This window comes from Hemibagrus wyckioides, linkage group LG07 (genome assembly GCF_019097595.1).
Source record: "Hemibagrus wyckioides isolate EC202008001 linkage group LG07, SWU_Hwy_1.0, whole genome shotgun sequence".
NCBI lineage: Eukaryota > Metazoa > Chordata > Actinopteri > Siluriformes > Bagridae > Hemibagrus > Hemibagrus wyckioides.
Window position 1 is genome coordinate 2,337,302 of NC_080716.1, and position 52,312 is coordinate 2,389,613.

Sequence of the window (52,312 nt, forward strand, 5' to 3'; positions counted from 1 at the left end):
TTACTGTATCTGAATATAAACCACAGTATCATAAATGTGACAGTAGACCAACTGATAAATCGAATAGTGGATTAGAAACTGGTTTAAATAAACTGATCTGTTTAAAGCAAAAGCAAAAACGAGTGAAATTAAAGAAACACAATGTAGTGATTCTTCTATTTGAGTGTATTGAAGCTGTGCTTCGATGTGTGATGTTTGTGATGTACAATATAGTATAAGGCAGTTTACCATGAAATTCTACTTCAACTTTAGATTTTATTTTTACTAATCAGCTAGCTAATTGAATAAGCTAATCTAGCTAGGTTATATCTTATAAAACTTAACTACATTGCAAAGAAATATCTAATTATCTAGAAGAATGAATGAAATTTTATTATTTCTCATTAAGAATAATTCTGCTTATGTCTAGAAATAAATGGCTGAAATAAGTAGAATTACAAGGAATTTAAATAATAATATTGAATAATCTTATATTTGTCAAAAAAAAAAAAAGGGGAAACATTAGCTGATGTTCCTTATATACAAGACTTGTTTACTGGTGAAGATAATCCATATACATTTTTTGCAGTCTAGCTAGCTGAATTAGCAAACTAACTAGCTTAATTGAAAAAAGAAATTGAAATCATAACTAGCTAGCTACATTAACAAGCTAAAGCTTAACAAAACCTAACTAGCTAAGTCATTTAAAGTAAATTTTAAAAAATCAGCTTTAACTTTAACTAACAATATCATTTTACAAAGTAAGGTACGATATTTCACTAGCTAGCTAGAGGATTTCAAAGAAAATGTCAAACAACATATTTCTTACAGTTGAATTTAAGCAACATTTGATATTGAATTTTTTTTGACATGGGAAGGAAACAAGAATCCTTATTCTGTGTGAATCGGTATCTTGAGGAAAAGAAAAATATTTACTACAAAATTTTGTAAAAATCTCACGGAATCCGTCACGGGTTTTTAGATCGAACAGAAAAATTCAAGGACTAAAATATTTGTTTCTAGTCCTTATTTACAGCATTTCCACCACATTTCTTCCAGCAAACAACAATGTTTTCTCCAAAACAGAGCATAAAAGATAGATAGATTTATTATTAAACATCTATAAATTAGAAAACAATAATCATGGCTTGATGTTCAATATTACAGTTTAATAATTCAGTCAGTCATATTACAAACTACCTACTTATAACTTAAGAGCCAGAAACTTTACACTTTGTTTTTTTTTTAAATACGCTGATACAATTCAGTACAAAAATAAAAAGCAGTACAATTGTACAAACATACATACAATTATTTTCGAACAGTCCTGATGCCGCAGAGTTCCATTTTGCAGTTTTTTTTATTATTATTATTTCTTTGGAATTCCAGCCTTGAGGGCAAAAAGTGTGAGAGGATTAAATCCACCGCTGAGTAAACAGAAGGGTCAATCCTGGATTCTGTGTCTTGCGAAGGTAAACTTTCCTTGCGATGTTTATCTGGAGTCCCCCACAGAAGTAGAAATGTTTTAACGCTTTTACGACGAAATGAGGACAATTTCTGAAAACATTTTAAATAGTGTTTGCTATGCAGAAGCATTTTTGCATTTTTGGATTTCACAATAATCCGTGACGAAATACTACACCGATTTTTATTGCTACATAGTGAAATTAGAATTTAAAATTTGTTTTTTTTTTAACTTACTAAGAATAAACAGTAACAATTTGATTGAGAAAAAAAACAACAAAAAAATAAAAAACAAAAAAATATATATTTTTTAAAACTTGAATGAATGAGGTCATCTGAGAGGTACTCCTGTGGCCATAATACACATAAACAACTGGAACACTCATGAATGCTTGATCATGTTACTGGATGATATCACGAAAGGTCATTTTCTGGAATATCGTCAGTAGTTACATAGTAACAAGTAGCTGACCGGATGTTAGAATTTTTAAAAAATTTTACCGATTTTTTCCATTTCTGTTCTTTTACCATTTTGTTTTTTTTTTTTTTTTAAATACACATATGCATCTTTCAGGTGAATAACTGAATGATAATCTTCATAATTGTTTAAAAAAAATTAAAGCTTTAAATCTACACTATAATTCACCTTTTTATGTAAAAATAAAATAGGTGCAAGAGGTGGAATGGTATATTTTGTGAGTGGAAAAAATCTTTAAATAGCATGATGTGATATCACCCACACCTAGTGTACAGGTATCTTTGGTAAAAGTGGACGCTCATGAAGACAAAAACAAACAAAAACAAACAAACATATTCGGACATATATATATATATATATATATCATTACTATTAGGCCTGTGCTACGTGGGAAAAGGCTTGTGTGAAATCTGGAGAGTTTAACAGCATGTCATAAAAAACTGTCATTAAGGCACTGGATAGAGGTGCTCATTTACATATTGCAGGATTCTATGATGTCATAACATCACTCGATGAAATGCGCGGTCGATTGACGTCATCCTCGGAAAACAAAATGTGCAAATCCCAGCCCGAGATATCCTCCATATCTGTCACGGGTATCGACTGAACGTTTAAAAAAACAAAAATGCTGGGAAGAAAAAGAAAAACAAACAAAACAAAACAAAAAAAACAATAGAGGCACTTTTTTTTAACGAAGTGTCCAGTGGATTTGAAATCCCAGGTTGCTCCTTGTTTTCAAGTCTTTCTGCAGCAGGAATAACAGCTAGCATGGTTAAAACAAAACAAAAAAAAAAGAAAGCTAGCTGTCCGTCATCCCGCCCTCTTCCTCCTCCTCCATGCATCCACCCATCCCCCCATCTTGTCCAATGTTCCAGCAGCCAGGGGTTTGACGTTGCTACGATTTGTCTCCTTGAAGAACCTGGAAAGAGCAAAGCACACACACAAAATAAATAAATAAATAAATAGAATAGAATAAAAAAATCACTGATGAGTCAACCGTGCGTGGACGGCAAGCGTTCGCGCCCCGCTGATTAAGGGGGCAAGCTTAAAAAGAATGCGCTGATCAAAATACTTCGGGGGGTCAAGCTGCATTTTAATCACAAGGCTGCTTTTAAAGGCTTTGCATTTGGGTGGTATAATTGCTGAAAGGTTCTGGAAAACTTCATGCTGCGCTGGAAGATTAGAGGCAGTCATCCCGGTTCAAAAGTTCCTCGGTCGCACGGACAAACGTTTAGCATGTGTCCTTGCGCAGAGCAGAAAGACCACAGCGCAGAGGGGGGGTTTGGTTAGGAAAAGTGGCTAATGATCTGTCGGTCATGTTCTTTGCGTGCACTTGAGCGCAGACCCGTTGCGAGACAACCCTTACCATTACCAAACAAAGAATTACCACAGAATCGTCAGAAAAAAAGAAAGAGAGAGAGAGAGGGAGAGAGAGAGAGAAATGCAGTGCAGAATGCAGATGGGGTCTTCTTCAGAAGTGAGCTAAACAGGGCGCCTTGATTTTGCGCAAAATCCAAATAGCTGACACTTCTGTAAACAATTTGGTCATAGAATAAAAATGGAAGGCAGAAAATGTTCCTTCTCTTTAATCTGTCTAGACAGATAATTCGCTCAGGGATCAAATTACTACTAGCATGACCTACTACTATGCTAATAATAATAATAATAATAATAATAATAATAATCAGTAAAACCTTTCATAAGTTTTCAGTTAAATAATATAATGCTATTTAAATATAGTTAAAATGTTGCTGTGAACTTGTTAGGGAAATATTCTCTTTCCTTTGCTTTAAAAAAAACCATATATATATATATATATATATATATATATATATATTTTAATTGGACACATGCTAAGGTTTTTTTGTTCTTCTTTCTTTTTTTACAAGCCCCACAGTATTAGAGCTGGGAGCAATTATTTGAAGGATCGAGTCGGAGGTTAAATAATCGGTAGTCGTACGATCGTCGGTTCGAGTTAAGCTGAAGTGGCTGGAAACAAAACTGGACTTAATCAGTCATCGGTCCTCAGGACAATTTCAAATTGACCCCAATTTTCTACTTGTAACTGTGTAAAACTTTCCCGGCTGCCCGTCTCTTGCCTGATCTGCACCTGGATCTAATATCCAGACGCTACTGTCCATCGTTTATTTATTTTCTCATGCACTCTCTCTAGTATTAACAGAAAAAAAAGGCAAGACGGAATGAATTCCTGCTTTCTCAGTGAAATATTTAGAAAGAGTGTATGTATATTTTTGTCTGTTTTTATTGTTTTGTCTGAGAAACCGTGTCCCAGTATTTTGTCTGAACTTACTCTTTTGTCCGAGTAGTTTGTCTCTACTTATCATTTTGTTTTTGTTTTTTTTTTCTCATATATTGTTTGTTTCGGAGTATTTCTACTGTGTTTATTATTTTGTTTGAATATTTTGTTTATATTGATTGTTTTGTCTGCATCTTTTGTTTTGTCTGAATATTCTGTCATTTCATAATTATTGCTTTTTTACACTGTTTTGTATGTTTGTTTGTTTATGTCGTCAGTATGGATGGTGTTGTCTGAGTATTTTATTTACTTGTTTAGAAATATGCTTATTATAGTTATTCTGCTTTTTGTTATTATTTTGTCTGAATACGTTGTCATGGATAACATGGATTGTTTTGTTTGAATATTTTTGCCTGTGTTTATTTTTGCCTGTAGTATTTTGTCTGTACTTTTTTGTTTGTCTCAGTTTTTGTCTGTACAATCTGGACAGTTGTATGCTTTTTATATTATTATTTTATCAGAATATTTTGTCAATATGGATTGTTTCGTTTGAGTGTTTGGTCTGTAGTTGTTTTCTCTTTAGTATTTTGTCTGTACTGTTTTGGTCTGTAATTATTGTTTTCTATGCTGTTTGTATGCTTATTTTTATGCTTATTTTATTATTATTTTGTCTGAATGGTGGTTTTGTCTGAGCATTTTGTCTTTCCTTATTGTTTTGTTTGAATATGTCTGTATTTATTTTCTTGTTTATGTTTTTGTCTGTACTTTTTGTTTAGTCTGAATACACAGACTCTGAAAATAATGTTTTGTATATTGTTTGTATGCATTATTTTTTGTCTGAATACGTCCTTTGTTCTTATTGTTTTGTCTTAACATTTTGTTTCTATTTATTGTTTTGTTTGAGTATTTTGTCTGTACTTTTTGTTTAGTCTGACTATTTTCTCTGTAATGTTTTGTATTTTGTTTCTCTGCTTATTATTATTGTTACTTTGCTTATTCTGTCTGAATATGTTCTTTGTTCTTACTGTTTTGTCTGAGTATTTTGTATTTACGTTTTGTTTAGTCAGAATAGTTTCTCTAAAAAATGTTTTGTAAATTGATGGTATGATTATTTTAATTTTTTCTCAGATATGTTCTTTGTTCTTTTCGCTTTGTCTTAATATTTTGTTTCTATTTATCATTTTGTTTGTGTTTTGTCTGTACTTTTTGTTTAGTCTGAATATTTTTTATCTGTAATGTCTGTATTTTGTTTCTATGCTTATTATTATTATTATTATTATTATTATTATTACTTTGCTTATTCTGTCTGAATATGTTGTTTGTTCTTATTGTTTTGTCTGAGTATTTTGTCTGTACACTTTTGTCTGATTTCTGTTTGCATCTACTGGTTCAAAACATACTTTATCGAATTTCACCACCAGGATTAGGGTGAATAAGAGCTGCACATACCTGGTTTCGGGTTTTGTGAGACTTTTGCAGCCAGACGCGCCACTGGTCGTACTGTTTGATGCTCATGGCGCTGCAGTCGGAAACACGCTTGCGCACCCAGCTGAAGAACTGCTTCAGGTCCTGACGCAGTGTCGAGTTCTGCCGGGCCGCTTTGGAGTCACACGAACCTGCCATCGAGCGCTCTGAAGAACAGACAAGAACACAAAATACACGTTAAAATCGACTTACTACTGATGACCAACCAGATGGTTAGGGAGGTCTACTAGGAACCTCTTTTGTTGAAACCAACAAGTGGAAACTTCATGCTGGATGAAGGGTTTTAGTCGTGGAAAAGGCAGGTGATGGACAAAGTGTGCTCATGTTTGTATAAACTTCGATTTGTTCTCTAATATTTCCGCTGCTTCATTACCGATCAAAGTATATATACTTCACGCCATCGCTTTCTTATGCTAGCTTTGTTATTGCCACATCTGCCCCAATAAAATTTCTCGTCATAAACCACCGTCCTTAAAACAGACATTTAGAGCACTGTTTGTGCCAAAGTTCAGTAACTAATTTCATTAAATTTCATTGTTAAAAATTCATGTGAATTGCTGAACTTTTATCCCAGCAGGATATCAAGCTGGTTGTTCTGCCAGGCCCTGCTTTGAGTTGGATGACGAACAATGATTGGTCGGGTCCAAAGTATTTTCAGTGTCGGCCACAAATCACGCACGAGTCTCGGAGACTATGGAAATACTGCTGAACAGAAATACTGCAGAATGATCGCAGCAGGGAGTGAAGTAAACCTAGGACTTTAATGGGATAATAGCCATAACTACAGGCAGTGGGTACGGAAAACTTACAAGCAACACTAATACGAGCAATAGGAGGCATAGCTGTGGAGACGATCGCTGGAATTGTTAAAATAAATGAGAAGGCAACTCCAACACCATTACTGGAGCTGGTATTTAAAAAAAAATTTAAAAAAACCTCGCTAAACAAACACGCACTGGACATTTTGATGCAATAAGCAAACTTTTAAATGTCTGCCATTCTTCAGTCTGTTCATTCTGTCAAGATTGATTCGTTTGGATAGACAGTTTGCCCAAACACACACACACACACACACACACACATTGTAACACAATACTCTTCCCTAACAAGTGCCCAGTCTTATCTTTTGAGTCATCACAAACACAAATAAGCAACCATCACTAAGTTTTTTTAACACCAGCTCGGCTGTCTAAAACCCAGGGGACGATCACTGCATTGAATCCCGAATTACTCCTCTTTCACTTTTTTATGGCGGACAATAACGAAACACGGGACGGCGCAAAAAAATAAATTCAGCTCTACTTTAAATAAATAGCGACTTTAGTCGCTCCAGATGCGGCGTGTGAGTTACAGGAAGCGGCGGAACGTGGTGGGGAGCTAATCTGTTAATCTTCAGAAAACAGTCTTTCGAAACAAATGTATCAAATGCTCCCTGCGGCCACTTTTTGGCGAGCCGCAAAGTGGGAAGAGATGTGTGGGATGTGTAATCTGTTTCATGTGCAGCGATGGTTTTTTAGCTGCTGGATTTAGCACTGTCTCGAATATGTATCCCATTAAGCAACGGATTGCAGGACACGTACAATATGTGGCGACGTGATGAAGGACGGATGGTGTCTCAATCCTGCCGGGGCTTTTTATTATTGCCGTTTTCCTCGGTGGAGATCAGAGTGTCTGCTAGCCATCCTTTTTTCCTATTCATTATGTCATTTTTTATGTCATGTTTTTTTTTTGTGAAGGGTTTTTTTTCAGCCTGTTGATTACCAACATGTGCGAATATTTCTTGTCATTCGCTCGAGGTTTCTAGTCTTGATAATTGGAATTCACAGCACAGTTCATCTCAATTTGCTTCATTTTTAAGAAAGATGCGTCTTCTCACACAACACCTGATTCCCGGTCTCGGCTAGCATGTTGCACATAAACGTTTTCACCAGATGAACCTGATGAAAAATTCTTGGCAGATGAAAAATGATTTTCTTTATGCCCAAAAAAGGACGTTCATGATGCATATAGTGGCGCCCACAAAAATGGTAAAGCGACAAAATGACAGTTAAATAGTGAAAGAGTGCCTTTAAACATGGCACATGCTAAATCGTCTTCTGGCGAAGCAATCGCTTACCGCTGTGTGGCGTGGACGCTGCCGTTGGATGACTCCAGTCACTCCAGATGCCTGCTTTCCTGGATCCCAGTATGCCCACTGGGTTACACCGCACCTGCACAAAGTACACGGTCCCTGGCCTGAGCCCTGCCAACCTGCAGGACGTCTGGTTCCCCATGTCATCCACCACCTACAGTGAGAAAGAAACCCAAACAAAATACGTCACATCGAAGACCTACACACACATACACGCTTGACTAATAGGGCCTGTTTACGTTCCTAAAAACCAGACCATTCATGCTAGAATCCACAAAGCAAGCTGGCACAGGCTCGACTGTTAAGCAGGAGACAATATTCTCTCGGAGAGAGGATCCGACATGTATCCTTCGAAAGAAGCCAACACACACACACTCTCTCACACACACACACACACACACATACACGTCTGCTTGAGATGGTAAATGATACAGCCAAACACACGCTTCATGCTGTTCTTTGCCATGCACGCCTACTTCGCCCCGAGAGGAAATCTGTTACCTATTACTTATTACAGACTGAGTAATTGGACTGGGTGAAGACGGCACCAACAGCTTACAAGCGGCGGCCGAAACCCAAGCCGAGCCAAGAACCTTCGCTCTCCTCTAATTTTCGTTCGGAATACTGCACGTTTCAGAGGAGGGACGAGTTTCAAATGCAGGAATGTCGTATGCCTCCGAGCAGGATAATAAGCACCGGGGCCCCATGTAATTATTTACAACCGCGACCGGCCTGATTCGGCCCATGTCCGCCGTCTCCCTTTCCTTTACAAAAGCAACAAACATTCGAGAACGCCGCAACCAACATGATCAAACGGATCGCTCCACGCTCCAATTCGTCACGGGCCCATCATTACAATTGAATACTTGAATGGTAACAGACTTGCCAGGTTGTAGCGCTAGCCGGCAGGATGACAGGACGACGTGCTGGAGAATAGAGCACCAATGTCACTGATCTTAAAGAGGAACGAATGCTTAAAGTCACTTATCGTATTTTGGGAACAATCAGATATCCTGGCAGAGCGATGACATTTGAAAAGTCAGAAAGAAAGAAAAACGACGGTACGTTGTGTTATGTGTAACCCAATCTCTTTGGCCTGCTCTGGAGAGAACCTGCCTGCTGATTGAAACCATATGAAGAACACAAAGAACGGTGAAAGCTTATTTCAAGGCTGTGTATCACGACGACACGACAACTGGAAACCACGTGGCCTCCTGTTCCCGCTGTTGTCGGAAAAGGGCATTTCCAACCAGCCGTAGAACAGAGAGCCTAAACAGGCACCAAGAAGCATTTTTTGGCAGAGTTTGGGATCAGAGATCTGAATCGGTGCACCAGTTCATCATTAAACCCCTACGGAATTGAGTCAGGTGAACTGGAGAAGGAAAATAAACTAGCATGTGCCACCAGAGCTGACGATTTTACTGTTGTCTTTCATAGATATTTAATAACAAACTATTTTAAACACATTTTTTACCAAGCCAAGGTTTCACAGAACACTTTGGAAGGTTTCCTTCGGTGCACTTTGTCAGATCAGTCAAGTACTTTCTTCTCCAGATCTCCATGAACCCTTCTCACATCCGATAAATATATATATATATATAAATATACATATATATGAATATATATATATATATATATTCATATATATGTATATTTGTATGTGTGTATCCAATATCTTATTGGATTTTCATAATTTATCATATTTTTAAATATTTTTACTGTTAGTTTTTATATTCCTTTTTTCTTTAAATATTTTATCTATATCCCTACATTTTTATGTCTATACACTTTAAACTTACTCTATTCTTCTTTCAAAGGACAGTCGTAAAAAAGCATTTCACAACATGTCATTCTGTGTATGATTTTGTATGTGATAAATAAAATTTGAATTTGAATACACCGCCTCCTCCAAAAGTATTGGAACAACAGGTCAATTTGTTCGTGTTTTTTTTCCCCCATACAACGAAGACATTTTAGTTTGCAATCAAAAGATCAAATTATAAGACGACAGACCAGAATTTTCCATTTTTATTTCCCAATATTTACACCTAAATCTGTTCAACAATTTTGAACGTGACAATTTTAGTGGCAGACCATGCATTTTTTCATGTGAGCAAAAACATAGGAACAGAAAGTCGTAAAGACAATGTAAGTAGTTAATATTTAATGTTTGGTTTGTTTATGCTTCCAGAGTCTGAACCAACAACTAGACATCCATTGCATCCTTAAATAGTCGATCTAAAACAACACACCTGGCCAAAAAAGAAACACCTGTCGTTCTTGTGTTCCACTATTTTTGGTCATTTGGAAAAATAGGTTGGCTGAAACTAAAGGCACCAGGCTTAAAGTTGGTCGCGTGACATTTTAAGAGATTTCTTCACTCAGTGCAAATAAACTACGACAATGTAAAGCAACAAATCCCAAAAAACATTTTTCAGACTAATTCTATTTCACGTGTGGTCCAACATTTCTTTAATTCCATGCTTTAGTATAACTGGCATATTACAACCATATATTTATTAAATGTATAGAAGGCGTAGCAGAGATCGTTTGCACCTGTGTGTAGCTAGTACAGCTATCCTAAAAAGAAAACAAAGCTTAGCAAGGAAGATAACAAGAAGCAACAACAAAAATAAAAAAGAGCAGCTGCTACACAGCCACAAGAAACAAACTAGCAACTTTTTCATTTCTGGTATAAATGTAGGGTAAACATACAGCTAGCTAACTTTTACAAGTTTGGCTAATTTTCAAGAAAATATCTTGCAAATCAAGAGTGAAATATGGAACGCTTTCTATGTTGGCCAATGTTTAGGCATACAATAATATAAGGGGGTGCTTGCAAATTCACATATGTTTCCAAGTTCTTGACATTTATTGCTTTAAGAGACACATAGATAACACAGCTGAGTAGTTAAGGGGTTAAACATCTTGTCTAAAAGCCCTGTAGTGGTTCTCTGGTAGGTCTGGGATTTATTCTTACAAAATGGCTCTCAGGCTCTGCCTAAGAATCGATCACAATCCTTTTAAATCGAACGATCCTATAATAGAAAGCCAACAACATTCAGAAGACTAACGATACGCAACCAGTGCTCCTAATGACAATTAGCATAACCACGACAATTAGCATAAAGCAAACAAAATCATATCATCTAGGTGGCCACCTTTCAGCATCTCTAAAGATCTAAAATGGACTCGAAACATCTTTTATCTTTCAACTGAAGATGCCTTTCTTTTTTCCCCCTCCAATTCCTAACTTTTATGGGCTTTATTATTTTCCATTTATAGCCGATTCCTGGCACAAGCAGCGACGTTTTTACAAGGTGCACAGCAATAAATCTTTCCTCATTTCCATGGATAATGGAACCTTGGTAACTTTAACCTAGGATATTCCTATCACCCTTAGGGAAGGTTTCACATACCTAGGTGCCACAATAAAGTCGTGATTCATTGTGAAGCGGATGGTAAGCATGTGTTTTCCGTTCAGATGTTGGAGATTAGCATTGCTACATGTCTCTATAGTAGCATCTATTCAATTTACTCAAAATCCCATACAATCCATAAAACATGGTGGTGGTAGTATCTCAGGAAGTACTGAATTCTGGGATGCAAGGTGCGCCCCAACGCTACAAAGGTACTAACTGCTCATGGAAAGCCAAACATCCTAAGAGGAATGAGGGGGTCTGGCAGAGCTTAGACCTTTCATACAGAAGCTACGCAAGTCAGGGTGAATGATGACTTTCTGACTCGAAATGAAACACTAAAGCAGCATTAGTTAAACAGTTAAAGCTCCAAGATATCCGGTGTCTACCTAATAAATCTAAACCCTCTTGCCCAAATCTGATATCGCCGTGAATCACTCTGCAAGGTGTCTGCTCAAGATCCTGTAAAAATATCCGTAAATCTCTTAACTCCCACATGGCAGAGTTCCTGCTGTTGCAAAAGCCAGAGGCGTCCACAAGCCATTCGGCGACCTCTAAAACAAACCCCGGCTGCGCTAATAAAAACACTGCAGTGAAAATCAATCGGCCATCAAATGAACAGCGCCGTCAATCATTCCAATGAACTCAGCAACCGGTTCAAGCGAGATGGTTGGGTAAGACGAAGAGTTTTGTCGTAAACGTTCAAAGAATTCATGGTGCCTACCTTCCACTCGGTGCTGTCTTCGAGTCTGTAGCGGATCTGGTACTTGGCCTGGAAGAGATAGTCCTTAAGGGCGGGTGGGGTTCCCCAGCGCACGGTCAGCTGATCGTCCAGATCGCCCACACGGCTCACATGGACGTCGGCCGGAGGATCCGTTGTCACTAAGCAGGAGATGAGAAGAACTTTTGTTACACATCTATGACTAAAAACAAGATCTTTGTTGACCAAAGAACCGTGGAATGGGGCCACAATTCTTGAATCTGACTGGTCAAAAGGTGCTGGATTATTTTACAGTATTAGGGTTAGAGTCGGTCTCTCCGTCTTACAGTAGGACCAGTTCTAATTCAATTATAAGCAGTTATATTTATTACTTTAGTACTAATAATCACTTGCAGGGACTAGGGGCACAACCTAGAAACTCTAAAGCTAAAAATAAACAATTTTATTAAAATGTGCTGTTTGTGTCTTCTTGACGTTCACTTTTACAGAAGGAGTCTCCAGTGTCAGTAAATGTTTAGTTCACAGGTAACACAACACTGTCTTTTTTCCCAAAAGACAGGAACTAAGAAGCACATAAATAGTACAAGAGAAACAAAATATTTCAGCCCATTTATTTTCCTATACCCCTACCTATAACGCTCCACTGTGTTTTCTTCCTTACAAAAGCAACCAGAACACACAGCAAACATTCTACAAGGCCATGATTTAGCGCCGAGGGAAAAACAGATGGGCGTGATACCCAAAACTGAACTATTGTCATTTTTTTTCCTTTTCTCGGTTACACCCACCCTTTCAATTTCACCGTACGGGTGACGAATTAAAGAGGAAAACAAATTCCATGGTGCCAAGGTAATGTTTATTTTGCTAGCACTTCAGGCCACTTGTTTAGTTAAAAGAACAGAGATTTAATGAGGATGGAAATGATGTAATTTAGCCGGCTGTGGGCTTCACACTTCATCACCATATCTCAGCCTAATGGAACTCTTATGGGAGGATTTTGTGGTGCTATCCTCAACCTCCATGGATTATAAACACCCTAACGTTTGGGAATATCATCTGGAAGAACGGCTTTCGTCACTGAATTTGTATTATGACAGAATGAATGCACATCCTTTGCGGTACATCCTTTACGTTTCCTTCAGGGATTCGCTCCTAGATTGCACACAGGACGTTGCTGATAACATCACACACACAAACCCCAAGGAAGAAGCCTTCAATTGTGTAGCGAAGTGGAGGCGTTTGGGTGTGACGAGTGCGTCATGCTTCTGGTATCACTAGTGCAACACCCACCTTCCTCTTCCAGCTGTTGCTCACCTCTAAACATGCCCCTGCTTTCCAGGTGTGAGACATACAAACTCTAACGTGTACCAGAAACGTTCCAACAGGGAATTCTACCACTAATATTTTCCGAACTCCTTTTCTTTCTTTCACGGGTTTATCTTTCAAAATAAATAAATAAATAAATAAATACATAAATAAACGAGATTCTATTTACTACCTCTGCTCCGAGGTCTGATTCTGATATTCAGAAATTTCCATTCGGGAAAAAAGGAAAAACAAAAAAGTCAGGAGCAGGTCAGTGATCAAAGATAATAACATGCAAAGGCATTTTACAGACTTCCTTTAATGTTGCATTGCCATTTAAACGTAGCCCAAGGCATGGCGCGCCATTCAGATTACCGAAAGCCTCGTAAACTTCCGTTCTCACACACACGCGAAAACAACTCGGCGTGTAGCGCGCAAACAGAAACCCAGGGTCGATGACACCACAATCAAAGGAACGGGGTAAGAGCGTGGCAATTCGTCACGCACTCCACCCACAGCTTTTATTTTTTTTCCCCCTTTCTTTCTTTCCCCTCTCTCTCTCCTGTCGCCCCGAGTGACATATAGAATGGGGTCAGAGGTCACATTCACTCACTCACTCACCCACGTCCAAGATATCCAAGTTGATGACGTCTGAGGTGGCGCTCCCGAGCTGGTTGGAGGCCTCCACCCAGATCTCGTAGGGCGTGAAGAGGGCGAGGTCGCGTGGGATGTAGCATGTGTATGGCTGCCCGCCGCTGTAGTCTTCACACTCTTTTTCCTGACCGTACCACCTGCGCAGAACAGCAACACTTCCTCATTATCCGTCACAGCACATACTTACATCTAGAGAGGTGGTTTCACACATCATTGGAGATTTTGTCCTCCAGAGCACAATTACTAACCACCAAACCAATAAAAAGAGGCGCTATACAGTACGGGCTGAGGCGATTTTTTGTCAGAACTTGAGTGAATTATTTCTGGCTCAATGAAAACGTATGTAAAGCATGCGGCATCCTGTGCAATGGCAGTGTGAATAAGTGCCTTCTGCATTCTTTTCTTCGCTTTTTCAATAACCTCTTTTTGCTCATCAAAAGGATTAGAGCAGATCCGGTCTGAGAGCTTCTCAAACACCCACAAAACCGCCTTGGGCTAAAAGAATATTTCATGCAAAAAAAAAGAAAAAAAAAAAGGTGCTAATAATAAACCTTTCTGTGCAACTGGATGGAAGGGTGTGAGATCAAATCCCAAATTCAATCTAAAGAGAAAGTGTGTGTGTGTGTACATACTTCAGCTTGTATTTGAGTGTGTATTTGGTCTTAATGAAGGTCTCCCCCTGACCCCCAGGCGCCCATTTGCAGGTGAGATCTTTGGTGTTTCTCGACCAGCACGTAAGATTCACAGGTTTCTCGGGTGGCACTAGAGGGAGAAAAAGGGGGAAAAAAAGGAAAATGCATTCAATCAATCAATCAATAAATAAATCGAGCAAAGCTTTTCAATTTCATCCTGCTGTACAGAACACACCAAACAGGCTTATCCAAACACACATGATGTCTCATGACGTCTAGGAGAAACTTTAAACAACAGATCGTAATCTGCTTCCGCAAAAAAAAAAAAAAAAAAAGTTCGAACCAGATACGTTCAATTAAGGGGAAGAAGAAAGAGAACGGAGATGAAAAAGCAGATCTTCATCGAGAGCCTGAAAATAATGGCCTCGGCTTAAATATTTTCGACAGCGGATGAGCGTTTTCAGCTGCCATCCTCGATTAAGTTCGGGAAAAGCGCCAAGATTCCATTCAACTGAGAACAAAAGGCAGGCGGTGGAAGTGTCAGAGGCTGATTAAGGCTTTAAAAAAAAAAAAAAGAGTGAAGATGAGAGCTCGAAGCTCAGAGATGGGAGTAACGGAACACGGCACTTCAACACACACACTCTCTCTCTCTTGCGTCTCGTCCTGCGTCGTCGGTCTGGTCTGAGAGGACGCCCTGACGAGTAATTTTCCATAGAGTGGAGCGCTTCGACTTTCCGGATGAACGAGGTCCGATTTTTTTTGAGGAAGAGACGCCGAGTGGATGGAACTGGATGGAGATCAGAGGTGGCAAAAGAATGGCAACAGAGATAAAATAGATCTCTGTTTCTCTCTCTCTCACACACACACACACATATTACAGAAGCTTTCAGCGACCTGAGGTCTGATTTAACTGACACTCATAAACAAACAGCGTTTTGGAAAAAAATTCTATTTGAAGTCCCAAGGCTTTATTGAAACAATAAAACAAACAAGCACCAATTTTGACATTTTATTTTTCCTGACACAATTTGTCGGGAACAGTAACCGCTCCCAGCTGGAAGTAAATAACACTTAGCAGTAATAATCGTTTCATGCAACACGCCGGACTTTGAAAAAGTGTACAGCTGTGCCAATGGTTTGCGCATCATACGCTACTAAAGTCTCTGCTGGAGTTCAAGCTAGGATTAATAACGCTGTTAAAGACAGGAAATGCTACTCAAGATTCCAAAAAATTCCAGGATTCAGAAACATTTAAATGATATTATCTTATTAATGCAAAAAGATATCTTATTTTATTAATATTATTATTATTATTATTATTACTATCATTATTATTATGTATGCTTCAAAGCCTACAAAATGCAAAACGGCATCCTGTTGATTATTCCATTGGGTGCAAAAGTTTAGGCGCCCTTTCAAAAGCACAGAAGTTATGCCAGTATTTAAGTTCCAAGATTTCCCTTCGCACAAATTCAATCACAGCGAGAGGAAAAAGTGATAGGATGCACTGACATACCACTTGGATGTAGAATGTAAACTAAAGTTGGCCTTTTTCCATTCGAAGTACAAGAGGGGTGCAAACTTTTGCACTCAGGGTGTATGGTTCAGAGTGTGAGGAATTCGATTCGAGTCATTCACGACACATCTGGAACATCGGTGGCGGATCCTGAACGCCCGTGAAACAAAGAAAAACTGTTATTTTTATGTTATGACATCGTATAATAAACGACGTAGCACTATTCAGTCTCTTAAAAGGTTTTCCGTTCCCGTCGTCATGAAATGTCTAGTAGCAGTAAATCAAAGTGAAGTGAATTAGAAGGCAAGATTAAACTATGCCTTGTCATTTCGACTTGTTCCTACTAGCCATAGCGTCATAGAGATTTTTTTATGACCCAACACCTCTCTCTCTCTCTCCTTTCTGCTGACGTTCCCCTCTTTGTTTCATCCATAAAATCGTTTTTTCTTTTTGTTTTTTGACAAAATTACAAAATTATACGCCTCAGTCCACTCATCTTGACTCACTTGTCGTGTAATCACAGATATTTGACGTTTCAGAAATGAAAGACTAACCAAAATGATGGTCCGTTTCATTTCAGGGTTGCCAGCTGTGCATGACAAAGAGAAGTTCCAACAGCCAATCAAAAGCAGCCCAGGATCCAGCAGAGCCCCAGAATCCTGCTATGTTCCACCTGTTAACTCGTCTTACTCATTAATACCATAGTATGTAATAAACAGAGGGGTGACAAATGAAAGGAAGAGTATTCAGCGATCCCTCGTGTCCTTGTTGATGGGGGGCTGGGACGATCTGGAAATCTTGATTTTACTACTAGAAACATCTTTCCTCGAGGAGAAACCACTGACCTACCAGTTACAATTTCTCAGCCATTGACACCTATTTGAAAAAGAAACGTTGTTCATGATAAACGAAGCAACAACACTTACGGCCCACGTAGAGGCAGGACCCGGCGAGCACGTGCCCCCCGCCGCTGTGACACACCAGGTTGTCCCCCGAGCGCTGGCGCGAGCCGCTCAGGTTGCTCAATGTAACGCTGAGCACGCTGGGACTGAGCACGCTGTAGGTGTTGCTGGGAAGCCGTCGGCCGTTCAGCGTCCAGTAGAGCGAGCCGGCATGCAGGCCGTGGTCGGTACCGACAGAACACGTGGCCGTCAAGCTGGCGCCGATCCGAAGGGCCGGGTCCTGAGGATGCACGCTGGCCATCGCTGGAAGGATGGATACAGGATAAGAGGACACAGAAGGTCCGCAAAACGTGTTATTAAAGTCCTGTTATATACATCACAGCAGCTACAAACAGTCCTTTCCTTACTTACTAGCCTCGAATAACACAAAACAAAACAAACTGCAGCTCATCAAACCTTCCGACTGACTCTGGAGACTCCTTCCTTAAATGTTCACTTAAATGTAAAGCTCACTATAATGTATGTTTTTTCTTCCTCCCTGTCTAGCGCAAATCTACGCTACGCTGCTATATTGTGAACATGTAGAAATGAGAAACAGTACACTAGAATGATCAAATATGAGGTGGATGGGTTTTTTTTTTGTTTTCATTTAAACGTCACTGCTGATGCTGTAAAGCGCTCAGAAATTGTGCAAATTGAGAAGAAAAAGGACACTAAATGTACATTATACAGTATATGAAACGTCGTGTCTGACAAAATCTGTTGAAAATCGTCTTCATTTGGTCCCAATGCTTCTACTGAGCGCCTGCAATTTCATGGCCTATTACATCCCATCATTCAGATCATCATGGAGCGCGTGGACAGGAATCGCAGGTCTTTTACTCACAGCAGCAAATCACTCGTATTTATTTGAATTGTCTGTCCAAACTGGAAGCGATCTGCCTTTGCGAAGCAGAGAGGAGGTGGAGGAGTGGGAGGGTGAAGGTCTCGTCAGGTTAGCATTGAGGAAACGTACTAAACCAAAGCAAACACGCGGCGGCTCTCCGTTAAATCCCTCGGATTAGGTACAATTGAGAAGGGTGCAAAAAAGAGGAGCTGCCTACGACGGTGTCATTCAGCATTCAGCACCAGTGCATTAAAAAAAGGATACAATCAGGCCTAAGGTCTTTCGCCTACACATGCATTTGTGTCTGTTTATGTTAAACGGAGGCCCAGGGAAAACCACTCTGACTTTAAAAAAAAAAAAAAAAAAAAAAAAGCAAAACGTGTGTTTCCACATTCTCGAGAGCTGTTAAGTCTCACACCTGACAAAAAGGGTGTGAATGAATGTAGATGAGCTTAATTAGCTGTAATTAGTCTCTGCCTTTTTTTTTTTTTTTTTTTGCATTCACACCTGCACATGACACGGAACGAAGCCCGTGATTGCGCATAACGCTGCAGAATCCCCGGTGCAGAGGAATGAAGAGCTCGTGAGCAGGATTAACACCTGCGGCGTGTGCTGAAATGCATCTGGACTCCCAGAAACCGAAGATGACACCGATGGGGATCTGTTTTCTCTCGAAATCTCTTTAAACTTTCACTTGAATCAAAGAAGAAGAAAAAAAAATCCCCAATGTACCTATTTAGTTTGGGAGTCCATATATGGGGGAAAACACGTACACACACACACACACAGTACAGAGGAATCCCTAGAGTTGAATTTAACACCTAGGGTAAGTACTAAAAAAGCAATGATTTTAAAGCCAGCTACATAAACGATTACTTTATGTGTGTCCTGGAATGCATTTTTTTTCTAAAATAAATAAATAAATAATTTAAATTAAATTTGACTTAATGACTTTTTAGTCCTGAATTAATTAATTAATTAATTAATCACACTGACTTAACACCTTCAAGTTAGTCTGACAGCAATTGCAACTCTTTTAATACACATTACGCAGTGTTTATTACATAGTAATAAATGAATTAATTAACGCTCTGCACGCGCATAAATCACCGGTATAAGGTGTTAAATGCTCGTTTGCTGTGTGCTGTGGGAAATGAATTAAAACCCTGCACACACACACACACAAACACACACACACACTGTCAGTTTTGTTACAATCCATTACAAAAGCATGTGCTGAGACCTTGAACTCACACCCACTTTAGTATTATTATTTTTCTCTCTCCACTTTCCTCCGAATTGCATGAATGATTTGGTGTGCGGATTTTGCAGATTGCTGACTGATGCTGAGCAACAAAAAAACTGTCAGTGTTTTTTCTTTCTTTCTTTCTTTCTTTCTTTCTTACTCGTGCTTGTGTGGGATTTGTTGTACAGATATGCAAACGCTGGATCAGAAGTTTATTAAGGGTCCTTACACTCCAGAACACACACACACACACACACAAACACATTATATACATAATATTCGCACACGCACGCGCCTACACACACATACACACACGCCACAAATAAAAAAAAAAGATCTCCAACTCCTACTCACGGGTTGAAGGGAGCGCGCAGTGTGCGCCGGGAGCGCGCAGCATGAAAAACAATAAGACGATCATGTCCCGGGACGTGCTACTTCTCCGCATGATCGTTCCTCTTGGAATCGTGGTATCTTTACGTCGCGATCGTTAATATTCCTCCTGCGATTGGATAATCTTGGGGAGCTTGTACAGGACTCCTCCGATCTGCTTCCCCCTCTCTCTCTCTCTCTCTCTCTCTCTCTCTTCTCTGTGAGGTGTTGCTCAGTCAGTCAAGGCAGACTGGACTTCTCTCTCTTAAAAAAAAAAAAAAAAAGCCAGCCTATCCAGCGTGCTTTGACGCGACACGATGGCTCGCTCGTGCTCTTTCGTGCCGTTTGGTCATCGTTTAGCAGGACGCGTCCAAGTTTATGAGAAGCCAGTGGGAGCACCGCACCAGTGGGCGGGGCGCTTAGGTTTCGCAAGCCCCTCCCCCTTTCGCCTCCTCCTCCTCTTGCTGTCTTTCTTTTTCACTCCTCGTCACTGCGCTTCCTTCCATCCCACCCCACCTTCTGGAATGAAGTGGAGTGAAAGCATGTTTTCTGGGGGCCATGGGAAACTCAGCACTGGTTGAGGTACAGCACTGACGGATGGGATTATTTCCAGCCACATGAAGTTGCTAAACTTCACACAGTCATGCATTTACAACTTTCCTTCTTGGCGCTCAGTTCCTTCTATTCGTCTTTAACCTTTAAATAAATCACAGTACAACAATTTATCATTACAACATTGCATAAGTAATTACATTTTAGCTTCATACTGAGATTATGACTGCCATGATTATGGTGCTGCCAAAACAGCCCTGACCTGCACTGTGTATTCTGACACCTTACTATCAGAACCAGCATTAACTTCTTCAGCAATCTGAGCAACAGTAGCTGGTCTGTTGGCTCGGATCACACGGGCCAGCCTTCGCTCCCCACATGCATCAGTGAGCCTTGCCCAGCCATGACCTTGCCGCCGGTTCACCACTGTTCCTTCCTTGGACCACATTTGATAGATAGTGACCACTGCAGACCTGGAACACCCCACAAGAGCTGCAGTTTTGCAGATGATCTGATCCAGTCATCTAGCCATCACAATTTGACCCTTCATCAAACTCGCTCACCACTCACTGCTCAGAATGTTATGCCTGATCTGGGTATGTAGTCCCCATTATTTACAGGATCAAAAGTGTACCTAGTAGCTATTTCAAGAGTCTGCTGCTGTAACCCCAAGGAAAAAGACTGGCATACAAAATCAGACATACAGAATAATGCTAGGTTCACACATCACAGCCAGACACTGTACTATGAAGGTGCCAGTAGGTGTTTCTACTTCTAGTTGCCATTTGTCTTCACAACTAATCAGTTTTCTCGAAACATTCTGGAGGTTTTCAGACCCACTGGTAGTCCATGTCCCTTCATATTTACATAAAGTTAAAATTTGGACAGATCTTTAGTAAATACTTTATCTTGGTCAGTGGTTTCCAGGAGTCATCTACACCTATCAAAGCCGGCATACTGGCATGTTCTTGCTAGGAAACCAAAGAACCTGGAGGAACCCCATGTGGACCTGAATGAAAAGTCACACTAGCATCTTTCACTGTCTTGTGACCTTGGCATTACCTTGGAGTAATGCTAAAACATTATCACCTAGAATTTTGAAGGGAAGAGACACATCTGTGATTTGAGACTTTATCCAGCCCGAGGCAGGAACGAGACGTTCTCTGTCCTGAAATTAGCCCCTTCTTAGATCATGTTTAATAAGTTAATATCATTTAAAGTTTAACCACAATTTAATAGGATACGAAAACAATGCAGACTCCGGGATTGTACACAAGCATTAAGAGTTTCGACTCGAGAGTCATCTGGAGGACATCTGGTTGTCTTTTTATCCAGTCAGTTGTAATTGTTAAGTTATGTAAATTACACTAAAAGGCAAAGGGGGGAAAGAGTTTTGCGGAAATAGGAAAACCTATTACATGGCATTTAAAAAAAAAACATGTTCAATAAAGTTGAATGTGGGGCATGACCTATAAAATGCAAATGAACAAAAGGCATGAAAGATTATATGCAAATGGAATACAAAGTCAAATATTTTCCTTTACTGTGTCCCATTTGTTGGTGGAGGACACAGACCTTTTATTTTGTCGCTTGTAATTATTAAGTTTTATAATATTACAGACCAGGCAGAAGCGAATGAGGGTTAAAAACATTGTCTGTCTGTTCGGAATCTAACATGAAAAAAAAGAGAGAGAAAAAGAGAAAGAGAGAGAGAGAGAGAAGAAGGCTTAAATGAAAATCAGGTTCATCAGTGGAAACACAGCCGCTAGCCTCTGTAGATGTCATGACCACAGTTTGACTAATGGCAGCTGCGGGTATTCTGAGTTGGACGACTTGGCGAGTGACTCACATGCCAAGTGAAAGTGTATGTGTGCTGAAACAATAACCGTAGCGGCCGGCTCGTCCGAGGGTCAACCAGACACAATGCGGTGCATTATCAGTCTCAGACAAGCCTCTTGTTCGGCTTACGTTTTACCGCTCATCTCGTGTTAGCCGCGTCTGGTAAACGAGTGAGTAGACTTCCTTTCCTGTTACTACCCAAAGTAAGAACGTTGCTATTCGAGGTCCTTGAATGAGCCAAGCACAATACATCATGCAGAATTATAGCGCTTCAGGGAAAAACTATGTCACCGAAAAAATGAATGACACAGCTGAATTTTGGATGACCAACTGTTCCTTTGTTCCAAGTATTTACAGACAGTGTGAAGGTCTTTCAAACAGGAAACCCATTTTGTTCTTTAATAAAAAGTTCTTTCAAAATCCAGATCCCATTTTATATGTCAGTCAGGCGTTTGTAGGGCTGTAGTGAATGCCATTATTGTCAAGTCCAAGGCCAGGAATAGCCAGGAAGTGTCTTGAGGGGGTAGAGGCCAGGTCAAGTCAAGCTCAATCCTAAACGAAAGCCAAGAGTCAAGATCGAGACCAAAAAACACCAAATCCTTTTCAGGTCCAAATTTTTACTCCAGCTAGTTGGCTTTGTTTGTGTATTGCACCAATGCTTATACTGTTTTTTAGAAGAAAGCATAAAACACAGACAAGACAAACATGATTCATCTAAAACAAGACCAGATTTAACAAAACCTGTGTCCAAGTCCAAATGCAAATGCCAATAAATCCAAAGCTGACTGAACTGGACCAAATCCTACAGCCTTAGAAATTTACAGTTGGATTGGTTTGGCTTGCCTACATTAGAAGGTAACTGAAGGAAAAGAAAACTAGATTCCAATTTGCTGATGTTAAAACTTACCCTACCAAAAAATGACAGAATTTGACCATGTACCTCACTGCAGAACCCAACGGGAAGCCACCAGTTTCCCAAATACATGGTCCTACGATATGCTAATTCAGTTGTATCCAAGTACAAGACTTTTTAATAGTGATGGTTTGCTGTAAACAAGTGAAAATCTATAAACCAAATCCATTCTCCGGATGACAGCATGAACTTAATGAGACCAGGTATGGGGGGTGATGGGTGGTCAGGAGGATTACAAGCTGGCTATTTGGGAAGGTCATTCACTTTATTGATGATTGCTAGTTAGTTGTTAGAAATTAAGGTTTGGTTTAGCTTGGGCATATATCTTACTGATCTCCTGAAACAGTATAACCCATCTCTAATGCTTCATTCAACTGATTCTTATATAATCATTAAGAATATTAGGCTCAATGGGCTAATATTCAAATCTAGACCTGGTATTTTCCTGTCTAACTTTTATGTAAAGTGCTTGAAAAGTTTTGACTCAAGACTACCATTCATATTATTATTATTATTACATGAAGAGCTTTTTTCACAGCATCATTGTGTAGTTGAGACTTTTCCACAGATTCACTGAAGAAACACCAGTGAAATCCCAGGTTTCGGAAAATGGCGTCCTGTCTGTTTAGTGCAGCAGATTTTGTTGATTGGGACAGATGTAAGTGGGTTAAGGTTGTTATGTGGAACATAATGATCTCGCTGTCAGGTAAGCGTTCAACCCCAAAAAAACACATTATCCAACTTGACAGAGTTTGGAAAGACTTCTTTCATCCAAAAAAAAAAAAACCTACCACAGGAACTCGTTAGTGTTTTTTTCTTTTTTCCTGTCTTAAAGCTCTGCCCTTTCCTCTGAATATGAGCAGATTAATGTCCACACTATAGCATGCGGCAAGAATCTGTTTCCAAGCGTCCTGCCAGGAAAAAAAACAATTAAAAAAAAGCACCTAACAGGAAGTAAGATGGTAAACCAAAACCGGAATGTTTTTACATCCCAATTTGGCCATGTTAAAAGTTATGGAATTTATTCTACAAGGAAATGATTGAATTTGATTAGAAGGCTGTGGGAACCCAACGGGAGGCCAACAATTTGCCCAATTACGCGGTCTTAAGGTACGCCAAGTCGATTGTATTTTTAATAACGTTTGTTGCTGTAAACAAGTCGGAATCTACGAGCCAATCCATTCTCCAGAAGCCATACTTCGAGACAGCCGACATGAACGTAATGAGACCGGGGGGTGGTGGAGGGGTGAGCATTGGCTATTTGGGATGCAGTGATTTAGTGGGTGAACACTAGCATGTGGAACGCATTATCCCACCGTAAAGTTTTCAGAGGCGGGCGGGGAGAGGGGGGACGGGGAGGGTGTTTTTTTTTTTTTTTTGAGATTCTCTCCAGGATCTTAAACCCAGTCTTGGATTTGAGTGTGAAAGTCTGTCTTTTACGTTTTGAAGCATTTTGGCACAACGTGAAGTCGATAAGATGGAACGATAACGGCGATCATCCGAGGTTGGCTGAACCTTAATCCGAACCCGTTCGTTTTCCAATAAACACGAAACGGGACCTTTAAATTAACCAGAGAGACTCCAGTGCTCCATGGGCTCATCCTAAATCAGGCCATTTCCCTTCTAATGCAGGAAGACAGTTAGCGACCCCAGTGGAGCAATCCCCATTGATTGGGAGAAAGTGTTTGTTTGAAATAAAGTCAAGGCTTTCCAGGATGTTGCCGTGCTGCATTTACACGCCATAACATTTTGATACACGGTATTAGTCACGGGGTTATCTATAAGGGACAGGAGGGTCTGAGGAAAAAAAAGCCTAACTGAAGTCCTGAAGTCAGATTGCGATTTGCGAAGGAGCTCCTTGTGCATAGTTTCAAAAAGTCAGTTTTGGTATTCTCTGCAATAATGCGTGACAGATGCACGTCGATCACGTCCTGGCTGCTGGTGGTTTTGAGCAAATGTACAGACAGGAAGTTGGTTTCAAAAATTCCTGGTATAATATTATCACAGTATTTCACTACTACCATACTATTAGAATACTGTTTAAAATAAAGTCGTTCATCAAAACTGTAATATGTTGTTATTCAGTCCCTCCACGATTTTTTTTGGTTTTGTAAGAGCAGAAATGAACTCAAGCAAAAAACTCCAAAATATTGCTGCAAAAAGACTTTGCAGCAAATTTGATTAGATACACATCAAATATGAGTACAGTTATCATAGAAAGGAATAACATGGGTATCTTCACTGTTAGTAGTTTAAAAGAAACGTCCCATGCTTGCTATTTTGGCTATTATGTAGTTTGGGCAAAAAAGGAAAAAATCGTGAAAATTCTCTTTAGCAAAAAATCTCTGCAAAATCCTGAAGGGACTTTGTTATGTTACGTCTCACTGAAGTCCTGTTTCATACCACAGCATTTTTGAATTCTCAAATCTGATTGGTCAGTAGGTCGGATTCCTTCTGTGACGCTTCTTAGTAGGATCCATTTTTTAAACATTCCAATATTTTACCATTTCCATAGTAATGACTCGTGCACAAGGACTGAAATCATGGATGAGCTATGTTATCTAAAAAAACAAAACAAAACAAAAAAACGTATTGTTATTAAACAAAAAAAAAATACCGTACAATTGTAGATATGGTGGCGTTTTCTGTTTCGATTTTATAGTTTGGAACATTTACGGAAATCTCCAGTTTCAGCACAAGTATGTTTTCTAGAAATAGAGAGGCAGGTGAGGAAATGACAAACGAATGATCAATTGACATAAAATGTAAGTATGAATGGATAAAAAAAAAACATGACTGGTTTTTACTGTTTCACATTTCCTTATTGGGAAATCATGATCATTATTTTTTCAAACTTTCTTTAAAATGTTTCTTTTCTCTATTGTTCCAGTTGTGTTGTGTCATTATGTGAACAAGAAATGAAACAGGAAATCTTCAAAATGTTGCTCAGTGAGTAGATACATTGTCCAGGGATTCAACAAGCTAACTTCCTCTTTGCTTTCACCCGAGCGGTTCCTTGTTGCTTTTCGTCAGGCGCTGCTCATCTCCTGCCGTTTTCTCCTTGCAGACGACATGCCGAACGCTTGGGAAATACGACATGCTCCGTCGACACGACAGTTAGTAAAACAATGTGCCACAAACGTGCATAAAAAGCATATGTATTTAAAAAATTAATTACCTTGACATTTAAAGGGCATGGAACCACAATTGCATATAGTATAGTATTTATAGTTTTGTTTAAACGAAGTGAACCGTGTTAAGTGTTTTTCATGAGATGTTCAATAACAACAACAACAAAAAAAACAAGCAAAATTTAGAGATCAGGGCAACATAATCAGGTCAAACCTTAACTATAAAACTATTACTCACATTTATTTATATTTATTACTGAGTTATTATCTATTTCTACGGACTCTTGAATTGTGAAATTAGTGTGAAATTACAAGATATAAAAATAAAATGAAAAACAATCTAATTTTAAAGTAATATTTTCCTAACCTTTTTTGCAACATCATTCTAGATCCATCATCCCAGAGATCCAAGAGATCTGCTGTACACAGCCTGCTTCAGGTCACCCCACAGATCTGGGCTTTAGTTTGTTTAAAAAAACATTGATCTTGGTTTGGTCGATCCATTCGTTTGTTGACTTGGGTTTGAGTGATTGTTGTGCTAAACATTTGCGTGAAATCTTCAGCTTTTTATCTTCAGCTCACCAGCAGACACCTCATTTATCATTCTCTCTAACTAGAATAAAAAATGTCTGAAGAAGAGCAGCCCTAAAGCTTGATGTTATCACCACCATGCTGCACTGAGTATACTATTCATTGGGTTTTGCACCAAATACACTTTATGGAATTATTATACCTTTTGGAATTGGTCTCATCAGAACACAACACATTTTGCCACATGATTTGGAGTGATTTAATTGAAACTGGATGTGAGAAATCTCTCGGCAGCCTCCTTGGTAAGTTTTTGTCTAGTTCTCTTATATATTTTGGAGGGACATCCTGTTCTTGGTGCTCCATTTTCTCTGTTGATTATGTACTTTCCATGGTACCTCTAATGATTTGGAAAGATGTGAAGAAAATCTGACAGAAACATCTCATCTTTACTTGTAGTTAATCAGAATAATGTGACTGGTTATTGGTTTATTCTGAACACTTTTTTTCCCCTCAAATTTTTATACATTATTGTCACACAGTTTTTCTCTGGAGCAGAAAACATTTTGTTTTATTTCATTTTATTTTATTTTATTAACATTTTATTTAAATTGAGTTTAATTAATTGAATTTATTTATTTATTTTCTTAATTTAATTTTATTTAATTTAACATCACAAAAACCTTAACACAGGTCTGTAGAATTTTTTTTATATCTATAGTGCAACTTTAGAAAAGATCCATGGGAACATAAAGTTCTAGTCTGTTAACAAAAACAACAAATAACAAAAAGTGTTATTTATATAGTCAGTTATTAAAATGTATCGATAGATTTACTGTATGTCCACAGTAATTACACATAATAATTTCCAGAAACGATGGAGGTCTTGAGGGTGCCAATACTTTTCTAGCACGCCATAATGTACTATGCAAAATACTAAAAATATTAATTCATTCGTTAAATATTTCGAATGCCCTGATGAAACTCAACCAGGGAAATAATAGCTGTAATCCTCTAAGGAAACAAGGTCCCATAAACGTCATCACATCACCGTTAGAGGGCAGCAGGAGCCTAGTGAATTACCCCCAGCGTGGTATATTTCAGACCTTCCAGGAACTGCAAATGACTGAATGCTTTTAAAATGGGGACTGAGGCAAAGGTAAAAGTTACACAGTGTCAGCTAGGCTGCAAAGGCAAACACTGCTGTTGTTGTGGCATCAACAATTTTGCACTGTCATAGTGCAATGTCACATTTGTATCACTTCCTCATTCCACTAAGCGTGACGGAGCAACAAGCGTAGACCTGCATGCACGCTATGCCGTCTCTACACGGTTGCGTTTAATCATTTACATAATACTGCAGCAGCTCGGAGGTTATATTTTTTTAATCTTAACAACCACCAGTCGTATCAAACAAAAGTGTTCCATCTGCAAAATCGTAGCACACCTTCAGCTGTTTCCGTAGGTGTGTCTTATGTTTACCACGCTTAAATGAATCCACTGTTTGGCTGTTTACTGTGTTTCTCTATCGCTACATTCTTTTTTTGTTTTGTTTTGGAGACCTGCCCTTCCCAGATGCCTCAGGATTCCGATGCAAAAACAATGATCCTCTTCAAGTTCCTCGAGACCGTGACAAGGCAGAAATCAACAAAACAGCCCTCGCCAAAACCACACCAGGGTCCGAGGGCTGGGCGGAACCCCGGCGAAGGGAAAAAAAAAGAACTTCCAAGAAACGTACAGGATGTTCAGTCAAAACGAGTCTTGAATTTCTCACATACTTGTAAAGAATTCAGCGGGCTTAGGATTGGTTTCTTGTATCTGAATTATTATTATTAATATTATTATTATTATTATTATTATAGATATATTTTTTTAATCCTTTGACACTTGCTACCTGATGGAGATCTCACAGATAATGGATTGGGTTTCCAATTCCATAAACATGGCATCATTGTGTGTCACTAGGCTAGCAGACACTGTGTGTCATCATACACAGTCTGCCTTATGATAAACCCGTCCCTTTCTGTGAATGCATTCTGACTCATTGCGGTTTCAGTGTGCGGACTGTAAACTCTGACAAGTCTAAACACCGACACTACACCCTGAAAAGAGACAAGTGCTTTCCCAGGGGCGGTATATTTACTTTTATTAGTCCCTGTAGACTAAGAGGCCTCTTATTACCGAGTCAATCTGTAGATGGTTTCCACATCTGGTATCCTTTGGTGTGATATATGGTCTTCTGCATGTAGCCGTGTAAGCCTTACACGTATGAAAACGCCTTTTTAGGACAACGCTAATAATGATTACCAAGCTCTGGGAATGAACAGCAAACTCAGATCACTGGGAACGCTTGAAACGGTCCACCAGACATGGTATGGCAGTATGGTAACAAGCGATCCATAATACAAATGCTTGTATATGTACACAGCGTAATTGGCTTAAAGGTAAGATTGGCTAGAGTGTTTACTGCGGACGCTGAGATTTGAAGAGACCATCCCCATTCCCGGAGTAGGAAATCTCACTGCGGTAGGTAGCCGAACAGTATTGTGGGAAATGTTATTATTGTATCGTTACTTAAAGTGAAAACAAATCAACACTGTCGATGCTAATGAATACTGAATCCCAAGCTGAAATCAAATCTATCCAACGAAGATCACGTTAGTTATAAAGCTTAACATGCTTCGTCGTCACAAGGTTGGTGTCATTTCTGACGGCCATTCATAGTTGATGCCATGAAAATGGCTGAGATGACTATAACGAAAGAGATACTGCCATATTCGGTGGCATCGTTAGGTTTCTTGTTATTCCACACTACCCCTGTCCGGGTGAGAAGCAGCTTTATCATGGATGCGTCACAAACTCAATAGCACCTTTAATAACCCGTACAGGTGCACTATTATCACTTGACTGAGGACGCAGCCATTTTGTTGTGTTTAACCTACACTTTATATAGGTTACAACTTTCTGGAATTGGATAGCAGAGGTCATAGCGTACATTTACTGTCCTTTTTGTTCATATGTGTTGAACTAATTCTTGTTTAAGCTTGCTAAACATCCTGTAACTACAGAAAAAAACACACTGTGACACTGTCTTTACTCAGCAAGGAACTACGAACTTAAACCGCACCCAGTTTCAGCGAACTAGTAGAAGCGCCGGGTTAAGTCCAAAATGGCCGCGTGTCGCACTAGGTAAGGAACAGAACGCGGCTATATCCAGGCCCTAGGTAGTGCGCTGACGTAGGGATTACCGGGGTCAATTTGAACGCGGCTCCAAGTATGCGGAATTGGCTTCTGTTCGAGCGCATAAAATAAACCGAATTAGGTCCGAGCTTGTTTTAAACACAGCGTCCATCGTGTGGACATTTCGGTACAAAAAATCGAAACCAAGAAAATGATGCAATAAACGCCAATCATGTCCATGTTGAAGCTCCCGCTTCCGGGTTTTGTCGTGGGGGCGATTGTGCGCGTGCTGACGCAGCTGAACTCGGCCGAGGTCGGAGTTGCACAGTCATGCTGATGTGGATCAGACTTATGGCACGGCAGTAAACAGCTGGAGATAAAAAAAAAAAAAAAAAAACTCCGACTTCTTTATGATATTGCGGTATTAAAAAGAAGGCTCACTTCCGTGTTTCAGCATGCCAAAATCGGAGTGAAAAAGCAATGAGTGTCACGCGCGCGACCAGAAGTTAAAGAGAGAACTTCATTGTACTCCACAACGTAGTGCCTTTTGGTTGCTTAAAGAGACATTATGGATTGATCTATTTTCTGGATTTGTGGTGAGTTTTTTTTTTTCTTTCTTTCTTTTTTTAAAGATCTGAGCAACTCTAGATTGCATCGCGTTGCGTGACATTTTCACTGAGGACATAATAAGCTTGGTTAAAGTGTATCGTGCAACATCAAAGCTGCACTGATGGGTGTCTATTACAGAAAGCAAATACAGATTATTATTACGATTATGTAAAAGAAATATATATATAAAGCAGTCTAACACCTTATGCATTATACTAATGCAATGAAGTTTCTATTTCAGCTGCATTAACATTAAAAAAAAGAAAAGAAGTGACATTGTTTTCTCTCTCTCTTTCTGTTTTTTTGGCATGTTTGTTTGGCTTGGCATGCACTTGCAGTGGATTTCTCACTATGGCTTTGCAGAATAAGCCTTGTGTAGAGTTCAGTTTGAACAGCTAATCTTGCGTTGTTTATATAAAGCATACGTTTCATTATTTATCCCAAATATTGCTTTATTCCCCTTACACTGCACGGTGTTTGGCTGTTTTGCCTTGCAATAACACACACACACACACACATTCTGAAACCTATCAGATTAATCTCATTATTGTATCCTATGCAACACTATTTCAATCTCATGTTATTTGAATATCTAAAATTGCATGCTTGTTTATTAGTGTAAACAGGATTGAAGGACAGGTTTCTCTTACTTTTAATAGGGAAAGAAAAAAACTAAACATTAAGAAATGAAAAGCTCTGTAGAGATGTAAAGATCATAATCTAGTTTCGTTTCTGTTGCAGTATTCCACATAATTATTCCCGATATATTAAATAAATAGTTCTTCTTCTTTTTAATTAGTTAATTATTTATTTATTTTTAAAGCTGATGCGTCACCTAACTTTTTTTCATATATATGTAAAATATTTTTTTTTAAATATTTATACAAAGGATAAACTAACAAAGTTTTAAAAATCTGAATTTTTTTTTTCTCCTTTTGTTTTTATTTTGTGTTAATTGATTATAGTACACAAAGTACATACTTCTCCCGTGCTTTCCGCAGCAACCTGACCTGACGTTATCAGCTTATTTTAAAACGAAGCCTGGGTCTGATTTCTTAAGAACTTAAGAGTCAGACATCATTTCCTTGAGGATGTGAAAATCATTCTTGATAATAGGACGACTCATTATTCCAAGTTGCTGTTCCCGGAAATTTACGTCTGCCTGTTTTGTCATTTTCAACCATTTTTTTTTAAAGCGAGAGAGAGAGAAAAAACAATTCCATAATGACTGCAAATGTTGGCTCAGAGCTTGTGGTTTATGCACAAATGAACCAGATGCTTCCATTTAATAATTCTCAAACGTATTAAGACTTCATGTAAACTTCATGTAGTACATGACGTCTGTTTTCTAGTAACTAACAATCTTCCTGTTTCCAATACATACCATACATGGCTAAATGTTTGTGGACACCTGACCATCACACCTATATGTGTTTCTTCCCCAAACTGTTACCACAATACACAGTTGTATAGAATATCTCCGTATGCTTTAGCATTACAATTTCCCTTCACTGGAGCTAAGAGGTCCAAAACCTGTTCCAGCATGACAGTGCCCCTGGGCACAAAGTGTGCTCCATGAGGACATGGTTTGGAGCCTCAACCTGATAGAATGCCTTTGGGATGAAGTCCTTCTCAATGGACATCTGCACCCGACCTCACAAATTCACTTGTGACCAAACAAGCCATACTCCAAAATCTAGCGGAAAGCCTTCACAGACTAGCGGAGGTTCTTCTAAGAGTAGAAGGGTGGATTAAATCTGGAATGGAATGTTCAAAATGTAAACCTTCATAAGAGATGCATAGTTGTTTCTGAATGACCACACGCAAGACAAAATATATGAAATGGTCAGAAATGTCGCACAGCTTAAAATATATACCAGTGTGATTCAATAATCCGTATATCTTTTACATTCCGTTCTGGAGCAATACAGTAACCTTTAGGTAGTGAATCGCACCTGGTGCACGCAGTGCCATTCTTCACATAACACATTACGCTGCCTTTTAAGGTTTTAGCACGGGTGAAAAGCAAGTGGCCTTGTCTCTTGATAAGCACGCTTTAGGGCAAATATTGCACTTGGCATGGAATGTCTGGTTGAGCAATGAGATGGGATGCAAAGTCTCTTCAGTCATGATGTTCTGCAAATAAGTTATGTAACCCGGTTGAACAAACCAGTTTAGTGATAAGTAATGAAAAAAAAAATCTGCACAGAAAATTTTTTAGCATAACCAAGAAGGCAATGGAACCAGTTGTTATAGCATTCAAGGAATTGCAATATATATTTTTTTTTTTTGTGGGAGTGACTTTTTGGGAGGTTCAAGATTTAAGAAAGAAAAGGGAAGTGAAAGATTCAGCAGAGTATATACGCTTTGCCTGCACAAATTGTGGGCCATTTGGGCTTTACTCAACCATAAAAGAAGATCTTTCTGCTGTTCATCTGTAGCAACTCACCACATCTAAGTTAGGTTGTCAACTACTACACAATTTACTAAATTCTCATAAAAAAATTTTCTTTTTCTTTTTCAGCACCATATCAGAGATCATGGATGCATAACACAGACACACATACTGGAACAGTGACTGAAGATTTTTGTGTGGATTTCGGATGATTTCGGACATCTAGCTGTTTTGGTGCAATTTTTTGTTGCCATCCATGTGATATTCTCTCTGTATTTGGTCTAAATTGTTGAACAATGCCGATTTGGAACGAGAGACATCCCAGTCAAGATGGATTTAGAGTCAAACAAAAAAAAAATGGCTTCCTATCACCCAGTGACTACCAGTTGTGTCTGTATTACTTCATGACGCGTGGTTGGATCTAGACTCTTTTTCCTGTGAAACCAAATAACAACCCAGGCTTGGAGAATGATATGTCCAAGGAAGAAGAGGCCCATCAAAGATGAGGATTTTTCAGCCATCGTGGTCCCCTCCATGAAAGGCCATGGTTATCTGGACTACACCATCGAGAGCCACCCTTCCAGAGCCCTTCAGCTCATGGACGAGTTGCGTCATCATGGACTGCTCTGTGACCTGGTCCTTCGAGCAACATACAAAGATACGATAATGGATTTCAAGGTGAGAGTTTTCAGGGGTGAATCCACAGGAAAGATGAGAGTCAGCATGATAAGAGATTGGAGTCAGCACTGTTTAGCTTAGGTTAGCATTTCTCCATATGAGTAGAACTTGTTCTGCAAAGTTTGATGCATATGATGCTTTGTATAACTGGATGACCTGTACATATATTTGACAAATATTCACCCAAAATAATTTAATTTACTAAAAGTAGTTCATAGTTTTCATTTGACCACTGCATGGGCTTTGAATATGAAAAGGGAACTAAATGGTTGGCCATCTTTAATTCGGCCACTTCAGTCGTGTTATGCCCGTCATAGAAATGTGTCTATATTATCCAGGTGCACAAACTGGTACTGGCAGCCTGCAGCCCATACTTCAAAGCTATGTTCACCAGCAACTTCCAGGAATGCCAGGCCTCAGAGGTGACTCTCAGGGATGTTTGCCCTCAGGTGATCAGTAGGCTGGTGGACTATGCCTACACCTCCCGGATCACAGTAGGGGAAAGGTGCGTGCTGCATGTCCTGCTGGCTGCCATGCGCTTCCAAATGGAGGATGTGGCGAAAGCATGCTGTGACTTCCTGATGAAGAACCTAGAGCCCTCAAACGTCATCGGGATTGCCCGGTTTGCAGAGGAGATCGGCTGTGTCGAGCTGCATCAGCTGTGTCGGGAGTACATCAATAGTCACTTCAGTGAGGTAGATTCTTCTACAACTACAAATTGTCCTATGGTGTCTATAGTAAGACGACTAACATCTGTGATCTTTCTTCCAGGTGACCAAAGAAGAAGAGTTCTTCAGCCTGACGCATTGCCAGCTACTGGAGCTCATCAGCCAGGATAGCCTGAAGGTTCTGTGCGAGACCGAGGTCTACAAAGCCTGCATTGACTGGGTGCGGTGGGATGCCGAGGCTCGCTCTCAGTACTTCCATGCTCTGCTCAATGCCGTGCGTATTTACGCCTTGCCGGCCAAGTTCCTCAAGAGGCAGCTGCAGTCATGTCCTATCTTGAGCAAGGCCAACTCCTGCAAAGATTTCCTCTCTAAGATCTTCCACGACATGACCCTCCGCAAGTACCTGCCCCCTACTCCATACCGAGGCACCAAGTTGATCTACATGGCTGGGGGTTATAAGCAGCACTCACTTGCCTCTATGGAGGCTTTTGACCCACGAAACAACACCTGGCTGCACCTGGCACCAATGGCGCAACCGTGCAGTGGCTTGGGGGCCTCTGTACTGTTTGGGCTATTTTACACTGTGGGGGGTCGGAACCTTTCAATGCAGAGCAACGCAGATTCCGCAACACTGTCCTGCTACAACCCCATGACCAATCAGTGGACCCAGCTTGCTTCTCTTAATACAGCCAGAAATAGAGTGGGCACTGGGGAACTTGACGGGAGCATCTATGCTGTTGGAGGATCCTATGGCTCCACTCATCACAACACAGTGGAGAGGTGAGTCCTTTTGACAACAATTAAAAGGTTGTGATTGGCCAACCTGTAGCAAGTAGCAACTTATGAATGAAAGGGAGGTGTAAACTGCCAGAATTTAAACGAGCTCACCAGGCAGTCAGTAAGGATGAACTAAAGAATTATGTAAAGTATGTATTACATGTTAACATGCTTTTTCTTTGTCCCTTCATATCTGACCACTCACTTTGCTGTGTCCCACGGAATCACAATTCCTACACACACACCCATAGTTACAACCATAAACCGAAAACCTAGAACCTCCTATATGTATTTGTATTTGTTTATTCCAAGATAATGTATTCGTATTCGGTTTCATCCCAAGTATATACCTTACTGCTGTGGCTGAACACATTTTGACAAAAGCCGTGCCATTCAGAATTGTGTTCCATGTGAAAGGACAGCGGTTAAGTGGTCGAAAATGTTGACTTGGCATGTGCTAGCAGTCAAACAGCAACAAGTCTGGTCTGATTCAGAAAAGTCTGTATAGATGGACAAACTTCCATACCACATCTAATAGCATGCTTTAGAAGAGTAGTGTCACTCTTAGCAACTTGCTCTCTAGTCTTTGTTCTGTTTTTATGTGTGACGCATGAAGGGAAACATTAGTGTATTGTTGGGGTTTTTTTTTGATGGATGAATCCACATCTCCAGTGTGCTGTACAGTTTAACCTAACATTGCTCTGATAAGGGTGATGGCTTGTGTAGCGCAATGCAGACTTTTCCTTAAGATAAAAAAAATATGGTTGAAGGTTCCGTTGGATGAAAAAGGCATATAAATGGCATATGAATTATTTAGTATTATTTAGTAATACAGTTACTAAATATTAACTATTTGGCAAGTCCAAATCAGCATTTGATACTTTTGGTTTGTTTGTTATTTGGTTTGGTTTATTTCGATTAAGGGGAATATGTTGGGCTGAAAACATACTCGTAAAACTCTTTGATTCTTAGAAATGTGGTAACTTTGGTAACAAAAAAAAATCACCCGAGCGCTAAGGACACAAAGCTGGCTCCAAGTAATTAAAGATATATAGCAAGTTAGAACATTTTGTGTCTGTTGGCCGGAATTTTTCTCTTTAGACATTATTCCAAATCTCAAGAACACATGGCATTTCTGCAGCCCTGTCCTCTGGCTGAGTTGCAGCTCATTTCAGCAGCTTGCATCTACCCACAAATAATCTATGGCAGGTTTGGTCCATTTCCTGCAGTTGAGTCGATTCGGGATCGAATCACTTTCTCACAGCAGTCGAATCTCGCTAGAGTTCACTTGGAACTGAACCAAGACCTTGTGAATGAACCCAAAAGCAAAAAACATCTGCTTAAGGGCGTGTGGTAAGGGGTGAGGCTGAAAACATAGTCGTAAAACACTTCTGAAACTTTAAAATTTAAAACTGGTCTTATATACAGCACTGGGTCTTTGGTCTCAATATTCTCAGTGTGTGTCAGTTTGGCAGCTGTCATGAAATGTTTAAAATATGTGTCATGCTTGGTTTCTGCATGTGTGCAGGTCAGATGTTTGCTTCGAATCTTCAAATCTCTCAGTATCAGGTACTCTGATCTACCTTAATAAAACACACGAGGCATGGAACTGAACAAGAGTGATTTCAACGGACCAAATTCTGCATCTGTGAAAGCCCCTGAAGACTGAATACCTTTTAGTTTTGTCCCTTGATTGGCACCAGATCAATCCAAAGCCTCCGAAAAACCATTCTAGAAGGAAGTGGCAGCCAACATGTACTTCCATGTCGTTGAAAGAGTTTGTTTGACTTGGACCATTCTTCTGTAGATCACATAACATAGCTGCGAGCTATAGTAATCCTGGGGTTGGGTATTATGTTCTGTGAGAAAGTATTTCAGGTCAGGACACAGTTTTACGATACCAGGATATTGGTTGTAGGTATCCTATTATGTAGAAGACGTTTTCTTTCATACATAAATATACTGTGTACAATACGTCGCTCTATTGTCACAGTTCACATCACAATCATAGGTGGGAAACCATAAGAGGTTGGTCCTGCCCTCTGGGTGGAAGGTAGCACTCTTTTCCAGCTGCTCTCTGCCATTTTAAAAGCAACAGTCTCTGAGATCGAGACGAGGAGAAGGAAGAAATTGATGACCTGCACAGTGGCATTGTGGCCTCGCAGTTCCAGGAGCTTTGGTTGGATCCTAAGCTTGGGTTACAGTCTATAAGGATTTCCTCAGAGTTCTCCGGTTTCCACTCTCCTCCCAAAAATGTTCAATGGTCTATGCTAAATTGCACCTAGATGTAAATATGAACTGCAGGGTATATTGTGTTTCTGATATGATGTTCCAGATCCACCAATTGAAGATGAGTGAACGAGTTGCATATTTTATTTTTTTCACAGGTACGATCCAGAGACAAACAGGTGGACATATGTTGCGCCAATGTCAGTGGCACGCCTGGGAGCTGGGGTAGCAGCATGTGGCGGGGCTCTGTATGTGGTGGGGGGCTTCGACGGGCAAAATCGGTGGAAAACAGTGGAACGATATCAACCAGACACCAACACTTGGCACCATGTAGCATCCATGAACACTGCCCGAAGTGGCTTAGGTAAATACTACTTACTGTACAAATTTTGCGTAACTTGTATGTACTTCATTAAAAGTGCTTTTTTTTACCAGTTTGGGACAAGGCCTTCCCCTTGTTCATTTATGCAGTAATTTAGAAGCAACACAATGCATAAACCATGCAAAAATTGAACCTGGGCGGCAAGGTGACATTTCTCCCATCTTCAAATGTTCAATTTTGCTAAAACTGTCCCCTGTGTAGCCTCAGGTTCCTGTTCTTGGCTGGAGGAGTAGAACCCAATGTGGTATTCTGCTGTTGTAGCCCATCCAACTACAACTTAAGCCAGCAAATGAAATCACATTTATATCCCTTTCTGATATATGAACTCTTTTTAATTAAAACTGCTATCTGCAGGATTGTATGCGTTGCTCTGATGCTACATGACTGGATAACTGTGTGATTGAGAAGGTGGACGGTGTGGTTGAAGGCTAGCAATTATGTTTGCTAGTACCCGGTTAATGCTAATAATCCACCAGTGTTGGGCAACAAAATCATGGCTCCCAAATTGGTTCAATAACAAACGATCTCAACATGTTCTGACGATTTTTTTTTTTTTATATTCCTCCACCATGTAGGTGTGGTGTCTATAGATTCTTACCTCTACGCAGTGGGCGGTTACGATGGCCAATGGCAACTCAACACTATGGAGAGATATAACGTAGCTAGAGATGTCTGGGAGCCTATGGCATCCATGGCCCACAGTCGAAGTGCCCATGGAGTCACGGCCTACCATGACAAACTCTTCGTATTTGGTGAGCGTATATAACACTTGATGATCTCCCTGATATTTCCATCTTTCCTTCCTTCCTATCCAGTGATTTGTGTACATGCGAGATATGGCGACTGACAGAGTGACATTCTGTTTCGTCGTTGGTTATTTACTAGGAAAAAGGAGGCGTTGTGTCTTGATTGTATTTGCTCGTTGAAGCGGCAGGCCTCTCATTACAAGGCCATTTCCGTATTAGTGGGAACACAATGCGGAGTCATTCACAAGTTAATCAGCACTTACACGCAATAAAATAGCACTTTGTCTCTTAATTTTTTTTCTCCTATAAATGCCTATACACAGCATCTGAACTGTTCGAGATGACGAGAAAACAAAATGCGCAAGTATTCCCAATGAGACGAGCAAAATAATAGTGAATGCAGTCAGATTTCTTTCAAAATATTTGATGGCACCCTTTAACCTGATAAAGACTACAGTCCAACCTTTCCAGGGAAATCTGAGTAATAGATTAAAAACACATTTCAGGATGTGCTGGGGTGTGGTTTAAAGCCAAAGTTGATTGTTTATTAATGTCACATCCTGCCAATGTAAAAAAAAAAGGTATATATTTATGAATGTGATAGATAGATAGATAGATAGATAGATAGATAGATAGATAGATAGATAGATAGATAGATAGATAGATAGATAGATAGATAGATAGATAGATAGATAGATAGATAGATAGATAGATAGATAGATAGATAGATAGATAGATAGATACTTTATTCATCCCAAAGGGAAATTCACAGTTTCCAGCAGTATCCACAAACACAGGTAATAGATAAAATAGGAAAGAATATAACAAAATACTAAAATACCCATATTAGGGTACAAAAAAATATATCAAATAACAAAAATATAAAATATTACCAAATATAGCAGAATATAACAATATAACAAAATATAGCAAAAAAATAATAAATACCCAAATTAGGTATTTGTATTTGTATAAATATAGAATGTTCGTCAAAGAGGTTTCTGCTATCGTTATCGCAGCTATAAACACTTATCCATGTGCCAGCATTTTTTTTGGAGCAGCAGACAGTGAAAAGTCCTTGGTGCCATGCTAAAGAAACTTAAAGCAAGAATTATCCTGGGTTTTGTAATTGACTTGTATGATGACGCTGAAGAATCCTTAAAACATCTACTAAAAGAAAATGCTTTTTTTCAGCTATAAGTACAAATGATATGACAACCTTCTGAGCAATCAAAATGAAGAATGCTGGGGGGGGGGTTATAATAAATGTTGACTATAATAATTACTCTTGGGAACGTAAACAAAACACTAACAAATGTTTTATATCAGGTGGTTTCAACCAGAATGGTTTCCTGTCCAGCGTGGAGAGTTACTGCCCAGGAAGTAACCAGTGGACGTACGTGACTGACATGCCGGTGGGCCGAAGCGGGATGGGAGTGGGTGTAACTATGGAGCCATGCCCGGGCTGCCTTCCAGAGGAAGAAGAAGAAGTATGATGTAGACTTTGAACTTTGCACCGTCATCACAGTTCATGCCTTGCCCACTGAGTTGGGGGCAGATTCAAGGCAGTCTTCCCAGCTGGAACTATTTTGACTCTGAGGCAGTATTTGACAAGACTGCGCTGTGTGTGTTTTGTGTGTTTTTAAAAAGCAATCGTTGGAACTACTGACATTTCCTGATGAGCTTGGATAGATAAAATCTGAATAAAGGTTTTGATCTGTATATTTGCTCTCTTTTTTTTTGGTTTTTTGGTTTTTAAGTGTTTAATCTCCCTACTAGATAAATATACTGAGTACTGACAAAGACTTGAGTTGTTTTATTTCCAGTCCAGATTTAAGTTGTAGCTTTAAATCATGGCCACTAGGTGGAGGAATTTGACTTCGACAGAAATCGGCTTTCTTTAAAAGTATATATATTATGGGATGTGTCCAGTTCTTCAGTCTGGTGTTTTTTTGTTGTTTTGTTTTGTTTTTTAACCAATAAAACTAATTTAATGTACTCATTCTCACACCAAATGGCACTGTACAAATAAATATCTAACTACAAAAAAACAGAAAGGTAAACATTAACAGGCAAAAAGCAAACATTAAAAGTCATGAATTATCAAAAGAGACGAATGAACAAGCAGGCCTGCTGAGTAACACGATTAAGTGGCGTAAAATGGAGGAGGGTGTTGCATGACATAATTAGATAGGAATATAACTGAAATATTTGATGAAGAGCCTTGGACGACTGCTGGCATGTGAAAAAGATCATTTCTATTTTTTTTTTAAAAATGTAAATAAATATTAAATATTATTTATAGCCAAAAACAAATTTATTTATTTATTGTATTAAATAATTGTTTTAAATACATTTTATTATTTTTAATTAATGACCATCAATAAAAAATATAATTAAATAATTTATTTATTATTTAATTATAATTAAATTTATAATTAATCTATTAAAGATATTTACACACTTGCATATATAGTTTTTCTTTGTTTGCAGATAGAGATTTCAAGACACGGAGCATTTACAAGAGCCATGTCCTCCATTTTAAAATGTAATGGCATGCCCCTTGGGTAAAATCCTTAACTGCTACATGATTTTATTCTACTTCAGTTGTAGATAAAAAAATAACGGGTATATGCTAGTTAGCATCATGGGGAGATTGAATGTTAGCTAGCTAACGTTACATCACAGCACTGTTGAATCCTCAACGGTGAATTGTTTTAGATTTATGTAGCGTTTTTGGAAGGAGTCTCCAGTGTCAACACTAGCAGATGGCATGGACAAAGGCTGGTGAGGGAGCAACAGGAATGAATTTGTTTCATGGACGTTCCCTGAAAAGCGAGCTGCATCAGAAAATCCCGTTGCTGATTAATTTCCTATAACAGCACACCCTTAAGTGTTTTTTTTCTTAACTTGATGCATATTTACACGTTTAACTCGCCATCTAGATAAAAACATTTTAAAAGAAAAACTCTTTTCCAAACTGATAAACTTTGCATAAATCAGTAGCACTCAAATCATGTTTGTTTGTTATTGTGTAAGTGCAGTTCTGCCTTATCACCATTTGGCTGGTTTGGTGTTTCCATGAACACTTGCCAACATGCCCTCATTTCCTCAATGCTAATTGGAGCTGGGTTTCTCACATGACGTCATGCCATTAGTCACCCAGTACACGTCAATAAGTTGTCTGTCTCCAGCGGTTCTTGGCTTGGTGCCCTTTCGCAAATATTACGCAAGCCACGTTTGTGGAATAATCGGCATGTCTGTAGAGGGTTGGGGAATAGATTTAGAGAACGTTCGGATAAAATACCATCATCTTTTTTTTCACCCAGCTCTAAATGATTCAGGCCATGAATTCTCTCCGTCTCTGCCCGTGTAACAAAATGTCGTTTAAGGGTTTCGTATAATTACGACTTCTTTGAATTGCTACTTGGAACCGGCGACACCATGTGTTCTAGAGTACGAGGTGTTTCTCAGAGACGGAACCTTTAAAGCAGGCACGTAAGCCAAACAGTCCATTAAGTGCACCAGACTTCCACAATATATACCTTCCAAAAATTGTGTCTTGGCGGGATTAAAAAAAACAATCTGTCTTAAACATACACACTGATGACTGAGACTGATGGCTTTGTGTGCATGAAAGCCCTGAAGGCTTCTTGTGCTCCAACACATTTGATTGGTAGGGAAGGGTGGGGCTGCTCATCGTTGAGCTTTTTGTGATGACTCACATAGCAAAAACATATGACGCACCAGTGCTTTCTCGCTGTTTATCTTTCTTTCTCTCTCTCTCTCTCTCTCATACACGTCCACATCTCTCTCTACTCATGATGTGTCATGCCGTCAACCTCAGCAACTGTCTGCTCGAATCCCTAAACTCTGCAGCATCTGAGCAGTATCGTACGTTTCACGTGCGATACTCTTCCGTCAAAATAGTCGCTGTCGGTTCTTCAGATAAACCCTGGCCTATTTTGAAAGGTGACGGAAAAGAGAGCTGCTTTTCCAACGTCCTTCTCGGTGACGGTGAAACTCTTCTGGAGAATTTCATGAATGTTTTAAGAACTGCTGCACTTACTCAAGACTATTCGTCTAACATCATCGTTAACGTTAGGATTAAGGTTCCTGTTTAAAATGAACAATCCTGTCTTTTCTCAAAACAATACCGAGATAATACCTCATGCTGTAAGACGAGTCAATTATAACGTTATAAAAAAATTTCATATTGGAAAAAGCCTTAATGGCATCAACAACATGTAAGCACCTTGTTTTGTTTTGTTTTTTTTTTAAGAGAGAGAGAGAGAGAAAAGAGCAGAGGAATAATAGCCTCCATTGACTGATGAGCCATTCTAGATGTCTCATACCGGAAATGACACACTCCACCATGACCGAGATAGGAATGGCTCATGTTATTGGTTACAGTTTATCAGTCAGCTCTCCCAAACACAAGCTGCATTTCAAATGCAAAATGCTTTCTGTGTGCTTTAACACTTTCTAGCAAAAACATTTTTCTTTTTAGTTTTCATATAGGAAATGGTTGCTTTCTAGATTTTCTTTCTGTGGCAGAGAAACCATCTGCTTTCCCTCTTTTCAGGTATCACTAGGTTAATTTGCATATTAATAAATAATAGATATTTAGAATAATAGACAGTGTTTGGTCATGGCTCTGCAAATGCACTATTTATGTATTGGTTATTGGAAATCAAAGATGGTCCATGGTAGGAATGATGATCAATAATTGGTTATTGGTAACAATTGGGTTTAGTAATGTTGTGAAACATAGGTGATCAGTCCATGGCAGCAAAGGTGACCGAAAATTGTCTCAATGGTCACCAGTGATTAATTATTTGGAATGCTGGGGATGAGTGACTGATCACTGGTTAATATGCAGATCAGTGATTGGTTATTGGACAACAATTATGATCACTGATTGGTTATTGGTAACAATGGTGAATTGTAATGTTGGGAATCATAACTAATTAGTCCATGGCAGCAATGGTGACCAATGATTGTTGGTAAAAGTGGCGACCAGTGATTTGTCATTGGTATCAATGGTCATCAGTGATCACATGGAATATTTAATGATGAGTGACTTATCACCCGTTAAAATGGTGATGACTGATTGGTTATTGGGAACAACAGCCATCAGTGATTACACTTTCTTCTAGGAACATCAGTTTCTGCAAGTGGAACTCAGTCAGACTTTACACACTGGCAGTAAAACATTCAATCTTGCTCTCTCAACCTGTTTAACCGGCAGCTGGAGAACTATATCGGCAGCTGGAGAACTATATTTCTGCTCAGAAAGGACATTTTTCTGAAAGTGTATGTATGAAAACCACAATGCATGTAATACACAGTTAAAACACAGTTAATACACTTAATCACTTTGGTCTTGTTCATTGCATCCTGCTGGACTTGGTGCAGATTGTTACGACGGAAGCGTATGAAGTCTGTTGCATGTGCTTGGAGGAAACATTTCAGAAATGTGGGGCCTCATGTATTCATCAGCCCCAGGCTCAGGCATTAGCTTAATGCTGCCCCGTCTGCCACAGAAGTTCTCAATCCCAGTTCTAATCAGATGCACATTTTTTGTTTTCCCCTGATCTAACACAAATGACTGAGGTCATGGAGGCTTTGTTAAGTACCTGATGAGTTGGGTCTTGCGTGTTGTAGAAGAAGTAAAACAGGTTCTATAATCCCGGCTAACTTTTACGTCGTCGAGAGATCATTTTGCAGACACGTAGCTGCCTACTTTCTTCACACTGAGAAATCTGTGTTCAATTTGAAACCTACGTTTTTCGAAAAAAGTCTCCAGTTTCATTGTATGTCCTGGTTTCTCGATGATTTTTGTACTATTTTTAAGATCCAGGTGAGGATGCAATAAGAGATTGCTTTAAAGACGAGGTTTTAGATGATGTTTAGATCCACAGATTCTTCTAGAAGCAACCTTACCTTACCTGCAGCTTATCATACGGCAGCATTTCCATCGAACGTGGTGAGGATATGCACCGCAGGGTTCGACTGCTGCCTCAGATTCGAGTATGCTTTTCAAACTGGAGTTCAGACGACACCTGATGAAGTTCGGCCACTGCATTTTAAGCTTTGGAATCCTTCCAAACAGCTTGTTGTTTTAAAGCTTGACAACCCTACGAATCCCAGAGAAGGCTTAATTGTTGTTTCAACTGCCCATATAATTCTTTTTATTCATTAACCAACTTGTGCAGGTCAACAACCATCTGTCTGTCTTATGGTAATGCTCAACTTCATAATTGGCTTCTTTACTGGTATCTGTTGCTTCTGTGGTGAATTTCTCCAGTTTCTTAAACATGATTTCTGGAATTTTTTGTGTCTGAGTGGTTGATTTGAGTTGGACGAAACCATATTTGATGTAACTCACCTCAGTTTAACCTTTTTCTTAGCATCAGAGCTGCAGGTTCGATCCTTAGCTTCTCCTCCAGTTTCTTCTCTCCATTCAGGGTTGTATAATTCTCAGCTGGGATAGGCTTGTGATCCACTGTAACGCAGACGACAATAAAGATCCACATATACACCGATCATAACATTATGACCACTGAGAGGTGAAGTAAATAAGACTGATGATCTCCTCATCATGGCACCTGTTAGTGGGTGGGATATATTAGGCAGCAAGTCAACATTCTGTCCTCAAAGTTGATGTGTTAGAAGCAGGAAAAATGGACAAGTGTAAGAATTGGAGCGAGTTTGCCGAAGGACCAAATTGTGATGGCTAGACCACTGGATCAGAGCATCTCCAAAACCGCAGCTCTTGTGGGGTGTTCCCGGTCTGCAGTGGTCAGTATTTATCAAAAGTGCTCCAAGGAAGGAACAGTGGTGAACCGGTGACAGGGTCATGGGCGGCCAAGGCTCACTGAAGCATGTGGGGAGTGAAGGCTGGCCCGTGTGATCCGATCCAACAGACGAGCTACTGTTGCTCAAATTGCTGAAGAAGTTAATGCTGGTTCTGATAGAAAGGTATCAGAATACACAGTGCAGGATGGGTCAGGGCTGTTTTGGGCAGCACCAACCCAATATTATTAGGCAGGTGGTCATAATATTATGTCTGGTCAGTGTATGTGGTAATGGCGATCAATGAGAATTAGCAAAATGACTGCATTCTCCATCATAAGCGGTAAAGAATCTCACCGACACTTGACGCCCAGAAACTCTTACCTCCGTTCGTTTACAAAGACACCACTGTCGATCATTCTGGACACAAAATCCGAGTCTTTTCCAGAACACACTGCTTCATCTTGCCAGAGCTTTAAAACAGCTTTTATATTGTTTTTTATCAGTCGGAACCTGCTCTCTTGAGAGAAATGAATCTGGAAGAAAATAGTATTTTTTGCGTGTGTGAGAGGAAAGGAAAATGATTTCTAAAATTATCTGTCTAAATCTTTAGAAAAGACAAACTGTGAGCTTTCCTACCTGACCACACATCTAATCATGTGGCTCATCAGTATCAAAACCCTAGATGGCGTGTGATACCGTCTTCTTCACACAGGGGGAGCTAAGCAACTTCACTTTGGTAGTTTGGGAAGACTTTTTGGAAAGAGAACGCTTAGAACCCAAAAATTCAATCCCGTGGTGGTCCGTACAGGATACCTATCGGGGTGGGGAGAAAAAAAGAGGAGCATCAGTCAATGTCAGTCTTCGTGATTAAAAAAAAAAAAAAAAAAAAAAAAAGAATGCAAAGATATCACCACAGACTTGTTGTTTTAGGGTCTCACACGATTTCTGTAAAAGAACCAAACACCATTAGGTGACACCAACGTTTCATTATCCCATCACGTGTCCTTTCTCGTCTTCGTACCTTAAGGGTCAACCTGCTAGCTTTTTTTTTCTTTCTTTTTCCTGCTGTCCGGAGTGACCGTCTTCCACAGATCCGGGTGACCTTGCCGGATGATTGACAGCTGACGAAACGCTCAAACGCCTTCATTTCACAGGTGTTTAAAATAGAACCGGGTTTCATACACATGACCGTGATGACCGATGCCTTTCACAGAACGCTTCAATAGGGAATTTACAGGGAAAACGACTCTCGTTTAAGCTTTACGGACACGAGCGAGAGCGTAAATGGTGTCATGGGGTCATTTTTTTAAGATCTTTTTCTACTTCTGGGCTTTGTTTTGTTTTGTTTTTTTACCCAGAGTTCATTGCAGTCAAGATTTGGTGTATTGGCTTTTTTGTTTTCACACTGCTCGTATTTCCTCCAGATAAACTTCCAGGCCTTTTTGCTTTGCAATACACCAAAAACTATCAAGTTGCTCAGGTTCAGGTCCAAAAGTATACGGACACAGTCGACGATTTTTTTTTGTTTGTTTGTTTGTTTGTTTTCGCGCCAAACGCGCGTGCCGCTTGTCTGAGGCGATTTTCTTCCGTCCAAAAAACAAACAAATGGCGATTCATTTTCAACTTAAAGCTGTCTCACTGCCTGCATACATGTGTAAATGTTTAAAATATACACATATATATACGTGTGTGTGTGTGATACTGTTCGGTTAGTTTACTAAAGCGTGAGAGACACACGACGGCGAAATCTAAACTGTGCTCAACACTTCTTTCTCTCCAAACTCACCTCAGAAGCGCGAGTGGACGGTTTCAAGCTCCCCACTCGGTGAATTGATTCTACTACAGGTCCGCCTGAAAGCGGGCTCCGGGCTGCGGGGGGGTTTCATTTCTTTCCCTTCGTGTTTATTCTTTAAGAACGCCAAAAATACCCATTCGAACGACTCGGTGTGAACATTTAGCAGGTATCGATACCCGGGCTACGTCCAAATCGACCGGTAAATTCGCGAGCGCCACTTCCCGACGAGGAACAACGACCTCTCGTTCCCCCCCCTGCAATAAAAATGAAACATTCCACAATTTATTCCAGGGAAAGACTGACAGTTTTTTGGGTCATGAAGCAGCTGTTCAAGTCAGCGGCTCACCCTCCCTCCGCGGGAATAAGAAATGAGTACATTTTAAATTAGATAAGTAAGATTTGGACGTGGAAATACATGGGGTTTTTATTTATAATAATAATAATAATAAAAGAAAAGGGGGTGGGTTTTAATGAGATAGTGTATAGATGAAGGAAATTAGGTTTTTAATGCACTTTGGTGTAAACACAACCACCATTTTTTATTTATTTATTTTTTTGCACACACATGCATACAAAGTTTTTATATCACTAATATATAGGCTACTTATATATATATATATATATATATATATATATATATATATATATCTATGATGCACATCATATCTTAGGTGTATATATAGTACAGTGTCACTCATCTGTGTTAAAAAGTTATCATAAATTATTCAGATTGGATTGAATTCCATTTGCTAGATTATGGTTTTCTTCTTCTTTGCCTCTGGGACTCAGAGTGTGAGTCATTACAGTACAAAAAAAAAAAAAATTAACCACAGAATAGGACTATTTATATTACAGCTAAGGTTCAGCTCAGTGTGTTGGTGTCTCAGATGCTTTGCATCTCTGGGCTTCGTCGGCACACGGCCCCTTCGATAGCCTAGAAGTCGTGTGTTTGTGGAGAGAAGTGGCGAGACGCCATGCTCTTTGATCTTAAAGGTCTGGGTCAGATGTGTCGGATTCCAGTCGTGGAGGGTGAGGGTACCGCCAAAAAATGAGTTCTCGGTTTAGTGTGGCTCGCTTGACTCGACTACAAAAGCTTGGTGTTGAATGGTGTGATACGATATCACTTTATAGCGCACTATTCTAGACGTAGGACGTAAAGTAAAGCAAAAAGTAATGTACTTATGTTGGCTAGCAAGCTAATTAGGCCTCAGTTCACACTAGCTGTGCTTCACATGGTCCAACTTTTCTTCAGTTCCCCACACAGAGCATCTTACATTTTATTGCTGCTCCCTACATGTGTGGGGGTCGCTACAGCGGACTAGTTGGTCCTGGCACAGGTTTTACGCCGGATGCGCTTCCTGATACTCCCATTTTTTTAATCCAGGCTTGGGACCTGCGCTGTATCCAGTGGCTGGGGTTTGAACCCGGGCCTTCCTCATGGTAGGCGAGAGACCTACCACTGAGATCTTTTTTTGTCTCTGGTGTGTAGCTAGTACAGTTAGTTTGCTTAGCTAATCTGCCAGTGAACATAGTACGAAGTCTAGGATGTAAAATGAAATGTAAACACATTTTAAATAAACATGATGTATATTAATCACATAGTCAGGTGTAGGCTATACATTTTGGGTGCTAGTTTTTCTCACTGGAAAAAAAAAAAAAAGCCCAATCACAACTAGAAATAACAATAGTAGTGGTTGCTACAGACAAGTTACCTGTCTAAAGATAGGGTAAATTAAATAATTTGTTGAATTCAATTGCCCCTCGAATGGCGATTAGGTGTTTTGGGTGTGTGGAGAATATTTTGTGAGATATCAGATTTCCAGAGGTATAGGGTAGTATTGCTGCCTCACAATTTTTTCTTTTGTTTCCTGTGAGGTTTCCTCTGGTTTCTCCCAAAAAACAAGGTGGATTGCTCAAGAATGTGCAAATGTATGATCCATCCCATCCAGATTCCTATACCCAGGTCAAGCTCTAGACTGACCAAGACCTTGATCAGGATAACGGGCTTACCGGTAATGAATGAATGATTTCCATTATAAGCTATTTGTAGAAAGATGTGTAAGAATAGTGTAACATAAAATGGTCTGTCCTCTTATACATACATAATCTCATTTTTACAACCAAGATTGGTCAGTATCGGGCAGATTGACAGCAGAGGGGAGGGAGTACTTCTGTCCTTTCTATACAGAGAACAAGGCCAATTAGCGCTTGCTTATATTTATATCAAATGGTGAGGGAAATCTTGAACATAGGCTAAGGCTTTAAGGGCGAAATAAATTGGACTTCCTATTAATCCACTAACCAATGCCCATGTCTTCAAGTTACCCAGAAGTGGATTTAGCATTCATTTGGTTTTCGCAGTGACGTGAGCAATGAAATCAAGATATCCTTCGACATTACGTTATGCCTCTGTCTGATTTGGGAGTGCATCAGCTGCAGATGTCCACTCTACATCTGCAAAAATGGATTACAGCTATAATGCAATCCTCGTTGGCATGGGGACGCTGGTCAATCACTGTGGTTTAGATGAAGATTTAGGCCACACAATTGCTGTCATCCCCTGTCGTTTTCTTCCAGCTGAACCTTGCAGGAACTGCACCTCGTCACTGTTTACCTGCCATAAATTAAGTCAGCAACATTAAACAAAAGTGATTGCAGAAGATGTTGTCATTTGTATGGTAAATACCTGGTGGGGGGGAAACAGGAAGTCGGAGAGTAAACTTTACATTCGATTAATGAAATCTGATTCATATATCGCAGGCCTACAGGTCCTATGATATATTAGATGTGGGATAATAGTTTGAGTATGCATGTTGTTGCTATAGCAAAAACATCTACAGTGCTAAAAAAAAAAAAAAAGCTAGTATGGTTACATAAAATATGGGATCCCAATCCGGTCAGATAAATTACCCAGTTCAGATTTTCCTTCTGTCCAAACCCTAACACACCTTGACAACCTGACACAGGTGTGTTTGTTAGGACATAATAAAAATGTGGACTGGACTACATCAATAATCCTAAACAGCACTTGGTTGTTTCCTAAACACATTAATAAAGAACGGGAAGTGTCACTATAAATCAACACAAATTTCTTCTACCAGATCACCATTATCCTATCCTCTTTCTCTCTCGATGGGTGTGATCTGTTGGAGGATGACTCCACCCCCCATCTGCAAGGTCTGAATTTTTCTGATCAGGATTAAAATGATGTGAATCACATAGCCTTATCTCTAACCAATCTCAACCCAGCTGTAAACCTGTGGAAGATCTGTAATACAGCATTCTCCATGACCATCATCAAAACACCACCCTGTTTTGGAAGAACGGTGTTCATCGCTCATAAAGACGGTGCACTGAATATGTTCTGGTGGCTTGTTGTGTGCCAACACCTTATCCAGACCTCTGCATATTAGCAATATAAATGAAAAGGGCATTTTTCGATGGAAACGTATGCCAAGCTCACAGACAGTAAGGAAATTTCCGAGGTTACGTCATCATGCAGAATTTGGCTCCGCTCGATTCAAATCAATTTTATTTCCTTCAGAGTTATCGACAGAGAACTGTATCACATCACAGCTAGGAAGGTCCATGTTCAGCCAGCAAGGAAGGACGCCTCAAGAATGCATGAAGAAGAAACACTTTGGGGAACAGAAACATTAAAAAATAAAGATCTTCCTATAGGCAGCAATGAAACAGTGAAGTGAAAGCCAGAAGAATTCCTAATGACGTTGTAGTGTATGCTGCTTCTTACAACAAGTATTCTGTCTAAATCCGACTCCACGGAACTCTCTGACCCGTTCATTGTCACTTTCTGATGGATACGCCCACTTTGGAATGCTGCTGGAACAGTCTCTATTAACACTTAAGTCAGCCCTGTGTTCCCAGAATTCCCCACACCATTTGGTTAAGTGCCACGAGCTCCAACTGGGCCTTAATAAGCATCATATGTGGAGTCAGTGTGGAGTCCCAACCCAAGACCTCTGCCTTGGCAGAAGAACCCGGTAAAGTAAGTAGGGCTTACGGGGCAAAGGTTTGATGTGATGATCCAGTACTTCTGGGTTCACTTTTCACCCAGCCATTTCTTTTCTTTTCTTTTCTTTTCTTTTTTTTCCCTTTTCTTCTGGGGTATTCTGGTGCCACGTAGGTATGTGGTCTTGTTCGGATTTCTAACTACAGGACGTTGTGGGTTTCTTAACTTTCCTCAATAGCCAGTCATAGTGTTGACATTTTGCTTATTAGTTATTAAATACTAAGAGCTTTAATAAGGAGGCAATTAAGCAGAGTATGCGCTTAATCAAATGAAGTTCGAAATAAAGGCTATGACTGGTTAGTTCCTCCGCTCTGCTTTACTTTAGTCTTGCGAGCCAGGGAATATGGTACACCCCGTCAATAACTGCGGCCAAAAAACATTTAGTTTCACACAATTTGACTGACACAGCAGATGAGCAACCGCAGAACTTGATCCCAAACGCATTCGATTATCCTCTGCTTCAAACTTCACAATTCTTTACAACATGGGAAGGTTTTTTTCAGTTCAGTCTTTCAATATTGCTTTGAAAAACTTGTTATTTTTCACACTGGAAACCAGAACAAGGAGGTATGACTGCAACCCAGTGCAACACTGAAGATTCTGAATTTTGTGGCCAAAAAAATGGGAGTGTGAAAGGTCTCGAATCCTAACTGTAACTTTTACAGTGTTGTGAGTTATTACAAAATTTGCATTCATGAGATTGTGTTCTCTCTCTCTCTCTTTCTCTCTTTTTCTCTCTCTCAATTATGAGGGTTCTTTGTATGCAGAACTAGTTCTGAACTTATCTGCAGTATTCACGCGCTCCGCTTCTCAAACAGAGGAAGACACAGTAAATCGGAGTGTTTTGAAACAGGAAACTGGTTTGATTTGTTGGATAGTGTGTGAGAAAACTGGAACTTGTTTATGCCTTTTTAACGAGTGTGAATTTTTAACCATTTGTATTCAATTTTCTTCTTATTTGGTCAATTCTTACAACAGTTACTAGCTTCCTAATCGTCCTTCCTCTCTGACTGTACATGCTTGGAGGAGAGCGCTAACTGCTCTCTAAATCACACGGATGCTCATGATTGGTTAGTTTTGCTCTGATTGACAAGGCAGAGAGATCATCATCCCTCCCACTCAGACAGCATGGCCAGTCCCAGCCATGGAGCAGTCATCCCCTGACAATAAGGTAAACATGTTATAGCTGCGCCATTTGGAAACAATTCTATAGTTTTAGTCATCCAGAGATTGAAAGATCTGGATTTGAATTGACGAGCTCTACCACTTCCCTTAGTCGTCCCGTCCCAACCTCCACCCACCACCACCACTGAAAGGTTTCTCCTCCTGTTCTGTCGGCTTAGTGGCTACAGCGTGTGGTATCTTAATGGATGGTTCAGAGGCCACTGGCGAGGTTGGTAATACATAAATCAATTTGTAAAGACATTTCTTCTTGGGTGCTCAAGGGAGCTTTTTTTTCTTGACTCAGCGGAGCTCCTGCATTTACCCCAATGGTGGGGACTACAGTTCCTGCTTTGTGGGTGGTATCAGCAATGCTCCTTCTATAGACCTGAAGGAACCTGTTGTTTGTCAAATGGTGCCTGTCGAGGTACACTGGTGTGTTCATCAGCTGAAG

General features: G+C 39.7%; 2 protein-coding genes and 1 long non-coding RNA gene across 6 annotated transcripts; 1 reads left to right on the forward strand and 2 right to left on the reverse strand.

Annotated features, from left to right (window-relative positions):
- Positions 1–1,133: 1,133 nt before the first annotated feature.
- crlf1a (cytokine receptor-like factor 1a) lies at positions 1,134–19,843 on the reverse strand. Its single transcript, XM_058395725.1, has 8 exons — positions 19,430–19,843; positions 16,968–17,246; positions 14,526–14,655; positions 13,861–14,030; positions 11,938–12,095; positions 7,780–7,948; positions 5,628–5,809; positions 1,134–2,840 (listed from the first exon to the last, which is right to left on the reverse strand). The coding sequence occupies exons 1-8, from the start codon at positions 19,518–19,520 to the stop codon at positions 2,817–2,819; spliced, it is 1,203 nt and encodes a 400-aa protein (XP_058251708.1). The 5' UTR covers positions 19,521–19,843; the 3' UTR covers positions 1,134–2,816.
- A 9,754-nt stretch (positions 19,844–29,597) lies between these two features.
- keap1a (kelch-like ECH-associated protein 1a) lies at positions 29,598–39,793 on the forward strand. The gene is made up of 7 exons (XM_058395007.1): positions 29,598–30,183; positions 32,721–33,269; positions 33,608–33,964; positions 34,041–34,717; positions 37,102–37,307; positions 37,901–38,077; positions 39,401–39,793. The coding sequence occupies exons 2-7, from the start codon at positions 33,060–33,062 to the stop codon at positions 39,565–39,567; spliced, it is 1,794 nt and encodes a 597-aa protein (XP_058250990.1). The 5' UTR covers positions 29,598–30,183; positions 32,721–33,059; the 3' UTR covers positions 39,568–39,793.
- A 193-nt stretch (positions 39,794–39,986) lies between these two features.
- On the reverse strand, positions 39,987–46,927 carry LOC131356148 (uncharacterized). Of its 4 annotated transcripts, none has more exons than XR_009204994.1 (4): positions 45,894–46,927; positions 45,791–45,817; positions 45,509–45,685; positions 39,987–45,405 (listed from the first exon to the last, which is right to left on the reverse strand). It is a non-coding gene; the product is annotated as an uncharacterized LOC131356148 (long non-coding RNA). The 4 variants fall into 4 exon arrangements; XR_009204995.1 differs by having other exon boundaries at positions 39,987–44,579; positions 45,254–45,405; positions 45,791–46,927; XR_009204993.1 differs by having other exon boundaries at positions 39,987–44,211; positions 44,463–45,405; positions 45,791–46,927.
- Positions 46,928–52,312: the final 5,385 nt, after the last annotated feature.

Coding starts and splice junctions, on each gene's coding strand:
- crlf1a (XM_058395725.1), bottom strand. CDS start 19,520: ATGCGGAGAAGTAGCACGTCCCGGGACATGATCGTCTTATTGTTTTTC. Junction 5,810..7,779: donor AGCGTCCACGCCACACAGCG/GTAAGCGATTGC, acceptor TCTGTTCTTCAG/AGCGCTCGATGGCAGGTTCG. Junction 2,841..5,627: donor CTCACAAAACCCGAAACCAG/GTATGTGCAGCT, acceptor TGCTCTTTCCAG/GTTCTTCAAGGAGACAAATC.
- keap1a (XM_058395007.1), top strand. CDS start 33,060: ATGATATGTCCAAGGAAGAAGAGGCCCATCAAAGATGAGGATTTTTCA. Junction 33,270..33,607: donor ATACGATAATGGATTTCAAG/GTGAGAGTTTTC, acceptor TATATTATCCAG/GTGCACAAACTGGTACTGGC. Junction 38,078..39,400: donor TGACAAACTCTTCGTATTTG/GTGAGCGTATAT, acceptor GTTTTATATCAG/GTGGTTTCAACCAGAATGGT.